The 72089-nt window shown below is 39.9% G+C and overlaps 1 protein-coding gene across 7 annotated transcripts; it reads left to right on the top strand.

Annotated features, from left to right (window-relative positions):
• The first annotated feature begins 25236 nt into the window (after positions 1-25236).
• On the top strand, positions 25237-56296 carry LOC124151617 (mucin-5AC-like). Of its 7 annotated transcripts, XM_046524170.2 has the most exons (22): positions 25237-25416; positions 31983-32015; positions 36176-36247; positions 38369-38425; positions 38806-38892; positions 41498-41650; positions 42116-42253; positions 42396-42491; positions 43352-43414; positions 43705-44217; positions 45892-46089; positions 46785-47345; positions 48281-48634; positions 49567-49587; positions 49934-49948; positions 50234-50260; positions 51721-51750; positions 52267-52284; positions 53695-53721; positions 53949-53981; positions 54265-54316; positions 55691-56296. In XM_046524170.2, the coding sequence occupies exons 1-21, from the start codon at positions 25380-25382 to the stop codon at positions 54276-54278; spliced, it is 2547 nt and encodes an 848-aa protein (XP_046380126.2). In that variant the 5' UTR covers positions 25237-25379; the 3' UTR covers positions 54279-54316; positions 55691-56296. The 7 variants fall into 7 exon arrangements, with proteins under 7 accessions (XP_046380126.2, XP_046380127.2, XP_046380129.2 ...); XM_046524171.2 differs by lacking the exon at positions 36176-36247; XM_046524172.2 differs by lacking the exon at positions 42396-42491 and having other exon boundaries at positions 25239-25416.
• Positions 56297-72089: the final 15793 nt, after the last annotated feature.

The raw sequence follows: 72089 nt of genomic DNA, 5'->3' as shown, positions 1-72089 counted from the left end.
TGCTGTCAATCATCTTCAGTATATAAAGGCACGTTCACCACGGACGTTGTGTTGTTAGGATGAGGGTGTGGTCCGGGGACAGGTGAGGTGAGGTGAACTGGGGTTTAACGTCGCGTCCAAGATTATTGCACTTATATAGCGACGTGCATGTACGTGTGTGTGTTTGTGTAGCTGCTTGTACTAGTCCGGACTGATGCCAATTTATAGTGCTAGCTCACTGAGATACCATGCCGCAGTTTAACATGAATACCCCACTCAGACACAGAATACTGACTCCGAGCCGACCAGTCCTTGTTTTAGCCCCTTAAGGCCGAGCGCCAGACATGGTAACAACAAGTATCATCTTTTAACGTCTTTTGGTATGACGCGGTCGGGGATCGAACCCCGGACCTTCCGCTCTCCGGGCGGATGCTCTACCACCACTAGACCACGGAGGCGGTCCTCCGGGGACAGAGGTCGGGTTGTGAAGGGGCTGATGGTCGACAAACCAGGGGGCTGAGATTGCAGATTACAGATGAAGATCAACGGGCACCTGTTCAAACAATACCCAAACGCCCCTTCCCTTCCACTCAAACCTTGACCCCTGTTCCTGGACCATGCTCCACCCCCCATCCCCATTCTCCAGGTTTGTTTTGTTTTGTTTTGTTTGTTTGTTGTTTAACGCCGCTCGCAGCAATATTCCAGCTAAATGACGGCGGTCAGTAAATAATCGAGTCTGGACCAGACAATCCGGTGATTGACATCATGAGCATCGATCCACGCAATTGGGATCGATGACATGCATCAACCAAGTCAGCGAGCCTGACCACCCGATCCCGTTAGTCGCCTTTTACGTCAAGCATAGTCGCCTTTTACGGCACGCATGGGTTGCTGAAGACCTATTCTACCCCGGATCTTCGCGGGTCTCTCCAGGTTTGTAATGCAGGGACATTTGTATACTGAAGGTGATTGACAAGTTTAGAGGAAGCACATAGGTGGATAAATTACACTCTAACAGATAACCATTTCTTTTATTGTTGTGAAGGACGTTCCAGGAAATCCTTTTGCACCTCCATCAGGAGAATGCCGAGGAATCGTATTGAGTTAACATATATAATTCATGGTGATATATTTACACGAGGTTAATGTACAGCGATAACAAGATTACGAGAAAGCCAAAAGGATCAACGGAAGAGAAACCAATTAGGTACCGCGAAAGTAGAGTGATGGGGCTGATTGTGACATCAAAGGGCTGTATTCTCCTGATGAAGGGGCAAGAAGTGGCCTGAAATGTCGTTACTAACAATAAAGAAGTTGTTATCCGTAAAATGTGTAATGTCGTCATTGTCATCTAACCTCGAAAAGACTTTGGACGGTTGGGCAGCCCCATTAGTGGTTAAAGCGTTCGCTCGTCACGCCGAGGGCCGGGTTCGATTCCCCACACAGGTAGAATGCGTGAAGCCCATTTCTGGTGTTCCCCGCCCTGATATTGCTGGAATATTGATAAAAGCGGCGTAAGACTATAATCAGTTAGTCAGTCTAACATGAAGACCATAAAGTTGTCGGTATGGGATCGTGAATCGGGGCTGTGAAGACATTTCTGGAAATAATAATCAAGCACATACTAAACGATCGCCTCTGTGATGTGATGCCCGGACATTGTACGCTATCAGATCTGACAGCTCGCCTCCCCCCATCTCCCGACACCCCCCTTCTCTGTATGTCGTGATGACCAGTGTGCCCGTACACTGTACGCTGTTCAGATCTGACAGCTCGCCACCCCCATCCCCGACACCCCCCTCATCCTCTGTATGTCGTGATGACCAGTGTGCCCGTACACTGTACGCTGTATCAGATCTGACAGCTCGCCCCCCAACCCCCACCCCCATCCCCCGACACCCCCCTCCTCTGTATGTCGTGATGACCAGTGTGCCCGTACACTGTACGCTGTATCAGATCTGACAGCTCTTCTTCCACCCACCCCATTCCCCCGACACCCCCCGTTCTCTGTATGTCGTGATGACCAGTGTGCCCGTACACTGTACGCTGTATCAGATCTGACAGCTCTTCTCCCCCCCACCCCATTCCCCCGACACCCCCCGTTCTCTGTATGTCGTGATGACCAGTTTGCCCGTACACTGTACGCTGTATCAGATCTGACAGCTCTTCTCCCCCCCACCCCATTCCCCCGACAGCCCCCGTTCTCTGTATGTCGTGATGACCAGTGTGCCCGTACACCGTACGCTGTATCAGATCTGACAGCTCGCCTCCCCCCCACCCCATTCCCCCGACAGCCCCCGTTCTCTGTATGTCGTGATGACCAGTGTGCCCGTACACTGTACGCTGTATCAGATCTGACAGCTCGCCTCGAGGCCCCTCACAACACGATGTCATTAATAGTAGCGGAGACGGGGGCAACAATGGGGAGCGTGTGACAGTGGGTCTGCTACAGGGCATGGAGGTAGCAGTCTGCCGCCATCAATAACACACCACAGTGTCCACTCACATTCCGGCCAGTGTCTACATGACCAGGGTGATATATCGTGATTCTTTTAAACTCAAGACCCACCATTAACTGTTGCTTTTGAAATGATTAGTTTATTTGTAGCAGTAGTAGCACGACTAGTTGTAAATGCAAATGTGTGATGCTTTCGGTTCGAAAAATTATTGTTTCAATCATCAATTTCCCCTATAGTTTTGGAACTTAGTTGGTTTGAAAGAAATGAACAGATGGATTTAGTAAATATGAAAATTACTTACACTGTTGAAAATCGATTACGTCTATAACAATATCTGTCCCAAACCTATACACTCTAAGTATGTTTACTGATGAATACAATGTCATCTGTGATTCTATCCATGTCTTACTTATGAATACCAACGTGATCTTTGATTCAGAACATGTTTTACTGATGAATACAAAGCCATCTGTGATTCTATCCATGTTTTACTGCCGAATACCAAGGTGATGTTTGATTTAGTTTATGTATTACTGATGAATACAATGTCACCTGTGATTCTATCCATATTTTACTGACGAATACCAAGGTGATGTTTGATTTAGCTCATGTTTTACTGATGAATACAATGTCATCTGTGATTATGTCCATGTTTTACTGACGAATACCAAGGTGATCTTTGATTCAGTACATGCTTTAGTGATGACTACAATGTCATCTGGGATTCTATCCATGTTTTACTGCCGAATACCAAGGTGATGTTTGATTTAGTTTATGTATTACTGATGAATACAATGTCACCCGTGATTCTGTCCATGTCTTACTGACGAATACCAAGGTGATGTTTGATTTAGTTTATGTATTACTGATGAATACAATGTCACCTGTGATTCTATCCATATTTTACTGACGAATACCAAGGTGATGTTTGATTTAGCTCATGTTTTACTGATGGATACAATGTCACCCGTGATTCTGTCCATGTCTTACTGACGAATACCAAGGTGATCTTTGATTCAGTACATGCTTTAGTGATGACTACAATGTCATCTGGGATTCTATCCATGTTTTACTGACGAATACCAAGGTGATCTTTGATTCAGTACATGCTTTAGTGATGAATACAATGTCACCCGTGATTCTGTCCATGTCTTACTGACGAATACCAAGGTGATCTTTGATTCAGTACATGCTTTAGTGATGACTACAATGTCATCTGTGATTATGTCCATGTTTTACTGACGAATACCAAGGTGATCTTTGATTCAGTACATGCTTTAGTGATGACTACAATGTCATCTGGGATTCTATCCATGTTTTACTGACGAATACCAAGGTGATGTTTGATTTAGCTCATGTTTTACTGATGGATACAATGTCACCCGTGATTCTGTCCATGTCTTACTGACGAATACCAAGGTGATCTTTGATTCAGTACGTGCTTTAGTGATGAAAACAATGTCATCTCTGATTCTGTCCATGTTTTACTGACGAATACCAAGGTGATGTTTGATTCAGTACATGCTTTAGTGATGACTACAATGTCATCTGTGATTATGTCCATGTTTTACTGACGAATACCAAGGTGATCTTTGATTCAGTACATGCTTTAGTGATGACTACAATGTCATCTGGGATTCTATCCATGTCTTACTGACGAATACCAAGGTGATGTTTGATTTAGCTCATGTTTTACTGATGAATACAATGTCACCCGTGATTCTGTCCATGTCTTACTGACGAATACCAAGGTGATCTTTGATTCAGTACATGCTTTAGTGATGACTACAATGTCATCTGGGATTCTATCCATGTTTTACTGACGAATACCAAGGTGATGTTTGATTCAGCTCATGTTTTACTGATGAATACAATGTCATCTGTGATTCAGTACATGGTTTACTGACGAATACCAAGGTGATCTTTGATTCAGTACATGCTTTAGTGATGACTACAATGTCATCTCTGATTCTATCCATGTTTTACTGACGAATACCAAGGTGATGTTTGATTTAGCTCATGTTTTACTGATGAATACAATGTCACCTGTGATTCTGTCCATGTCTTACTGACGAATACCAAGGTGATCTTTGATTCAGTACATGCTTTAGTGATGACTACAATGTCATCTCGGATTCTATCCATGTTTTACTGACGAATACCAAGGTGATGTTTGATTTAGCTCATGTTTTACTGATGAATACAATGTCACCCGTGATTCTGTCCATGTTTTACTGATGAATACCAACGTGATTCTTGATTCAGTACATGCTTAAGTGATGAATACAATGTCATCTGTGATTCTGTCCATTTATTACTGATGAATACCAGCGTGATTCTTGATTCAGAACATGTTTTACTGATGAATACAATGTCCTCTGTGATTCTGTCCATTTATTACTGATGAATACCAGCGTGATTCTTGATTCAGTACATGTTTTACTGATGAATACAAAGCCATCTGTGATTCTATCCATGTTTTACTGACGAATGCCAACGTGATTCTTGATTCAGAACATGTTTTACTGATGAATACAATGTCCTCTGTGATTCTGTCCATTTATTACTGATGAATACCAGCGTGATTCTTGATTCAGTACATGTTTTACTGATGAATACAAAGCCATCTGTGATTCTATCCATGTTTTACTGACGAATACCAACGTGATTCTTGATTCAGTACATGTTTTACTGATGAATACAAAGCCATCTGTGATTCTATCCATGTTTTACTGACGAATACCAACGTGATTCTTGATTCAGTACATGTTTTACTGATGAATACAAAGCCATCTGTGATTCTATCCATGTTTTACTGATGAATACCAACGTGATCTTTGATTCCGCACATGTTTTACTAATGAATAAAATGTCATCTGTGATTCCGTCCATGTTTTACTGACGAATACCAACGTGATCTTTGATTTAGAACATGTTTTACTGATGAATAAAATGTCATCTCTGATTCCGTCCATGTTTTACTGATGAATACCAACCTGATCTTTGATTCAGAACATGTTTTACTGATGAATACAATGTCCTCTGTGATTCTGTCCATTTATTACTGATGAATACCAGCGTGATTCTTGATTCAGTACATGTTTTACTGATGAATACAAAGCCTTCTGTGATTCTATCCATGTTTTACTGATGAATACCAACGTGATCTTTGATTCCGCACATGTTTTACTGATGAATAAAATGTCATCTGTGATTCCGTCCATGTTTTACTGACGAATACAAACGTGGTCTTTGATTTAGAACATGTTTTACTGATGAATAAAATGTCATCTCTGATTCCGTCCATGTTTTACTGATGAATACCAACCTGATCTTTGATTCAGAACATGTTTTACTGATGAATACAAAGCCATCTGTGATTCTATCCATGTTTTACTGATGAATACCAACGTGATTCTTGATTCAGTACATGTTTTACTAATGAATACCAACGTAATTTGTGACTAACTGTCCATGTTTTACTGTCCGCTACTGCTGCTGCTACGACTACTACTACTACTACTACTACTACTACTATTGTTGTCGCAACTTTATGACTTTAGCGATGAACGCCGACATATTTCATTACCTGTGGACTGAATGATGCCATCATTACTGGCCATTGCGCATGCGGGAGTGTTCCATATTCCCCAGCGCCACACCTCTTCAAGGAATATTAAATCTTGTCGGTGACACAATTGTAAGGACATGCTGCCAGCAAGGGACTTTCACGAATACGAGTAAAACGTTAGAAAGAAAGGTTGAGTGTTGTGTCCATCTCAAACTGTGATATGGTATTTCAGTTGGCTAGCACTAGAAAACCGGCTTTAGTCTTAGGCTTTAGACTAGTACACAGCAGCCACACGCACGCACGCACGCACGCACGCACGCACGCACGCACGCACGAACACTCACACATGCATGCACGTCGCTGTACAAGTGCAATAGTCTATTAAGTGATGTTTAACACCACTTTACTTCACATTGAATACAGTAAACTACGGTTATAACGAACTTAAAGGGACTGCTAGTTTTAGTTCGTTATAACCGCAGTTTGTTATAAGCATATATACAGCATAACTACAGCAAATAGTCGGGACCAAAAACAAGTTCGTTATATCCGTCAGTTCGTTATAAGGGTGTTCGTTTTAACCGTAGTTTACTGTACATATAACTGTGATGGACGTATTTGTCTCTGCGTTACACATGTCGTCATATGTGGGGCGTAAGTACATTACCAAGAAACATGAACTTTAAGAAATATGCATTATTCATCAACATAAAATAAACTGACGACAGCACCTTATACATTAAGCTGAGGTAAAAAAGAAAACGTTCAGAACGAAAGTAAACTTGAATGATTATTAAGGTGTCATCCGTTAACGACAGGTGAATTTCTTTGATATGTCTGTGTGTTTGGGAGTGACATGACGCATCTGGTGCTTATGCCGCATCATCAAAAGCATCAGTTTTTCGCGAGTATTTTTGCCGCCCGTCATGCTTGAGTTCTACTCTGAGTGATGTGGGTTTAACTGCGCGCTTAATTTACGTCAGCCCCTACACGGAAGGGAGGTTTAAAAGCGGGAGGAAAGTTCACTTTGGCGCATACTAAGGACAGAAACTGCTGGCGCGTGGTGCTGGTCCTTCAACTGTTTAGATCCCATCGAGGACCAACGTTAACAATCTAAACATATAGCCCCATGATCATCGAATTCTGTCGCGGCAAAGGGACGCAACTCTGAACGGCGAATAACGAAGCCTATTCGACGTGGTCATCCGTGCCTTATGACCATAGTATTGATGAAAACTGGATTCGAACCAACAATAAGCGGATCCTGGTGCATAAATGAATCAACTCCAGTACAAAGCTGTAAGAGGCCTAATTTTTAATCAAAGTGGTCACTAACCAGTAGGAATATTATTATTATTATTATTACCATCATCATCATCATCATCATTATTATTATTATTATTATTATTTACAGATTAAAATAAAAAATGCAAGAAAGAGAGTTGGGATGATTGACATTATTATTATTATTATTATTATTATTATTATTATTATTATTATTATTATTATTATTATTACTATTATAAATTATCACATTTTTTATTATTGATATCACACTGACTTTTATCATAATATAAATATACAACTTACAACTTCAATGCAAAAGAATAGCCAGTCTTGATTCCTTTGGCAAAATACCTGTGAAAATTATATGATGGGTTATTGAAAATCAGTGATGACACCAGGTGTTCGCGAAAAGGGTAAGCATGTCCTGCCCTACCAGAAGCACCCTCCATTAACACAGTTTGCATTATAAAGTAAGTATTTATTGCCTGACGCCGCAGAGCAGTAACAAACAAACAAACAAGACAAGTAAAAAGATAAATACATTTGTAGGATATTTGATACAGAGAATGAAGTGTAGTCGATCTTGTATCGACACTACATTTTGTATCACATATCCGGTTCATCCTTCATCACCTGAACGTCATGAACATTCCGTAAAGAATACCATCTTGACCCTGAAATGCCCGTCATCAACGTCACGTGGACGTGTAGCTATAACGGGACTGGAGAACCGTGGATAGCTCTCAATCATGTGTCAATCAACTGTCCATTTCTGACGGGTATGCTTGGCTACAATGTTGAGAAGATAGATGGGTTAGAAAGGTGTATGTTCCTTGATGGTGAAACAATGGCAAACGCCTTGTAAAACTGGCAGCTGTGTCAGAAACGATTACATTCACGCTGTAGAGATCGGCTGTGGCGCTGCTCTGTCTTGCGTAGGAGTGAGTGAGTATGCGGTTGAATGAGTGAGTGAGTATGCGGTTGAGTGAGTGAGTGAGTGAGCTGGTCGTTAGTTCAGATCCAAGGACACCTATTGGTTAACTGACATTCGTTAAATATCCTCAGTACAGCATGGGACGCTTACAAACCATTAACTGTTGTCAAGGCACATTTTCAACTATAGAAATAGACACATGGCGATGCTATTATTCAAAAGAATCAATATTTCTGACTTTAGCTAATATTTGTGACTTGTTTAACAAGAAATAACAATAGGTTTTACGCCACAGTCAGTCAGTTATATTACGGCATAATAACAACAAAAAACGAAGAGATAACAACAACAATGATGATGATGATGATACTGATGCTGCTGCTGCTGCTGCTGCTGATAATAATAATACAATACTACTACTACTACTACTACTACTACTACTACTACTACTACTACTACTACTAAAAACAAACAGATTCTCCTTGTCGAGTCTTTTTTTTAATGATATCAGCATGTCCTTTGGACACGACAAATGCAACATTTTTCCTGTGAAACGTGGCAAGGTAGAGGAGGGACCATAGGTCAGTTTACTTCGAGGAGGAGTTATTGACCATCTTGTGGAAGGTCAGGCCTATACGTACATGGGGATGCAGATTAGGGACAAACACGAGAATGCCCATATCAAGGAAAAACTTCGGGCAGAGAACAAATGTAGACTAAGATTATCTGGAGCTCAGAGCTGTATGCTCGCAATAAAGTTAAAGCCACAAATACTTATGCTGTACCCGTCCTTTCATATACTTTTGGTGTTATTGATTGGACAAAACAAGAAATTCAGGGTATTGACACCCTCACACGAAGAATCATGTCAGACAGTAGATCCCACCACCCTCGCTCTTCCCTCAATCGCTTAATATATACCAATCATAATGGAAGGGCGTGGTTTGATTAACGTAGGGGCACTTCATGATAGAATTGTTTTGTGCACTTATGCACACATTTATTTGTCTGATTATCTTCTTGAGAAGCATGTCAAGACTCATGATGAAAACAAGGCATTCCACAGTTTTCGTAAACGAGCCAAGGATGTGGGACATAATCACAATGTCGGTGCTGATTTTGTTGATGGTTCTGTACTGCTAGACGGTACAGAAATGAATGTCAACCAAGCGAAGTGCCATGTCAAATCGGCCCAAACTCAATTTTACAAGGAGAGGTTATCTGAACGACCACTGCATCCAGTTTGTATGCAGTGTGTTGAGCAACCCTGCAGAGTCCTTTGCTAAGATGAAGTCGGCTGGCCTGAAAAGAGAAACAGAAGGCTTTCTGTTTGCTGCTCAGGACAACTCACTTCCCACTGAAAAAAGGTCTAAGTGAGATTTTAAATCAAAATCTAAACATGAAATGTAGATTATGTTATGAATGTAATGAGACTATCCAACACATTGTCAGTGGATGCCCTGCTTTTGGTACAAACACAGTATCTTAAGCGACATGATGGAGTGGCTCGATCATTTTATTACTGTCTTGGCAATGCTTGTTGTTTTGACACGCAGGTCCATCCGTGGTACGACCCAGATTATGTGGAGGGCGTCATGAAAAATGATAGATAACAAAATGCTTTGGAATGGGCCCGTTTACAACCTCAGACCTATCCGGGGCAACAAACCTGATCTTGTTCATTTTGATAAATCCAATGAAAATCATTTATATAATTGAATTTTCTGTCCCCTCTGACACCAATGTGATTTCCAAGATCGAGGAAAAACATGGCAAATATGCAGACCTCGCTCATGAAATGTCATGCTTGCATCCCAAGTACCAAGATGTCCGACTCCCCATTGTTCTTGGTGCCTTAGGTTTGGTACCTCCCAATCTGTTGACATTGAAAGAGTACCCGGGTAGGCTACCAGGAATACAGCCCTTCTGACAATCTGGGTAATGCAGAAGGCTGCAGTGTTGGGGAGTCTTCACATTCTCCGAAAAGTTCTGGGAGGGTTCGACTAGAGAGGGTCCCTGGGAGAAGTCGCTGCCTGAGCTGCGTGTGGAGGGGGCAAGGGCCCTGAGCTGATGATGAGCCTAACCAGCCTGACTGCATTTTTTATATTAATCTGTAAATAATAATAATAATAATAATAATAATAATAATAATAATAATAATAATAATAATTTTGGAAAGGTCTGACGTCACCACTTTCTATGTAGTTTCCATGGAATTTACCACATCGTGACTAAAGATACATTTTGGCTTGACCTTTGACATTAGTGTATGTTGAAAAGCGTTTACCAGCACCCACATCCTGTTGACGGGGACACCGTGACGAAGGTAGTGTGTGTAAATATCTCCATAACTCATTGTTCCTCTCTACACGGCCTCGGTGCAGTGCATAAGTATATCATAGCTTACATGGCAAGGGCATCAGTAACCGACACTGAGGAGGCAGGGCACGTCACATGTCTGCCTCGCATTTTATCCCGGATAAACCCAGCTGCACGGGTCATGGCGAACACAGGGTCATGTTGTCTGATTGTGTTAGCACAATATGGCAGCTACATGTACTACTACCACCACTACTACTACTACTACTACTACTGTCAATGAGACTGTGCCAGCATCACCCAAACTCTCTAAATAATAATAATAATAATAATAATAATAATAATAATAATAATATTTCTACGAAAAGTTCTGGGTGGGTTTGACTAGGCAGCGCTTTCTGGGAGAAGTCCCATTCGCTGTCTGGGCTGCGTGTAGAGGGGGCAAGGGCCCTGAGCTGATGATGAGCATAACCAGCCTGACTGTGCCAGGATCACCCAAATCATCTTTGCTGCATTTTTAAAATTTTAATCTGTAAATAATAATAATAATAATAATAATAATAATAATAATAATAATAATAATAATAATAATAATAATAATTCATTTATATTGCGCATATTTGCACACCACACAGGGGTATGCTCAAAGCGCTAATATTCCCCCGGCCTCTGTATCAGTGTGCACTCAACAATCATTCTCAGTTCCCTGGGGAGTTTACACCCTAAACTGCCTGTTAGGGGCTAGAAGGTTAACAAACACATTGTCATCTCATCCTACCGGGTACCCATTCACTGCTGGGTGAACAGAGGCACATTTCTAACAGAGTCACTTGCCCAAGGAGACACCACATGCGTTACATATGCTTCAGTGTGGGGCAGGACTGAAGCCCTGGAAACACACAGGAGCCAAGCTGCCGAAAAGCGGTCACCCATCCAAGAACGCGACCGACGTTGCTTAACTTCACCTTAGTTGTGCCTTGTGCCCTGTGCCCTGTGCACAGGACCACGTGCGACCAGAAATATTTGGGTAATTAAAAATCAGTGATCACACCAGGTGTTTTCGAAAAGGATAAGCATGTCTGCCCTACCAGTAGCACCAACAACGCACACAATATCCCTAAAAAATAAGTTCTTCTGGTGTAGCTTAATGGAGCACAGAAGTACTCCTGTTATGTGCGATGGTGGCCTGTGAACAAACCGGATAATCACTGATGGATGCCGGACAAGACAATCCAGTAACACGATAGCCGTATGTGGATGATCTTGGATGAAATCTCTTTGGAGTCTCTGAAACATATGTTCGTGGGTTCGAATCCCAGATTCACCTTAATGTGTGGCTGCTTGTAATAGCCCTGCCATAATCTGTTAAACTGCTAGCCCACTGTTTTAATGAGGTAGGTGAGTGTGTGAGTTTGGTTCTACGTCACCTTTAGCAATATTCCAGCATTATCACGGCTGCGGACACGAATAAATTTGAAAAGTACTTTTGATTCTATCATTTCAAATAGATCCTGCGGCCCGAACACCCTACCGATCAAATCTACTATTCCCCGAACAAAGCCCCACACTTACCCGATGCTTAAACTAACTTGGCCGCGAGGCCATCCATGAACACATTTCTGCCTACGATGTGTGTGGGGGTTGTGGGTGAGGGGGGGGGGGGGGGGGGGGGGGGGGGGAAAGGGGGTGGGGGTGGGGGGGGTGGGGGGGGGGGGGAGTGGGGGAGTTGGGGGGTGGGGGGGGGGGGGGGGAGATTGGGGTGAGTGTGAGGGTTCCAGTTGCTAAGTTGTGATGGATGTCTTTTGTGGCCCACACTTGAACTTACGCTTTACAAACTAATTTAAAATAAATGGCAACTACAGTTTGTGCTGAAGCGACAAGTAAATCACCTTGACCTCCATCTTATTGGGGATTCGAATGACTGTACTCTTTTTCAGATTTAAATATGTCCCAATAAAAACGGAAACATATCCGCCTTGTAATCTACGCGGGACACCCGAGGTCTTTCCATGAAATCCACATTTGTGACTACACAAACAGTCCTTGAATTTTGTTTGCTACTCGGATGTTGTTTTGAGGGATTAAAATAGAGGGAAGTCTGCAAATGTAAGCAGTAAACTACGGTTATAACGAACTCAAAGTAACCACTAATTTTAAATTTAGATCGTCATAACCGTAGTATGTATAAGCTTACATACAGCGTATACATACATATATGCAGTTCGTTGATCAAATGGCCGGGACAAAAAAAGCAGTTTGTTATATCCGTCTGTTCGTTATAAGCGTCTTCGTTATAAATGTAGTTTGCTATGGACTTTGTATGAGTGACATGGAACAGGGTTTTACTCACACAGTTTCAATGAGTGAAATCACTCAAATAGGGAGTGATTGTAGGGATTGTGCAATGGACACGATTACGTACGATTATCGCACCTTCTGCATGGCGCATACCATACCAAGATGCTGTTCCGCTCAATCGTTTCATCGTATCACTTCATCGCTCCATCACTTCATCACTCCATCGTTTCATAGCATCTCTCAATCGCTTCATCCCATCGCGCAACCGGTTCATCGCATCACTTCTTCGCCTCATCGCATCTCTTATTCGTTTCATCGCTCGCTCCACCGTTTCATCGCATCGCTCCATCGTTTCCTTGCATCTCTCAATCACTTCATCGGTCGCTCCATCGTTTCATCGCATCGCTCTATCGTTTCATCGCATCTCTTCTTTGCTTCCTCAATCGCTCCATTGTTTCATCGCATTGCTCCACCGTTTTATCAGTCCATCGTCTCATAGCATCGCTCCATCGCATCTCTTATTTGCTTCATCAATCGCTCCATTGTTTCATCGCATCGCTCCACCGTTTTATCAGTCCATCGTCTCATAGCATCGCTCCATCGTTTCATTGCATCGTTCCATATTTTCATTGCATCTTTTCATAGTTTCATCGCATCGCTCCATCGTTTCATTGCATCTCTTCATAGTTTCATCGCATCGCTCCTTTGCTTTATGGCATCGTTCCATCGTTTCATTGCATCGTTCCATCTTTTTATTGCATCTTTTCATAGTTTGATCGCATCGCTCCATCGTTCCATCGTTTCATTGCATCGTTCCATCGTTTCATTGCATCTCTTCATAGTTTGATCGCATCGCTCCTTCGCTTTATGGCATCGTTCCATCGTATCATCGGTCGTGCCATCGATTCATCGCTCGCTCCATCATTTCATCGCATCACTCCATCGTTTCATCGCATCGCCGCGCTTTTCTGTATTAATCGTAATGTGGAAGCACCTGAATTTGGCAAATAGAGTCAAGTTAGCGCCCTTGTTCGAAATGTAAATATCCAATAATTCATATCTTTGAAAAGTACATACCCTAACGATGACACACATTGCCATTTATCGCGAAGCATACAGTCATTGGGATTTTGTCTGTGACTCTTGAAAAAAAACCTAGTTATTTGTTGAAAAGGGCGAGCATGGCCGACAATTGAACGACAAGAATCGTGGCACAGCGATGATGTGAATGATTATGGTTATAATGCAGATATCACGTACTCGTGTTAGACATCTTACTTCACAGTCTGGACCAGACAACCAGTGATTGACATCATGAGCATCGATCCACGCAATTGGGATACGATTACATGCATGAACCAAGTCAGCGAGTCTGACCACCCAATCTCGTTAGTCGACTCTTACGACAAGCATAATCGTCTTTTACGGCAAGCATGGGCTGCTGAAGACCTATTCTACCCCGGATCTTCACGAGACCTGGCACTAAGAGGGTTAAGAATGACGTTATTTTGAATGATGGCATTTTATCATGACATCATATTCAAATAACCCGAAGGAGTGTTTCTGTTAAAACTACATTTACAAGCTTTAAACATATTTATTCAAATTTTACTAATGATGACTCCCTGATTGGAATCTGGCGTCGGAAATGTCGGAAAAAATCCTAACGTCCATTATATGTACCATTTCTCCTAATACCGATTGTCATATCTCTCCCACTTTTGGATGAGATCGTTCCGCCCTTGCGTTTATCTGCGTAGGCCAGCTTCATCTATGTGGAACAACCTACCAGACACTTCCCTCTGCAAAAATAACGTCGTCTAATATTTGAAGTCATCACATTGTGACCACATATTCGAAACTCCAGAAATTACGCCATGATAGAACAATGTTATATCGAAAAATAAACCACGATTCATTCTTCATTGTTTTTTTGCGCTTTATCCAGGAGCTATCTTATAAAATGCGATAAAACATTCAAACAATCTTGCTCACCTGGTAGAAACTACGCTCAGCTTGCTAATTTCTCAAGACAATTAACTTATTATTCCTAAGAAGGTGATAGTTTCCCGATGCTTGCCGATGTTTCCCGATGTTGGAGTGATAATGGAAACAAATATTTCGTATTTATGTATTTTGGGCCCACTCTCGCCTTGTATTCATACACTGTTTCTGATGTCGTGGATGAAATATGTTTCTGATGTCGTGGATGAAATATAAAGTATCATATCATATACTAGGAATATAACGCATCATCTAATATACTAAGAATATAACGTATCGTATCAAATACTAGGAATATAACGTATCATATCAGACATTAGGAATATAACGTTTCATATCATATACTAGGAATATAATGAATCATATCATGTACTAGGAATATAACGTATCATAGCATATCAAATACTAGGAATATAACGTATCATATCATATGCTAGGAATAGAATGCACCATATCATATACTAGGAATATAACGCATCATATCATATACTAGGAATATAACGCACCATATCATATACTAGGAATATAACGCATCATACCATATACTAGGAATATAACGCATCATATCATATACTAGGAATATAACGCATGATATCATATACTAGGAATATAACGCATCATATCATATACTAGGAATATAACGCATCATATCATATACTAGGAATATAACGCACCATATCATATACTAGGAATATAACGCACCATATCATATACCAGGAATATAAAGCATCATACCATATACTAGGTATATAACGCATCATATCATATACTAGGAATATAACGCACCATATCATATACTAGGAATATAACGCATCATATCATATAATAGGAATATAACGCATCATATCATATAATAGGAATATAACGCATCACATCATATACTAGGAATATAACGCACCATATCATATACTAGGAATATAACGCATCATATCATATAATAGGAATATAACGCATCATATCATATAATAGGAATATAACGCATCATAAAATTTACTAGGAATATAACGTAACCTATCATATACTAGAAATAAAACGCATCATATCTTTACTAGGAATATAACGCATCACGTCAAATACAAGTAATATAGCGTATCATATCATATAGTAGGAATATAACGTATCATATCATATACTAGGAATATAACGCATCACGTAATATACAAGGAATATAACGCATCATATCATATACTAGGAATATAACGCATCATATCATATACTAGGAATATAACGCATCATACCATATACTAGGAATATAACGTATCATATCACATACTAGGAATATAACGTATCATATCACATACTAGGATTATAACGTATCATATCACATACTAGGACTATATCGTACCATATCATTGCGTCATCGAGGAGATAAACCAGTCTGATAAACTTGGTATCAGTATCTGATCAATATGGAAATTAGGTTATCGAGCAGGAACTACATTTACTGGACGCTGTATATCGATGTGGTGCTTACTTGCTATAAACTAATGCATATCTGTCCCTAGATACTTCTACTACAACTACTACTACTACTTATGATAATAATAATCATTCACAACTCCCTAGGGAGCATACACTTGCCCAAGGAGACACCACATGTGCTACATGTGCTTCAGTGTGGGGCAGGACCGAATCCCTAGAAACTCTCAGAAGCCAAGCTGCCGAAACGAGGTCACCCATCCAAGGACTCTCCTATCATTAGACAGGAGCGCATACGCGTTTCTAAAGTAAATAGTGATATGTCTTACACGAAAATATGTCACCGTCGTGTGTTTCCGTATCGAATGTATCATATATTAGAATAATATAATAACTGTTACTAAAATATGATACATGTATTTATGATACGAGGATACGATAGCCTAGTGGTTAAAGAGTTCGCTCGTCACGCCGAAGACCCGGGTTCGATTCCCGATATCGGCACAATGTGTGAAGCCCATTTCTGGTGTCCCCCGCCGTGATACTTTGCTGGAATATTGCTAAATGCTACGTAAAACCATATTCACTCACTCACCCATTCACGATACGAAAACACACCCGGCAAATACTTTCTGTCTATGTATTATGTTCACCAAAGGTTACATTTAGCAAACAAATTATAGATAATGCGCTGATTATGTGGCGTATACAATACGTTAACAAAGTCTTTGCATTTGCGGAAGGTTTTAACAAAATATAAATAAAACTTCCCCTGGACATGCTCAATGCTTAGGTATGCTCTGATATAAGGAGGGCCGAAGGTCCGGCATTGCAAAATTTCACTTTTCACCTAACTTGACATAACGTGTTATGGGCTACGTGTTATGGGCTCGTCCTTTCCGAGAAAACAAAATGCATAGAGCGCAGCGTTTACGCCAAAAATATTCTAAAAAATGTATGAAACGCATACATTTGTATCAACATTTCATAAACACATGATTATGATATTGTCGGAATAGTAAAATAGATTCCCCGTGATTATCGATTTTTTTGTCGCTTTTACTTGTGAATACTTAGTATTCTTTTATATTTGTAATATATTTGTGTTTGTATATTATTGTATGAAGTATATGAGCATGTACAAAACCAACAAACAATCGTTCTCCGCTGGAACATGTCCGAGCCGACGGAAATGACCGATTTCTGCATGTCACCTTCGTTTGGGCTGAGAATAATCCATCAAACATACGAGCATCTGTAACACTACAAGCAGTTGACGGCTTCACTGAAAGACGTATGTTAGTTATATAATTACCGTGTTTGAGATATGTATCAATATGTCAATATCAATGCCGACTGACAACGTGTCACCTGACACCTGTCAATCACGCATACACCGTTGAATGGCGGCTATGTCACATGACTCAATGCTTTTGCATTGTTACTGTCATTAGACCAGATAAACCTGTTTGCTATTGTCAATATAATGTTACGCCGAAATATGTTTCATGTCCGACCTTGTCTTTCCCTGGTTGGAAGGTTAAGAGGATGTCTTGCATGTAATCTTAACAAATGGATGGACATCCAAACACAAGCGTCAATATTAGGTAGCCCACTATAATTTGTGTTTGTTTGTTGTTTAACGCCGCACTCGGCAATATTCCAGCTATATGACGTCGTCTGTAAATAATCGAGTCAGGACCAGACAATCCAGTGATTACTATCATGAGCATCGATCCACGCAATTGGGATTGATGACATGCATCAACCAAGTCAGCGAGCCTTACCACCCGATCCCCTTAGTCGCCTCTTAGGACAAGCATATGCGGGTTTAACTATAAAATAAACACGGTAAAGACACCACGAGGTGATGTTTAAATGGGCTTTAACGTTACGTTCAGTCATATGGTGACGTGCATGCATGTCTGTGTGTATGTGTGTGTGCGTCCGTGCGTGTGGGTGTTTGCGTGCATGCGTGCGTACGTGCGTGCGTGCGTGTGGCCGCGGGTAATAGTCGGTCTTATCCTAGTTTTATTATGCTAGCCTACTGATACCATGCCGCAGTTTAACATGGATACCCCACTCACAGTGTACTGACCGACAAGTCCTTTTTTTGCCGAACGCCAGGCAGGGAAACACCAAGTACCATTTTTTAAGATCTTTTGGTATTACGCGGCCGGGCTTAGAATCACCAACCTTATCATCTCTTGACCGACGCTCTTTCTACTAGATACTACGTCATGACATACTGTAATATGTACGCAAAATGATAATGCATTGTCACGGAGCAGTTAGGTGCATGATACAGCTAACGGTAAACGTAATTAATATTATAGTCAAAAGCCCCATAGTCAGGAAACCTAGCTTTGAACTTCAAGAAGTCAACCGTGAGTAAGTTCTTCACCTGAGGTTCCATTTCACTGTTTGTTCTGTCATGCACATACATATTGCTGATGTTCAACTATTAAAAGAGACCGCCTCCGTGGTCTAGTGGTAGCGTCCGCCCGGAGAGCGGAAGGTCCGGGGTTCGATCCCCGGCCGCGTCATACCAAAAGACGTTAAAAGATGGTACTTGTTGTTACCCTGTCTGGCGCTCGGCATTAAGGGGTTAAAGCAAGGAGTGGTCGGCTCGGAGTCAGTATACTGTGTCTGAGTGGGGTATTCATGTTAAACTGCGGCATGGTATCTCAGTGGGCTAGCACTATAAATCGGCATCAGTCCGGTCTAGTACAAGCAGCCACACACACACACACACACACACGTGCATGCACGTCGCTATATAAGTGCAATAATCTTGGACGCGACGTTAAACCCAATTTCACCTCACCTCAATTATTAAAACCACGGGTGATTGAAACATAGTAGCCTTACTTATTAATTTATCCTTCCCTGAAGTCCAAAACATACAAAAGTTGTAACAAAATTCGAATCCTCATTCATTTTTCACGTTTTCAACAATTCATTAAACATATTTAGATCGTGTGGGCCAAACGGTGCCATTTTCTCATAATTTCTTAGCCTTCACCTTTATTGCCGAAGTATTTAGATGCCACTGTAGACCAGTCGTTCAGACACTGTTCTATCTGTCCATGACGATTATGCTGCTGATTCATTGATAAAGAGGGCGGATGGTAGCCTAATGGTTAAAGCGTTCACTCGTCACGCCAAAGGCCCGGGTTCTATTCTGGTACTATGTGTATTGTGGTACTCAAGGCAGGTAATGATTTATTTCGGTTAACAAGACGCTATTGCATCTAAAACGTCAACACCAGATGAAGCAGCTCCAAATATGTTACGTAAAGTTAATAATTTTATATAAGTGAGTGAGTATGGTTTTACGCCGCTTTTAGCAATATTTCAGCAATATCACGGCGGGGGACACCACAAATGGGCTTCACACATTGTACCCATGTCGGGAATCGAACCCGGGTCTTCGGCGTGACGAGCGAACGCTTTAACCACTAGGCTACCCGACCACCCCTATGATTTTATATAACCAATTACTGTATTACATGTACTGTAAGTCCATGGCCTCTCAGTATTATCAGACTGCATCTGTGGTCTAGTGGATAGAGCGTCTGCCTGGAGAGAGGAAAGTCGTTTGTTAGATCAGAGACCGCGTCATACCAACAGATGGTACTTGTTGTTGCCCTGTCTGGCGCTCGGTCTTAGGGGACTGGTCGGAGTCAGTATACTGTGTCTGAGGGGGCGGTCGGGTAGCCTAGTGGTTAAAGCATTCGTAGAATGGTAGAATGCGTGAAGCCCATTTCTGGTGTTCCCCGCCCTGATATTGCTGGAATATTGCTAAAAGCGGCGTAAAACCATACTCACTCACTCACTCGCTGTGTCTGAGTGGGTATTCATGCCAACTGGTATCTCAGTGTGCTAGCACAATAATATCGGCATTAGTCATGACAAATACCAACAGCTACACCTAAGTACATGGACCTCGCTATGTAAGTGCAATATTCTTGCAGCGACGTTAAAACTCATTTCACATCACCTGAGGTTATTATTCTAAAAAATACACTGCTTAACACATACACCCCACAGTACCTTCATTGTTTTATTTGATGTGTGTCATATCGACAAAATGTATAACCTTATCTTAAAATAAATTGTAAATGTAAAAGAAAAAATGTGCGATCATTTTATTGCTTTTCAAGTTTCCGTTAAAAGTTGTGATTGACAGTTATGTTGTCTCCTAAAGTGCATGTGTAATACGTTGACTGATTGGATAGGCTTTGTGTTACTCTCATCTATCATTTATCATGTCACTACCATGATCTTTGTTTAAATCTTGTTCATTTAACCACTAACGCTAAGAAACGGAAAGATTTATGAAAAAACACGGTGTGTGGGTGTTACACGCAGATTAATTTTTACAACAACAGCAATAACAATAAAAAAAATAATTTTGTGTGTGTATAGGTGAGTATGTTGAGAAGAACAGTAACCCTGCAGAGTCGTTTGGTTGGATGAAGTCGGCTGGCCCGGAAAGTGATACACAAGGCTTTCTTTAACGACATGATTGCCTGGTTCGATCCTTTTTTTCTTGTCTTCGCAATGCTTGTAGTTTAAACTCCGATTTTTCCAGAAGATGTTGATGGCGTCAGGAAAATGATAATGATGAAACTGTTTGGAATAGGCCCATACACAGCCTCCGACGTATCCAGGCCAAGAAACCTGATCTTGACCTTTTTGATAATTCCAATGAAATCAATTTTATCATCGAATTCTCGGGCCCTTTGTACACTCACGCGAATCACAAGAATACAGTGGACGATTCCGACCATATCATTAGCATGAGTTTAGGAATTACTATCAATTCGTGATTATACCAGGTGTTCGCGAGAAGGTGAGCGTATCCTGCCCCACCAGTGGCACCAGTCACAAACACATGCGAAGGCAAGTGAACCGTTCATCTGAAAATACACGGAAACATACGGAAATGGTAAAAGAGGGAACTGCATCGGACATCATGGCCATTTTTGGAATTGTGTTCCGCATGTCTACCAAAGAACCTCACCAAAGCAATGAATGCTGTAACCCTGATCAAACAACTTTTGAGAAAGCGTCCTATGACGCTCATTGAAATCTTTGTAGAAAGACCATGCTCGATTGTACATCAGTAGTTGTAAATTGTGGACACCAAAAGCTAGAGTTGCTGGATCATTGCTTGACATAAAGGGAAAGTCGACTTTTGGAAAGTTGAAATATATGAAAAATATGTTAAAACACAATTAAATGTCAAGTTCTTTCCAAAACAAAGAAGTTAGGATTTCGGTTGCAAAATAAAAACGGCAATGGCATTTTGCAGCTAGTTTCATGCACGAACTGTTCTAAAAGTCTCCATTATCTTTCATCTTCAGGGGCGGTCGGGGAGCCTGGTGGTTAAAGCGTTCGATCGTCACGCCGAAGACCCGGGTTCGATTCCCGACATGGGTACAATGTGTGAAGCCCATGTGGTGTCCCCCGCAGTGATATTACTGGAATATTGCTAAAAGCGGCGTATAACCATACTCACTCACTTTCATCTTCATTTCAAAGTGCAAACTTCAGTTCTCCTGATAAGAGTATCCTGTCTTCGTGTATAAGAACTATATACACTATAAAAAATGAAAAGAAAAACAATATAAAAAATTATACCCCACAAAAAAATAAGGGAATAATATGATAGTGAAGGTGTAATGATGATAATTGTCTGTACAATGAATGTCGGGTGTGTACATCAATATCGGGCGTGTTCACTTTGTTTGGCGGTGCGTGCATGACACCTTGATGGCATACTGTTGATTAACCTGCTATGGTTGCCCTTGGTATTACCCGCCATTCCGCATGAAGAGCTTCTCCATGCTGGGCCACATTGGCGGGAGCTTCGTCTCTGACGTACACTCCTTGCTCGAGAACATACCACAGATGCTCTGTGGGGGACAGTCAGGCCAATGTCCGTATGCCTTCTCGCCACTATGTGGTCCTTCCGACAATTCTAGCGAATGGAACAACAAGACGCAAAATTTCGTCCACCTATCGCAGGCCAGTCACATGTTCATTCACAACAACTAAATCAGTTCGCCTGTCACGTGTGATACCGCCCCACACCATGACTCTACCACACATACCGATCATGGTCAAGAATAGTTGCCCAGGCATACCGCTCGCCGCTACGTCGCCGACAATGTTTTCTGCCATCTGTGAGTCGGAGGCAAAACCTTGAATCGCCTAACGCCATTGGTTCACAGCCCGTCTCTGGTGTTGCCAAGCCCATCCCAATCTTCGCCACAAATGGTGAACTGTTAGAGTCACACCCTTCACAGGACGCCTTGCTTTCAGGGGGCTGCGTGGTGCCGGCGTTTGACAGAAGGTGTTAATATTCGCCCTCCTGTGATTGTTTTGTAATTCACGATTTTTAACAAGAGGAGATTAAAATAATTGGCGTAGTGCAATACTGTAATGATACGTCTTTGTGTCGTTTCTTAGGCCTGCCACTCATAGGTCTCATTGCAACCCCACCAATTTGACGGTGCTTGTCCCATAGTCGAGAAATGAATCTTTTTGATTTGCCAAACATGCGGACAACTTGGAATATTGACGCCCCCCTCCTTTATCGTACTCACAATTTGCCATTTAGTCTTTCCAATAACATTTCTTTTTCTCGGATGCATTTTAAGCGGGTGCTCAGCTCACCTGATTCACCTTGACGCGCAAACAATTTGTCGTCGGTGTGCACGTGCATTACGTGCTGTTCATGCATGATGTGAAATGTCATTGTGATTAGATGTTGCGTTCTCTTTGTTACGTCCACAATCACCTACAGCCACTGTCGCCAAGCTGCTTGCAATGATGGAAGCCATGTTTGCCACGAAGCCACGAATAGTTGTGCCACTAATTAGCCATGATAAAGGTCACACAGGGCTACACATTACTTACAGGGATGCAGACGTGGCTCAGTCTACACCTGGTCGTGTCATTCCACATACAACTCCGCATATACTAAGCTTTATTTGGCGTTACAGTTACCATGAAACCCTGTGCAGTACAGCCTGAAGATGTCCGGATGAAGACATTTCCAGATTAACGATTTGTAGTAATAGTTACATACAGTCAAGTCTCGTTAATCCGACACTCGTTAATCCGACAATCGGCTTTATCCGCTTTAGTAACATCTCTTTAGTTTATATACTAGTTATAAATAATAACAGAGAAAAGCGTTAAAATCCGTTTCATATTCAGAAGAGTCCATAGTACGATCCCGACTACATCATGCTGACTTGGTTGATGCATGTTATCGATCCCAATTGCGTGGATCGATGCTCATGATATCAAACACTTGATTGTCTTGCTCAGACAATTTATTTACAGACCCCCGTCATATGCTGGAATATTGCGGAGTGCGGCGTTAAACAACAATGCAACCAACAAACCAATCGACTAAATCATCTCATGAACAATACGTGTTTGTTAATTGAATGTATAAAAATGTTATCAGCTCTATTAATTGTAGTCATGCTTCAACCAAGTCAGCGAGCCTGACTTCTCGATCCAGTTAGTCGCCTCTTTCGACAAGCCTTCGTTGCTGGAGACCAATTCAGGCCCGGATCTTCACGACAAGCATTGGTTGCTGAAGACCGATTCGAACACGGATCAGTAGCCTAACACTGCAAACTTAAGTCCCAAAAAACGTCGGATAACCATTTCTTGTTTCTTTCATTTTTACACACCATCAAATACTTCCCCTTTGCCCAGCAGTATATAGTCAAACTCATCATGTTCGACGTTTCATCACATTCAACTTTCCGTTATATCAGATAGTTGTTATATCTAACAGTCTGTTATAACAGCCTGCTCCCTATAGCCTTCCCTGTTATATAGCCTCCTCCGTACACATGGAACTTTTATTGAGGTGCAACGCCAGACAATAACCAGTCTCGATTACTTCCCCAAGCAGACTCCACTGGGCGAAAAAAAAGTAAACATAAAAAAAGGTATGTAATACAATATTTCTGCTTGTTGTTACAGAAGGGTTGTCTGGTTTCCCAGACTCTAGAGAATAAATATAAAAAACAACTCAAATCTAGAATTATTTGACAAATCTAGGCAGCCTCAGCTCTAGGCTGAAATTAAGCATTTTTGGGGCTCCATTTGTATTTTTGTTTGTTTGTTGTTTAACGCCGCACTCAGTAGTATTCCAGCTATATGACGACCGTCTGTAAATAATCGAGTCAGGACAAGACAATCCAGTGATTGACGTCATGCACATCGATCCACGCAATTGTGATCGATGACATGCATCAACCAAGTCAGCGAGTCTGATCACGTAATTTTTTATTTATTTATTTTTTGCATTTGTATTTTGTAGATTTTTTGTATTTGTATTTTGTAGATTTTGTAATTTTAAGTAAGATATGTTTATTTCTGTGTGTAAATGTTAGTCTGACAAACAGGTGTCATACGTGATTGTGCATTCATTTTTTTGGTGAGTACAACAATGTATATCACTTACACTTGTTCTTTATAAACATAAAAGAGACAAACGCTTTTCTTATATACCAGAAGTATCTGCCAAAAGCAGAGTAGTTTGTATCAATCCGATTGTATCCTGAGCATGTGTTTATGAATAACTGTCAAATAGTTATGATACCAGGTGTTCGCGAAGAGGCGAGCGTATCCTGCCCTATCGGTGGCACGTCACAAATACATGAAAAGGCAAGTCAATTGTTCACCTGAAAAAAAATGTGAACCCCTATGCAAACAAATTCGTACAAATTACCTCCCTTCATCTGATACTCCAACCCAAACAAAGACAGACACACAACAACACAACCCTCAATGTCATTAAAAATAAACACAACCACAAATATCAATCAAATCCACTTCGTGACAACACTGATCCCGTTGATGCATGTCCAGTCCAACTGACCAGCGTAGTGGCCACGCCTGATCCCAAAACGTCACCAGTGTGATCTGTCTGATGTTACGCAGTAGCCAGAACACCATTCATCACCAGGGCTGAGACAGGGAGAGGTACTCCCGCCGTTATAAGACACAGCCCCGACACCCACTCTCCGTCAGAACTTCCCAGCTGGACAGAAGACCAGGGTTACGCACGATGGCATCTGGATACATGTGTTTACTGCTTCTAGCAGGTAAGATTCAGATATTCCTTTAAGCAACTCCAGAATGCTATATCGAATGCAATATGCATCCATGCGCTTCGGTGTGCGGCGGATGTCAGTATGGTTGAACAATGTTGCCAGCAGGTACGACTCGGCTTTTCATATAATCAACAGCTCCATACGCGCATCCCCGTGCTTCTGTGTAGGAGGGGATTTGGGTACAGCCTATGTTTTTTAATGCTATGATGAGCAACTCAAGAATGTTATTTAATATGCACCATACATACACATGGGTTGTGTTTGTGCAGAAAGGATTTCATTGCGGTCGATTACTATGAGAGACGATGATTAGAACACTATGATAAGCAACTCAAGAATGTTATTTAATATGCACCATACATACACATGGGTTGTGTTTGTGCAGAAAGGATTTCATTGCGGTCGATTATTATGAGAGACGATGATTAGAACACTATGATAAGCAACTCAAGAATGTTATTTAATATGCACCATACATACACATGGGTTGTGTTTGTGCAGAATGAATTTCATTGCGGTCGATTATTATGAGATACGATGATTAGAACACTATGATGAGCAATTCAAGAATGTTATCCAATATGCACATAACTTGTGTTTGTACACAAGGAATTTCGCTATGGTTGTTTTTTGTGAGGTAAAAATAAATTATTTGAAAGCTATGATATCTAAAGAATGCGATATTAGGCACACTTAAATGTTAGTGTACGGTAAGAGAGGATTTCGATATGGTCGATTAGTGTGAGGTAACATGTTTAGAACACCATGATAAACAACAAAAAAAATGCTACATAATACACACATGCACCAACATGGTCTGTTTGAATAAATAATAAGAGATAATTTCGCTGTGATGGATTATTGGTTCTTGTAGGTAAGGATCTGTAAATAAAAAACTTGAAGCAAGAATAGGATGTCGTATGTACAAATTGACCTTTTGCCTCGGTGTTGTAATGTCGGAGGATAATGGCGTATGATCCATTATTGTTTATTGGAGTGAAGAATATTAACGCAATAATAAGTAGATCGATAATGATATAATGTGTGCAATATACACCCCTTGATCGGTTTTTGAAGTGCAGCATTGGGGCTTTTGGAATATTGATAGATTGATCGTGTGAACGCTGTGATAAGTTACTGTTACTCAAGATTGTCGAATGCTGCGGATGGTGATCTGGAAGACGTTGTGGTGTAGGGGCATGTACAGATGCTTCATACACCCTGATGAACGTATCACTTTAGCAGACATCTTGAGACATTTACTGATAATAAAACAACTATTAAATGTAAATATGATTTTTCGTAGTCTTCTGCATTAACAGAGACAAAAAATTCAGCACGTCTAAAAAGGACACTTCTACACGTCTACCTCTCAATACAGGGTTTTCCGCAACTTGATACGTGACTCAGTAAAGGTCACGCTCCATAAAATAGTTCTTGACGGCTGCACGCAAGTTTGTTCATTTACGTGAGCTTCAAAGTTTGTTTTCGTGAAACAGTCTGAGACATGGTCCAGTGGCGATAACGCTACAACATATGTGATAAGGACTTCATGTAAACATATTCATTTAATAAACATTTTCCTGGTCAGACGACATCACGACTCTGACAACTTACAAGACATGAATAGTAGCTGTTGTCAGGCGTGAGGGGTTTATCAGGAAATACTCCCTGTTCTGTCAACAATGAGTAAGGCCTGCATTTTTACGAGTTTGAAAATACAGCGAGAAAATTGTCTGAAAACTACAGAATGTCATTAGGAGACACAAGACCAAGTCATATGAGGACTTCCGGTTAGAATAGTTCTCCAGCAACCGGGTGGTCAGGCTCGGTGACTTAGTTTAAAGCGTTTCATCGTCCTCCGACGGCGTGGACCAGTGTTCAAAATATCAGTTCAGTTCTTCATTGAATTCAATTCCTTATACCAATAACTGGACTGTCTGGCCCAGACTAGATTATGCATACGCATTAAAGAACAAACAGACAAAGAAACAAGCAACAAAATTCGAGTCATAAATATGCTTTTAATGAATCGATAGTTTGCTGGTTTGTTTTATGTTTAATATACTTAGCAATATTCGAGCTATATGACGGCGGTCTGTGAATAATCCAATCCGGACCCCACAATCCAGCGACTGATATCATGAGCATCGATAGTGGCAATCCCGTTAGGCGCCTCTTACGACAAGCATAGTCACCCTTTATGGCAAGCATGGTACTTTTGGACTGTGTATCATGTGGTGTTTTAGTTTCTTCCTGAAATGCCATCAAGTTACATTAAAGTCTCCGCTTAACGCCCAATTATCTGCCCGTAATTAAGCTTGTCTCGACAAGGTGTTAGACCTTCACCCTTAATGAATTACAGTAAAACACCGTTGTGTCGACCTTCGATGTGTCGAACATTCGGTTGTCGCGAAGTAAACGCTTGGTCCATACGTATTCCTTGATTATTCATCATTTTTCGGTTGTGCCTAAGATCGGATAACTCGAAGTATTTACGTAGGTTCCTTTAATTTCGACACAACGGTGTTTGTACCATACTATAGCGGGCCTGTGTGTGAATGTAAATTTGAGCAACATAAATACCAGAGCAAAAACACAAATATCTAGACAAGATTATTAACAGCTTCCTTCAAGCGTGACAAACGTGAAAGCAGAGACGAGGATGTTAATGTTATATTTACGGTGCGCCCTCTCCTCTCAGTCTCTGGGTTGTCACGTTGTTTAACAAAGCGCCATGTTCTGCATACTGACCAAGCTATATCCGGCAGACCCTTGGATGAGTCAGGACGCAATGGAAGGCCATAACGTTACATATTACACTCTTTATCTCGTGCAGTTGCGGGTCTATCACGGTAATAACTTTTATGTAAAGTGAGTAAGTGAGTAAAAAAATAAACACTGCTTTAAAAAGCATTTCGTTGTTTATCGGCGTGTCAGCTGAAGTGAGAAGAGGTGAAATGGGGTTTAACGTCGCGTCCAAGATTATTGCACTTATATAGCGACCAACATGCAGGTGCATTTGGCTGATTTACTAGAAGGGACTAATTCCAATTTTCTAGTGCTAACCCACTGAGGTACCATGCCGCAGTTTAACACGAATACCCCACTCAGAAACAGTATACCGACCAGTCCTTGTTTTTGCCCCTTAATGCCGAGCGCCAGGCAGGGTAACAAAAAGACCTATCTTTTAACGTCTGTTGATATGACGCGGACGGGGATCGAACCCCCGAACCTCCGCTCTCCGCCTGACGCTTTATCCACTAGACCACGGAGGCGATCGTCAGCTTAAGTGTTCATGGACACAAAAATTGACGCGGATCGGTTGTGAAACCATATGTGACGACCACTGACTCTCTATGCAGAGTAGCGTCCCTTAGTCATGCCAGGATCAAGATATTGTTGGTACGAACCACAGATTCGTTCTATATGATTTGGTTGTTGGTTGTTTTGCGGCGTTAAACAACAAACCAACCAACAACCAAATCATATAGAACGAATCTGTGGTACCAACGATACCTTGATCCAGTGATGATTAAGGGACTCTACTCTGCTTAGAGAGTATGAAAGTATACAGCATTAACAATAATGTATTTATCACCCAAACCCTTAACAAAAGATATCGATTGGGTGAGATGAGGCGATATCACCCAGGTGACATTGCATCACAATGCTTTGCAGGTCATTGTGACGTCGTCACAATCGAATGACACCACTCACCGCCCTGCCACTGAAGCTAGTTAGGTGAATTGTTACACCCAAGACACTGGTCATTTCTGTATAAAAACTGACAAAGATCTAAGAGTGATTTTGGATGTTAACTAGAATCTTACCCTCCGAACTTTTGGAAAAATAATAATCAACAATCGTCGACAAAAGCATTGGAATTTTAACTTTTTCGACTCGTGCTGATATATCTGATATTTTCGCTATGTCATGAGATATGGTCAACGTCATCATACAGTAATTCAATAACTAAACATGACATGAAATATCAAATTTAAAAACATGATGTAAACACCATTTAATATGTTCAAAATTATTAATTATGGACAGTTTCATCAAGTAAATAAGAGGTAACTTATCGAGATGCTTATCATGTTAAGATATATCAGATGATATTAAATATGCCATACTGCATTCCACATTTGACACTTTGGAACAAAGACAAATGTTTTACTTTCATGTGAATATGGTATCAGTCTGAAGAGAAAAATGTCGGTTTATCGTAAGGACAAAAAGGATAGTGTTAAACATATATATCTTTTAAACGTTTGTACACACACACAATCTTAGGGTAAAGCAGGCAATTTATTTACGCTTTAAAGTGGAGACAGGATATATGAGACTTCATGTCTAAGAGCGCTGTGTGGAATTCGTCAGTGCCGATGATTGACAGGTGTCATTCTTATGTCACATGTAGCCTCCTGTTATGTCAGTTTCACGAGCCGTTGTCACGATCAGGACCTGATGGCGAGCGTCACCTTCATCATCTGACAGACTTACGTTGTTCTGCATGCTTGTGGACATGAGGCGAAGACGGTACAAGTAAAACAGAAGGTCACCACATAGTGTGCCGTAAAAGGCGACTATGCTTGCCGTACGAGGTTGACTTGGTTGACGCATGTCATCGTATTCCAATTACTTGGATCGATGCTCATGATATCACTCATTGGATTGTGTGGTTCAGACTCGATTATTTACAGACGAGAATATTCCTATTTGCGGCGTTTAAGAATAAACAAACACAACAGATTGATTGTATGCTCGTTTGAAACGTCGACCTGTTTACAGTATTATAGTAGTGACATATTTTGTCAGTGTTATTTACTAACCATCCGTGAATAGTCTGGCTTGCCAACATGCAATGGAATTAAGAAGGCGTGACGAAGTCATTTCTTAGACTCAACGAAATCAACTTCCCTGTTCAATTTTACCAAATCAGTCACAAAACGCTTTCCATAATCATTAGACATCTCAGTGTACGATTCCAAGTGGTACCCGTCACAAACACATGCAGAGCCAAGTAAAATGTTCACATGAACAAACACGCGAACATATAGTTCAAATCAAACTACGCAATTGCATTGGCCACCATTTTGATCAAATTTGGAAATGTCCTCCCCATGTCCACCATAAAACTTATTGAAAGCTTTACTGAGGCGAATTTATCAAATGTTTGATATAGTCAAGATGCTTCATTAATGATATCAATGGTTTAGTTTTTTTTATCATTTAAAGTATTCAAAGTAAAAAAATTGACAAAAGATCTGCGCTATAATCTTTTAGTGTAAGTACCCTTCATCAAAACGTCAAAGCCCTTATGTTTTATTTCTCGTATCTGTTATATGAGACAAATCACTGTTCACACAAAATCATAGCCTTGTATTTATAGAGACCTTAATTCTCGACCCAGTGTAAACTTAAGGTTGACACCGGATGTCCAGTAACCCCGGTGTGGATGTCGAGGTACACAGACATCGGCTCAGTCAGGAAATGTATTCGTCTGAAGTCATATCACTACAAAATATATCCTCAGTAGTTCAGACACATTGGATGAACATCGTGTCAGAGCCATTCCTGCACTTCGATACCTCAGCGTACGTTTTGCGGAAACACACGGTGATTCATATCTCTGATTCTATTACATAGCATTTGTGGTTACCCTAGGACACGTCCCTTATAAGTACTGGTATCAGTCAGTGTATCTTACACGTCAGAAGAGCTTACAGTTTGGCATTAAACCCAGCGACACTTCACGATCCATCAAACATAGGCATTTATGTCTGACGTTATGCTTTTGGTTCTTTATACACATGCGTTTTTTTTATTTAAATTGTTTGCATTTTCCGTCCTTTGTTCTGCGCGTTTATCATTCTGTGACGACAGCCTTAATTCGATTCTCATCTCCTTTTGGTATTCCTGGTTTGGTTATGTGGCTTGGTAGATTTCATGTCATCGTTCTCCGCAGTTTTAACATGGATATCCCACTCAAACACAGTCCACTGACTCCGATAATAACTAGCATATTGCTGAGTGTGGCGTAAATCAACAACCAAATGAATAACAGTGACCGTGAAAAAAGGAGAACAACCAAGTACTATTTAAATTGGGAAACTATTTTTTTAAATGAAAATACTACCACCAAAAGAAATGATTATGTTATAACTGTTATGTTTCGATTGAACGTATTTCAGACCTGCTTCTATTAAGCTATTCACCCCAATGTGTTTTGCATATTACGTGTTTACGTACGTTCAAATATTTACTCTCTTCCAGAGTCTACCATCTTGCTAAAGTTGTTCCAGGACGGATATTTATGCTACATCTTGTAGACAACCTCTATTCTTTTTTTTAAAACTTCCGCATTTTGTCCTGTGGAAGTACGAAGATAATGGGCACATATCGATGTGTTACTTTGTTTCGTCATGCTGTTGGAATTACTAGTGAAGTACCTTCTGTTCCAAGTGTTGTGATGAGTTTCTGTTAACATCTATCTCCAGGTAAGGAACATGTATATGTTCACTGCGTAGTAACAATCACTTTATCTTTTCCAGGCCTCCTCGTGGGCAGCAAGTGTCAAGAACCAGGTAAATATAGCAATAAATAATAATAATAATAATAATAATAATAATAATAATAATAATAATAATAATAATAATAACAAGTTAAATACTTAAAATGTTCAATTAGTCAAATACAAAGGTAAAAAAATATATAAAAGAAACGAAAGGTTAATGTAGATAATCGCAAAGAGCGATTTGAGATGGATAGGAGAAGAACATAATGTTTATAAAATACAAAAAAACAAAAAACATCTATTGTTCAACACTTCATACAGTTGTACCTCAGATACATTCATCGAGATGTCTGTGCAACATAACCTGTTTTAAAAGTGAATTTTAAATTCTACGAAGGAATTTCTGAATTTTTACTTAACATAACACCTGCCGCTTTGAGTCAGGTCGTTGATCGTATGCTGATTTATGCCCTCATTCTGTCGAGGATTTGAACGTAATCTGCATATACATTATCATAAACACGTCTTAACCGTGCATGTACCAGCAGCGAAAAGGAATCATACATTATATGCTTTCGAACAACAACCAGAAATTTTGTAGTATACATAATATACTTTGGAACAACAAACAGACACTTTGTAGTATACATTATGTATTTTGGAACAACAAACAGACACTTTGTAGTATACATTATGTACTTTGGAACAACAGCCAGACACTTTGTAGTATACATTATGTACTTTGGAACAACAAACAGACACTTTGTACTATACATTATGTACTTTGGAACAACAGCCAGAGACTTTGTAGTATGCATTATGTACTTTGGAACAACAGCCAGACACTTTGTAGTATACATTATGTACTTTGGAACAACAACCAGGCCTATGTAGTATACATTATGTACTTTGGAACAACAACCAGACACTTTGTAGTATACATTATGTACTTTGGAACAACAACCAGACACTTTGTAGTATACATTATGTACTTTGGAACAACAACCAGGGACTTTGTAGTATACATTATGTACTTTGGAACAACAACCAGACACTTTGTAGTATACATTATGTACTTTGGAACAACAGCCAGAGACTTTGTACTATACATTATGTACTTTGGAACAACAGCCAGACACTTTGTACTATACATTATGTACTTTGGAACAACAGCCAGACACAATCAGATGAAAAGAGGATGGGCTTGATACATGAGCACACACTTGACAAGGAAGTATACATGATACAATCCTAAAATAACGATCGGATGCCAGAACTTATACATTGTGTACTTTTGAACAACAAGAGGCTACAAGCAGTTACACATAATATACATCTGAACAACAATCATCTGCTGGGCAAAATACATTCGATACATATGAACAACAGTATTGCAGAAGGTATAAACATTATAAACATTTAAACAAAATAATTATATGTCGCGTATGTTATATACATTTAAACAAGAATATATGTAGTATACATTACATGCATTTGAACAAAAAGCTGATAAGTAGTAAACATTACATACATTTGAACACAAGGATGATATATTGTATACATTGTACACATTTGATCAACATGATGATATATAGTAAACATTACATGCATTTAAACTAGATGATAAGTAGTAAACATTGTATACATTTGAACACAAAGATGATATATAGTAAACATTGCATTCATTTGAACAAAATGACCAATACTAAACATTCTATACATTTTAACAAGATGATATGTAATATACGTTATATACATTTGATCAACATGATGATATATAGTAAACATTGCATGCATTTAAACAATATGATATATAGTAAACATTGTATACATTTTATCAACAAGATGATATGAAGTAAACATTGTATACAATTGAACACAAAGATGATATTAAGTAAACGTTACATACATTTGAACATAAGGATGATATATTGTATATATTACATACCTTTGAACAAGATATATACATTTGATCAACATGATGATATATAGTAAACATTCCATACATTTGAACAACATGATAATATAGAGTAAACATTGTATACATTTAAACAAGATGATATTTAGTAAACATGACATACATTTGAACAAGATGATATGATATATACGGTATATACATTTGATCAACAAGATGATATTTAGTAAACATGACATACATTTGAACAAGATGATATGATATATACGGTATATACATTTGATCAACAAGATGATATGTAGTTAACATTGTATACATTTGAACAAGATGATGATATTTAGTAAACATTGCATACATTTGAACTAGATAATATAAAGTAAACATTCCATATATGCATTTGATCAACATGATAAAATATAGTAAACGTTGCATGCATTTAAACAAGATGATATATAGTAAACATTGTATACATTTGAACAACATGATGATATATAGTAAATATTACATACATTTGAACAACATGAGGATATATAGTAAATATTACATACGTTTGAACAACAGGATAATATATATAGTATATATAGTAAGAACGTTTCAACAAGATTATTTGGTGTACACAAGGCATACATTTCAACCACAGGATGATGTTTAGTAAATATTGCATACATTTGAACAACATGAGGATATATAGCAAATATTACATACGTTTGAACAACAGGATAATATATATAGTATATATAGTAAGAATGTTTCAACAAGATTATTTGGTGAACACAAGGCATACATTTCAACCACAGGATGATGTTTAGTAAATATTGCATACATTTGAACAACATGAGGATATATAGTAAATATTACATACGTTTGAACAACAGGATAATATATATAGTATATATAGTAAGAACGTTTCAACAAGGTTATTTGGTGTTCACAAGGCATGCATTTTAACCACAGGATGATGTTTAGTAAATATTACATACATTTGAACAACATGAGGATATAGTAAATATTACATACGTTTGAACAAAAGGATAATATATATAGTATATATAGTAAGAACGTTTCAACAAGATTATTTGGTGTTCACAAGGCATGCATTTCAACCACAGGATAGTGTTTAGTAAATATTACATACATTTGAATAAGATTAATTGTGGTACACCTACTAGACATTTAAACAACACACAGGTGCTAGATGCTATGCAATATGTTCATATCATGCATGATATGAGATGATCGTGTTCGATATGTTCTTTGGAAGAGTGGTGTCATATTTTGTTGTAGTACAACAATTCTACACGTCATTCACTAACCGGCACTCTCTATTCAGGATTAGTCTTGTCACAAATGTGAAAACCTTTCTTCCCTAAATATCAATTTATATATCTGTGTGTACATTTCTTGTATGAAACCAAGAAGGAAAGGCGAGTTTCGGTATCGTTAACGAATTGGGAGATATACTGTTTTAGAAATTTGTGATAAATGTGAAAACTTTTCTTCCCTTAATATGAATGTATACATCAGTGTGTACAAGGTTTATATGAAATCAAGAAGGATAGGCGAGTTTCGTTATCGTTAACGTTAACGAACTGGAAGATATACTGTTTTAGAAATTTGTGATAAATGTGAAAACTTTTCTTTCCTTAATATTAATTCATACATCTGTGTGTACATAGTTTGTATGAAATCAAGAAGGATAGGCGAGTTTCGTTATCGTTAACGTTAAAGAACTGGAAGATATACTGTTTTAGAAATTTGTGATAAATGTGAAAACTTTTCTTTCCTTAATATTAATTCATACATCTGTGTGTACATAGTTTGTATGAAATCAAGAAGGATAGGCGAGTTTCGTTATCGTTAACGTTAACGAACTGGAAGATATACTGTTTTAGAAATTTGTGATAAATGTGAAAACTTTTCTTTCCTTAATATTAATTCATACATCTGTGTGTACATAGTTTGTATGAAATCAAGAAGGATAGGCGAGTTTCGTTATCGTTAACGTTAAAGAACTGGAAGATATACTGTTTTAGAAATTTGTGATAAATGTGAAAACCTTTCTTCCCTTAATATTAATTCATACATCTGTGTGTACATAGTTTGTATGAAATCAAGAAGGATAGGCGAGTTTCGTTATTGTTAAAGTTAACGAACTGGAAGATATACTGTTTTAGAAATTTGTGATAAAGTCCTTCACAATCTGGGCGTCTTCAACAGTAAACAGATTTTACATTGTTTGTTGATAATATCGGACGATGTGTAAGACATGTGACTGAATATTGCAACTAAAGTAACTCTTTGTGTTTTATATGCAGTGTCTACAGTTGTTAGGGCCAATATTAATGTAGTTTTGGAACCAGAAGCAAAACCAGCACTTATCCTATCAGGTGATGTATGTAGTGTGGGGATGAGATTGGTAGCAGGGTGCTTCGGTTAGCTTCTGCCCCACCAGTAGAAGATTGGAGACATTAACTTTAGAGATTCCCCTTGTAGATTTTCCTATGTAGTATATACATTGTTAAACCTTGTGTCCTAGTGTGTGCAAGTTGGGATTCACAGCGCGTGACTGTTTATTCTCCGGATTTAACGTTTTAAATATTTGTTTTTGGATAGGAGTGAGTGAGTGAGTTAGGTTTAACGCCGCTTTAACAGTGTTACAGTAATATCGCGGCCTGTCAGCTTAATGTGGGAGGAAAGCCCGAAATGATGAAGGTCTCAGACGTTTACTACTTCGGTGAAACCAAAAAGGGTATGGTGCTGAAAAACCTTGAAACGTAATCAGGGCGAACCGGGATTCGAACCCACAATCAAAGTTTTCGGCGTACTCGAGGGACGCAACTCTGCACTGCGAATTGCGGCGCCTTAGATGACTGGGCCACCCGTGCCCCCTCCAGAGTTTCTGACTGCTAGAGCGTACAGTACCGTCAAATGGTGGTAGCCGTTCATAGATATAGTGAGTGAGTGAGTGAGTTGGGTTTAACGCCGCTTTTAACAGTATTCCAGTTATATCGCGGCGTGTCAGCTTAATGTGGGAGGAAAGCCCGAAGTGATGCAGGTCTCAGACGTTTACCATTTCGGTGAAACCCACGAGCACGGGTATAGTGCTGACAAACCTAGAAACATAATTGGGGCGAACAGGGATTCGAACCCACAATCATAGGTTTCTGGCGTGCCCAAGGGAGGCAACTCTGCACAGCGAATCGCGGCGCCTTAGACGACTGGGCCACCCGTGCCCCCTGACTGCTAGAGCGTACAGTACCGTCAAATGGTGGTAGCCGTTCATAGATATAGTTGTCCTGGAATGGATACAGTGTAAAGTGTCAAATTAAGGTAAAGGGTATTCTGTGTGTATTTGGAATAAGCTTCAATCTTCATTCAGCTTTCAGCTACTTGTGTTTTGCTGTTTTCATATTTTCCAACTTCCAGCTTCGTAAATCGTTATTTGCCAATACTAAACAAAGTTGCTGCTTTTTGGATTATAAGAACATGCTACACTCGCTACATGCTTTTCAGCCATACTTATAAGCATTAACTGCAGAGGTAATGTGGTTCATAGGCCGGACCTGTGCTTATGTGTGAAAAACGTGATGCAGACAAGGATAAGTGTACATTCCATCTTCAGGTGGACCATAGAGGCTGAGGTGCCATGCAGTCCGGGTTTGACTTGTTTCAGGGAAGCCTATGCTTGTCGTAAGAGGCGACAAAATGAAATGTGTGGTAAGCGCGGTGACTCGGTTGATTGCGTGGTCGTTGCTCACACTATCAATCACTGGCTTGTCTGGCCCTTACTAAAATGGTTCAAAAGTTTATTACGAGTTATTGAAATAGGATATCCCAGGACTGACTTTATTGTCTCGTTGGGTTTTTATCATATCGAATAAATAAATTCTTAATTGATTTTAAAAGAAGTAAGTTTCGTACGAATCTTTACATTCAGGTATATTTTTATATGCTCTTGCAAAAAATTGTTATATTATGTGGTTGGGTGATAACAGCTGCTCCCCTTGTATTAATGTTTAAAGAATGTAGTTGTCACAATGGAATCTTAAGCCACACAATTAACACACGTGAAGCTGTTCAGTTTAAATCTACATTTATAGACTGTAGACGATATAATTACTTCGCCTATTGTTTTGACACTATAGTATCATGACGGTAAATGCTTGGCTTTGTTGGCATATGCTACACTATTATTTGTAAAGAAGCTTTTAGCAGTACATTATCGCAGTAACTAAGTACTATTAACAGTTTTTGATTACGAATTTTGGATAAAGCTAAATATATTGAATATCTTTGGTTTGTGAGTGCATTCTAAATCTATATTGTTGTCGAATAGGCTTACCTTAAACCATTCCAATATGATCAGAAGTTTTCCACATGTGTGTGTAATAATTGGTTATATATACGAACATTGTGGCTACTAAGTATAGACTGAAGTGTACTAGCAGCTAGGGTCACACCAGCTTACCCTCATAGAACTGTAACAAAATGGTTGTGTTGGACTAAAGGAGCGGCCAGTGTCCCTGACATCACTGCTGGTAACGTCACGTCCACGACGCCATCAGGTTAGTTACACCACCAACACAACCACCTACGTGCCCGACAACATATAATAAAGTCAATTGATGTAAATGAATTTAAGAAAATTTAAAATATTAATCAAGACATTACTTCATGCTTAAATTAATGCATTCGGAAGAAAAAAAACCTTGTCTATATTTATTACATATATTTGATCGAATTTTAACCTTTTGAAACTGGAGTCAATGTTGTATTTATAACCATGGCAGCACTTTTGAAAACACGATCCAATTACAAATCATGAATCATATATTATTTATGAAACACATGTACTTTTAATATAACCTCTTGGGCTTGACTATTTGAGAAGCACGACTTTGACTTTTAATTTGAAAATACAAAATATACACCTCCTCTACGGTAGGTTCGAACACAGACATAGTCTGGGAGGCGAACCCTGATGGAACTGGGGGCATCTTACAAAATACAGGAGGGGTTGTGCCAACAGAAGGTATACCCGTGTACATGGTTGTTGCCTGTTTATGCTTACACGCCACAGCATAGTAGCATATGTTTTGTCAGCAAATTGTTGGTATTAGCATAGCATAGCTAGCTTGTTTGACAAGTTGATTGTGTGGCTGATGACATGTACGTATATGTGAACATGGTCGGGTTGGGGCCTCTTTGTGTGTCCACATGTGTATAGACAGCTTTGTGTGTTGTTTCATACGTGTGTTAGATATACTTTTGCATTATACTTTAGTATTCTCGTAATTCCTAATAAGAATGGGTTACGGTGTTGTGAGTGATAAGTTGCTAAGCAACGGTTTTGTTATTTCCTAAGTGATTGTTATTATGTAGCATATGGCTGTCACGTGACATAGATACAGCAATATAAATGACGTACAGTCAAACAAGGTAAGATATAGTTTGTACACGAAACAGAATGCCAGTAAATCTTTGTGTGAATCTGGCGCTGTCCTTCAGGTGACAATTTAACTACGTTTAGAATAACTCCCACTCTCTCCTTTCAGTGTCTCTCTCTCTCTTACTCTCTCTCTCACTCTCTCACACACTTTCTCTGACTCTCACTCTCTCTCTCGCCCTCTCTCTCACTCTTTCACTCTCTCTCTCACTCTCTCACTCTCACATCTCTCACACACTTTATCTGACTCTCACTCTTTCACTCTCTCTCACTCACTCCTTCACTCTCTCACTCTCTCTCTCATTCTCTCTCTCTCATTCTCTCTCTTTCAATCTCTCAATCACTCTTTCACTCTCTCTCACTCACTCCTTCACCCTCTCACTCTCTCTAACTCTCTCTCATTCTCTCTCTTTCAATCTCTCTCTCACTCTCTCGCACTTTCTCTATCTCATTCTCTCTCTCTCTCATTTGTGTTTCTCTTCTTTTTCAGTGTAATTAATACAGAGTAATAGTGACAGCTATACGCTGCCATGTTGCTTCTGAGTACGCGGCCCTAGCATTACCACATATTATGGCTTGTGTGATATGTATATAATGCACTGCTTCGTCCTCACTAACGGTTAATGTTTCTGTCAACGTGTGCGCTTAGCGTCATGCTTGTTGTGGACAAGTACTAGTTATAACTGTTTCTGAAAACACACAGTTACACACAATTGCATGTAATAGTAGCGATATTGATATATTACCTGATATATCACGCAACTGCTCGTTCGATCAAACATACTTTGTTTTCAAACAACCAAGGGAGCTAATTGTAAATCACACCAAATCCGGCGCAGATAGACCACTTGATATTTACGAGAGCTTCAGTCATTTGCTGCCACTGACACTTACCAAACATCAACTTACAGTATGAATTGGACAAAAGCATTGTGTGTCTACGTACTCAACAGATCTGTACGTAGGTACGCAGTACACGTACGTGTATGTCTTTGAGGTTTCCGAATCTGTTCCTCTTACCTGGATGACACCGAATCTCATCGAATAGAATACGTCATTACATGAATAAAACTCAAGCCCTGGGTGATTTGGCAAGACTTGACTGCCTCAGCTCTAGAAATTTAGCACTGTTCTGGGCTCGATGTGGATTATATTACCTATTTTGTAGATATATATTTCTAAATAAGACACCTTTATGTTCGTCTTGGTGCAATTGTAGCCTGGTGTTCCTCTTTCCCAGAGGTAGAGCGTCTGGCCAGAGAGGGGAAAGTCTGGGGTTCGATCCCCGACCTCGTCATACAAGGCGTTAAGGGGCTAAAATAAAGTCTGGTCGGCTCGGAGTCAGCATACTGCGGCATGGTATCTCAGTGGACTAGCACTATAAAATCGGTATCAGTTCGGACTGGTACAAGCTGACACACACACACACACACACAAACACGTGCATGCATTTCGTTATATAACTGCCATGATCATGGACCCGACGTTAAACCCCATTTCACCCTACCTCATCGGTCATGACTCTTATATCTACATTGTGTCATTACTGTTCAGGGCGAGCATATAGACAAACAGTTGTTAGCACTAGCTTGCGGAAACGTGCTATATGCCTTAATATTAACGTGTTATGTGTTTGCGTATAATTTATGTCTACATGTAGATGCTTTTGTCTTGTGTCGTATCGATGTGTTAGTCCCTATATTGTCCTTATGAATAACTTTTCATAAATGAAAAATTAAATATTGAGTAAAATTGAAATTAACGTACATGTTCATTATTATGACAATTTTAGTAAGTACATTCAACAAATGAAATATATTTTGTGTGAATCGGTTACAAATAGACTTCAAGTATCTTTAATGCTCAGTATAGTGGCTTGTGATATGTGTCGATCTAAAGCCCGAAGTTTAGATGATGTCGTTGTTGATAGTTAATTGTTTTTAGTAGTCCACCACCAGTTGCAAATGTAATTTTGTGATGCGTTATTAGTTTTTGTTACAAGGATTTTATTGTGAAATAAAGTTGTGCTGTAACATGACAGAAACACTGCCGATGCGGAGTAACCTTTCAACTCACTCACTCACTTTGATGCTTGTCACGTGCGGTGATTGTCCTGCCCAGAGATGTGTCTCTGCACGTGCCTAACGTCTGCTTCCCACTTGCTACACCACCATCGTTGTATGCCTTTCAGCAACACCATCGACAGTTGCACCAACTACAACAGAAGCTGCAACTACACCAGCCGATACGTCAACCGTTGGTGCAACCAACCCTCCTACAACTGTTGGTGCCACCGACCCCCCTACAACACCGGGTGCAACCGACTCCCCAACAACGACTCAAGGTAATCTGTAACAAACTGGGATCACTCGCTTTTCGACGCAATGTTCCTATTTACTTGCTGGAGACATTTGCGTTTTATCCATATTTATGCTGAGACCTCATAAATCATCAGGATATTTTGCTATGAACTCGTAGTTATTAATATATTAGTTTTGAACAGTATGTTTGAAATATGACCAACACCCCTCCTCCCATCACAGATATGTGATTCCTCCATTTATATATTTATAACTTTTCCGTAGCTGTAAGGTGAAATATTTCAAATTTGCTATGAATGTTGTATACGGTGGTTGCATGGTAGCAGAGTGAGGGGGAAGCCTAGTGGTTAAAGCGTTCGTTCGCCACGCCGAAAACCAGAGTTCGATTCCCCACCAAGTAAAACCTTTCTGGTGTCCTCCGTCGTGATATTGCTGGAACATGGGTAAAATCGGCGCAAAACCAAACTATCTCACTCACTCTATTGTAGCTGTGACAGACTCAACAGCACAGCCGACAACAACGGGTGCCTCAGGGTCAACAGCCGAGCCAACAACAGCAGCTGAACCAACAACAGCAGCTGCTACAACTGCCGAGCCTTCATCAACGGCAGAACCAACAACACCAGGTTGGTGAAACAACATGATCTTTGCCACAGACGCCAATATAATATATATACAATCTCTATACTTCTATGATAAGGAAAAGGGACTCTTGCAGTCAGAATAAGTATACAATATGAAACTCACACAGTATGTAATCAATTCTAGCCGCTACTACAGAAGCAGCGACAGCAGAACCAACAACAGCAGAACCAACAGCAGAACCTACAACAGCACCTGCAACAGCGGAACCAACCACCACGGGTTATTTGTTGTTCTGCTCTAGCTTTGCTTACTCTGCTCCCCTTCTTATCCTTCGCTTTTCTTCTGCATGTCCTGACTTCCAACTCAAGTTCTTGGATCACTCTTCTCAGACTCTGCTTTCATTGCCTTCTTCATTGGGATATTTAGTACATAGAACGCATGGGATGCTTACTTTTTCGAGAACATCTGTGTCATCATTGGTTATCAAGTGAACCTTTCCTATCATTTTCTCTTTTCCTCCGTTTTACCTTTATGCCCACTAAAATCTGATTAGTTGAGAAATCAAGACTAGTTATTCTCCTGCATTAACGTTTTAAATATTTGCTTTTAGATAGGAAAGTGAATGTTATGAAACTGTTGTCAAGATCTTTTTAATACGTTGGTAATGCACATGTTAGAGATAACGGGATTAGTGGGATGTTAGTGATAATTTATAATAAGTACTGAACATAACCGTGGATTAATGCGGAAAATATGTAAATATTGGGATGAGGTACGGTTAGTCATGTGAGCTCAAATCTTCTGTGTAGAGTACCTCCCCTTTGAAGTGCCAGGAGCCGATGGCCGCGGATTTAAATCCGAATAACGCTCATGTCTCTGCGTTATACAATTTTCAAGAAGTGTTTACAATATGTAGATAGCTTGTCGATGTATTCAGGTTTATGAATTAATGCTGACGTAGTTTACTTATATAGTTTAGGGATCGTTTTCTGTCAGGGTTTTCATGTCGTTATGTGTATTTTGTCTATTCCGCCACTTTCCGCAGGCTGGCTCTAATTAAATAATGTCTGTTGCGTTCATTCCAAATGCAGCGCTTTGTTTTGCGGGTTATGAGTTCAATGACATTACTTTGTACACAGAAACAGCAACTTCGACGGCAGCAGCCTCAACTACAGCAGCGACATCCGAGGCTACAACAACAGGTTTATGTATCTTCCTGTTATTTCCATTTGAGTTTTCAGAATTGCATAAGTGATGGAGATAGATATGGAGTAAATACATGTGTAGTGTGTCCCGTCCGAATTGAAATAATATTTGTTCGTAACGTCACGTGAATATTAATACACGTTTATTTCGCCCAGTTGTGAACTGCGGTGTCTTGTGTGTTCCAAATGTATTAGTAACTAACTGTTAATATTTATATTTATGATACATTGTAAACATTAGTGTATTTGTCATAGAAAACACTAACATTTCAACAATATATATATAGCCGGAGCAACGACAGCAGCATCCACTGAGTCTGTAACAACAGCAGCATTAGTAACAACTGAAGCAGCAACAACAACAGCTGCAGTAACAACTGAAGCAGCAACAACAACAGCAGCAGCAACTACTGAAGCTGCAACGACAACAGCTCCAGCAACTACTGAAGCTGCAACAACCACAGCTGCAGCAACTACTGAAGCTGCAACAACAGCAGCAGCAACAACTGAAGCTGCAACAACAACAGCAGCAGCAACAACTGAAGCTGCAACAACAGCTGCAGCAACTACTGAAGCTGCAACAACAACAGCAGCAGCAACTACTGAAGCTGCAACAACAGCTGCAGCAACTACTGAAGCTGCAACAACAACAGCTGCAGCAACTACTGAAGCTGCAACAACAACAGCTGCAGCAACTACTGAAGCTGCAACAACAACAGAAGCAGCAACCACTGAAGCAGTAACAGCAACAACATCAGCAACAATTACAGAAGCAGTAACAACAGCAACAATTACAACAGGTTTCGAAAGCAACGACTTCATCCTGCACGTCTCACACTTTCCTTTTATCACCCACTCTTTCCTTCTGTCAACAGGAGCATGACCAGGATTAACAGGTTGCACGAAAAAGCGTTTTGCGCGCGCTCTGCACAACGGGACATATATTTTTCTATATATCAATGATATACCGAAAGAGACCGTTTGAGTTACTTTGAACTAATTACTTGCACTCATATTGTTTCAAAGGATTGACGTTCCTATGTTATATACTGAAATGTAAAGGGATACATTTCAACTGAAGGTCTAGACGTTACAATAAGTATCATGTTTGAAGCTGGGACTTCTATGTTATGAGTTTAATCAGCAACCCATGCTTGTCTTAAGAAGCGATTAACGGGATGGGGTGATCAGACTCGCTGACTTGGTTGATGCATGTCGTCATTTCGCAGTTGCGCAGATCGATGTTCATAACGTCAACCAGTGGATTGTCTAGTAAAAAAGACTTTAATCACTCGAATGAAACTTGCTGATACATTTAATTTGGATTAACATTCGTTTTTCTTTTTAAACAATACGTTACGATGTAATTGAGTCACATCCTTTCAGGCAATATGAATTTGTGTGTGTGTGTGTGTCTATAAATATATATGACTAACATTACCGGTATATTGTTTCTCATATGCACGTCTGATGATGATATGAGTCTTCTGGAAGAACAATGTCTCACATCTCTACACTCATCTTTGTTATCAACTTGCATGTGACTCTTGCCTTGGTTAGCCCAGTGTTTGTGGTGGTTGATCAGCATATATAAGATCATCGGTCGAATGTCATATTGGTATGATAGGTTCTGTTCTTTGGCATCGTCTGGATGAAACATTTACTGAAAGCGGCATCATGCCAAGCATACTCACTCATGTTCCGTCCATCCATCTTTCACCACTGCATTCGTTCAAGCATTTACTCAGCAAAGTCTCCTATCATATCAAGTGACAAAATGATCAAAATGACACCTGATTTAATGGAGCATGTCCTCACAGAAGAACATCTATCAAGATGAATATACTAAATACCGTATTCGACATAAAAAGCGCCCAGGGCGCTCTCAAAATTAGAAACAGGGGGCTCTTATCAGAATATTATTTTGGTGAAAAAAAAACAGAGTTGAAAGATTTCGTGGTTTATGCTGACAGCCTGAAATGTTTTTATACGACAGATATATTTTTCCAGAATTTAATTCCCCAAAATAAAGAATGCATGTTACACACGTATTATACACGAATATATGTCTTGTGTGCATTGATCAATCGGAATGGGTGCTAATAGCGATTGTTCACTAGCCAATATATTAAAAAATATCGCCGTGGGCGCTAATTAGAGCGGTGAGCTTATTACGTCGAATACGGTAATACAAATACAATTTCCTGAAAGTTATATCACTTCGTGCTGACGCTGGGAAGGGAAACGTGATACAAATGGTAGATTGAATTATATGGGTAAATATTACCGACCACAGTGCGCATATGAACTGAACCACTCTCAAATGATAACCACCTTGGTTTAGGCCCGACTGTAGATACAGATATAGTTTTTTTTGGTCAGTGTAAGGCACACCGTCGTGATTGTATCTCACAGTACCTGAAGATTCAGCGGAACTTATTCATATACTTCATTGTGGTGTACTATATTTGCAGCTGATGCAGGCACTGCAACATCGTCAACGATGACCCCAGTTGTGACTGTTACAACTACGATCGCTGCTGCTTCGACCACTGCTGCTGCAACAACAGCTGCTGCCTCCACCACAGCACCACCTGCTACCACCACAGCAGTCCCTGCTACCACCACGGCAGCCCCTGCTACGACAGCTGCGGCAACTGCGCCAACACCAGGTAAAACGAAATACATTGTTTAGGGACCGACCATTTAATGTTTTGAAGCTAGGTATTTGTTCAGCAACAAATACAAAACCATATATTTTGTTTTAAAATACAAATTGCATCAATGTCATTTTTGTGCCAGATTTTTTTTTCAGCAATATTAATCATAATTTGTTTTCAGGATTTTTCGGGGACAATTGTTTTCTTTTCGCTAAAATTCAAGGCCACCCCCGTCTCCGAATATCAGATGGTCGGCCCCTTAAGTGATGCGGTAACCTGTCAGATTATCTTGATTGTGTGATGTTTTCCAAATGGGGGAAACTTTAATATATCCACTGCCTTTGGCCCAGGTCAGGGGTAGGGGTAGAGTTAAGGTTAGGGTAAGAGCTTGAGTTAGGGTTAGGGTTAGGGTTAGGGTTAGGGTTAGGGTTAGGTCATTTCAATTTGTAACGTTCAAACCAGGCAGTAACTAATTAACTCACGATATGCATTGTACATATTCGTTCCTCAAGTTTGTCTTAATTTGGAACAAGATGTGACTACGATTTCCATAACAATATGTAAACACAAGAACACTATAGAGATAATAGAGACCATAAAAAGAAGGAACATTAGGAAATCAGAAACGTGTCACCAACCATAACTTGATTGTTGCTACAACTGGCGTCAAACAATACTCACTGTCTCTTACTCTCTCTTCTTCACAGCACCATCGACGGGCGTGTACCAATACACACCAGGAAGTCTGGCCGCTCAGAACGAGGTGCGTCGACTTATGCGTCTGGCTGGTTATATGGCTGACTTCATCGAGAAGATCATCAAAATGATGCCACTCATCACACCCGAGGAGTTTAAAGTCGCCCAAGCTGGAGTTGAGAAGATCCGAGGAACCACCCAACCTCAGACGACCACCCCTGCTCCAACCCCCGCACCGACATTACCTCCAGTCATCAATACCAACGTCGTTCCCCAGAAACCCTCCTACCCAACAAATCAGTTCAACCCTTACAACCCTTACAACCAGTACCCACAAAACTACAACCGGCAGGTCCTCAACAAGTACGGCCAACCCACGTGGCAGCAGAACACTAATGTTCCAACAAAGACTTGGCCATCGTACCCCCCCAGGTCTGGCCAGAACCCATGGCCTTTGCAGAACAATCAGCAGACCGCACAGACCAGCTGGCCCACACAACAGAGAGTAACGCCACGACCACAGATTCCTCAGACAGGTCAGAACTCGTGGAATGCACAGAACAAGGTTCCTGGTAAGTCTGGTGGCATGGTACTGAACATGTGTCAACAACACATAACCAATTCCTGATAATAGTTGTTTGAAAAAAATGGTCATCATCTGTTTCTAGTTTTATTGACATGATGTCATTGACTTTCTTGAACATGTTTCGTTTATTTGTTTATTGTCACACTCCAGTACTCCAGCTGTACGACGGCGGTCCGTAAATAATCGAGTTTGGGCCAGGCAGTCCAGTAATTGACATCATGAGCATCGATCTACCTTATTGGGATACGATGACATACATCACCAATCGATACTTGTCGTACGAGGCGACGAATTGGATTGAATGGTCAGAATCGGTTTTATAATTGATTGTATACTTTCGTACCCCGACGGCTGGAGACGCTGTTCATAATATCAATCACTGGTTTGTCTGAACGAGACTCGATCATTTACAGGCCACCTTCATATAGCTGGGCTATCGCAAAAAAAATAAAATGGTTTTGATGAAATATCCAAACTTGCTGCATGATACTCCCTGACATTATATAAAGTTTCCCTTGATGGAAGCGAGATAATTATATGAAGGGTATGCACTCATACCGACGTATGTGTTCCTGAACGGCTGCAAATTTCCTGATTTGGCTACCAGTACAGAAACACAAGAACATGCCTCTGAGCCGAATAAAATACCTGATAGTCAGAGTCCTTTCAAAGCTGGAATTTTGTGCGGCGACAAACAACAAACACAATACAAATAACATATGTATGATCTGGGGTTCTGTTCCTATCCAGACTACCCAAGAGTTCAACACTAAGTGACAGGCATTCACATCTTTCGTAAAGATTTGATTTGTGTAAACAGGCAGTTGACCCATGTTTTGAAAGGCAAAAATGGAATTGATGACATGTTTTACACGCTACATCAAAATAAAATCATGAATAATTTCTATCTCCCACTCGTAGCTGTAAATCCGTACAACCAGCCAAACACTGCCCCGAAGACTGGCATCAAGTCCCCCTACGGCAATCAGGGAATCATGGCACCGACGTCAGGTACACCAGCAGGAGTCGACCCCTCTAAGATCCGCTATTTCGGTACAGTCACCACCACGCAGGCTCCACAGCTCAGGCCCTACCCGCCCTACCAGAACATGCAGCGCTTCCAGCCTCCTACATTCGGCCAAGTTTTTCCCCCGAGCTACTCCAACATGTTCGGTAGAAGCCAGAACATGAACAGACCAGTGCCCACACCAATGGTGTCACAGAGGCAACAGCAGCAACGACAACAACAACAGCAACAACAGAGCAATCAAAATGGTGAGTTAGTTACGCGAACGGAACATGGCCTCATTTCACGAAGAGATCGTTTGAGTGGTAAATCAATGTTAATGCCTGGGAATCGTCTTGACGTTAAGATTGTTTTTTGAATCCAACTCTGGACTTATACTCTTAGAAAGCATATACTCTTATAAAATTCATATGTTTTTCCTTATGACTAGTGCGATCCGAATGCACACATATATTACAGATCAAACATTTTTTATGCTAAATATTTTTTCCATAATACATTTCTCTGATCCCTAATTGAACTGTGAATATTTCGTAATACATTTCTCTGATCTCTAATCGGACTATGGGTATTTCGTTATATATTTCTCTGATCCCTAATTGAACTGTGAATATTTCGTAATACATTTTCTGATCTCTAATCGGACTGTGAATATTTCATAATACATTTCTCTGATATCTGATTGGACTGTGAATATTTCGTAATACATTTCTCTGATCTCTAATCAGACTATGAATATTTCGTTATATATTTCTCAGATCCCTAATTGGACTGTGAATATTTCGTAATACATTTCTCTGATCTCTAATCTGACTATGAATATTTCGTTATATATTTCTCTGATCCCTAATTGGACTGTGAATACATTTCTCTGATCTCTAATCGGACTATGAATATTTCGTTATATATTTCTCTGATCCCTAATTGGACTGTGAATACATTTCTCTGATCTCTAATCGGACTATGAATTTTTCGTTAAACATTTCTCTGATCTCTAATCGGACTGTGAATATTTCGCGATACATTTCTCTAATCCGTAATTGGTCTGTAAATATTTCGTAATACATTTCTCTGATCTCTAATTGGTCTGTAAATAATTCATAATACATTTGATCAAATCACATTCATCACTGAAGATAATTTTAGTTACATGTTCAATTATAATTCTCTTATATTTCAGTTGCTGCAATAGTTTTGAACGGTAGGTCAATAACTGTTATGCATGCAGAACGTTTTAATATGACTTGAATATGGCATTAATATATGTAATATCTTTACTGACAATTTTTATTAGAGTAAGGTGTGTTGATGTAGAAAGGAGATCAATACTAGTATTTGTCAAGGTTTATCTGAAATAAAGTAAATACTATATTAGAATCAAGATGGTACCATACGCTTCTTATCAAACATAAGAAACAAGGAAAACTGATTACTTTCATAAAAAGTTGAATTTAAACATTTCGCATAATTTCAGTGTATTGTTTAATTCCTGATATTTATTGCAAGTCTAAACGTTATCTCACAATCGTCATCACATTGTCTTTCAGCTTTACAAACAGGAGGTAAGTGACTCAATATTTGATATGCATTAATAGCATTTACTTAAAACTAGCCTATGTTGAAATCAATTTATCATTAATGCATGGATCGAAGGTTTTGTTAAATAAGAGTATTTGTTATCTTGGTCTCAGTCGTTGATTACAATGATCCTCCTCATGGATCTGACATCAGCTGTAACACTCTATCAACAACGGTTTCCTAGAAACGTTTTTAAATATCACAATCTTTTTACTTTTCCAAAGAATTGTCAGAGTGAAATTAATTCATGTCTATTATGTTTTTTGCAGAGGTGAACCCTTCGATGCTACTTTTTAGTAAGTAATTATCAATTATTTTGTAAGTGTTCGAACTCGCATACTGTAAGGAAATATCAAAATGACGCCACTCTTTCAGTGAGTGAGTGAGTGAGTGAGTGAGTGAGTGAGTGAGTATGGTTTTACTATTAATATACAGAGTATGTTATTGCTATCACATCTTGAAGACAGAAACACAAATGGGATTCCAATGTGTACTGAATAACATAAAATATAATTGCACAAAGTTAATATATTTGAACTATGAATTTACCGAGTGTGGTATAATACCGATCGTATCTTGAAGACAGAAGTGGGTGAGTGAGTATGGTTTTACGCCGCTTTTAGCAATATTCCAGCAATATCACGGCGGGGGACACCAGAAATTGGCTTCACACAGTGTAACCATGTCGGGAATCGAACCCGGGTCTTCGGCGCGACGAGCGAACGCTTTAACCACTAGGCTACCCGACCGCCCCTTCTATCAGTGATTGTAGCTGTATCATTATCATTATCTTAGTACATGCACATAATTATCAACTGAGGAAGGTTATCCACTTTGCAGAGTTAAGTCCCTTGGATGGTCCATGATCCAATGAATTTTCACCCTACGTTTGTCAGCACGATACTCCTGGGAGTCACCAGTGTGGTAAACGTCTTTGGCCTGGCCATTCAATCGGCCATCAATTAGACATTCCAAAATCTTCTTTTGTTCAGATTTCAAATTTTGAATCGATATTTTTCAAAGTTCAGTCTGGAATGGAAGTCGACGGTTTGAAACTAGTGCCATAAAGCTCGAAAAGGGCGTTGTCTGATTGGCCAATGTCGACTTCTTGTTAGTCATTAATTGTTCTGTCAAAGTTCGAGAAAGGTCGTTCTGATATGGGCTGTAATCGGCCCTCCGACCTTTTTGTAGCAGTAGCTTTGTTTGTGTGTTTCTTCACTCAGCAATAGTCCAGCTATATGACTCAGGTGTGTAAATAATCGACATCATGAGCATCGATCGATCCATGCAACTGAAATACGAAAACATGCATCAACCAAGTCAGCGAATCTGTGTGTCTGTGTCTGTCTGTGACTGAGTGTGTGGGTGTGGTGAGTTAAGGCCAGATGTTGGTTATTTCCTGGTTTACGGATATTCACTCACCAACACATGCAACAAGTTTGATCAATTCATATTTATTACTTAATAGTTGTGTACTTGTATCGTCGACATTGAAAGGACTAACGTTAATTCAACCAAAGGTGATGAAAAAAGACGGATTACGCAGGGATCATGCTTTTACTTCGAAACAAACGAACTTCGATACATCCCAGGTTCGACATATCGGTGTTTGACTGTTTCATATATTGATTATTTAGATATTGGGAATTTTGATTGTTTGAATAGGTAATTCGAAAAATATTAATAGTTTCGCCTCAGTACAGCTAAAGTTAAGACGATCTTTGTTTAATGTCACGGAATTAATTTTCCTTTCTAGGTTTACCGAAACAAGCACGGACTAATCCAGGTTTGTCAATATTCCTTATTTGTTTTTTTAGTTGAATGAGGGTGTGAGTGAGTATGGTCTTACGCCGCTTTAAGCAACACTCCAGCAATATCACGGCGGGGAACACGAATAATGGTAATTCGGTACTTCACACATTGTGTCATGTGGGGAATCGAACCTGGGCCTGCGGTGTGACTAGCGAACGCTTTAGCCACTAGGCCACCCCATGCCTGAAACGAACAAAATCATACACATATGTAATAGTGCATGTTGTTGAATGAGAATTCATTCATAAGTACTTTGATACAGGTTTCCCTAAACCGCGTGAGTATAACTCCAAAACTTCGTCTTGATGGTATCATGTACATACAGTGATCTGATCCTGAAGCCACATCGATAAATGCTTTATTTATATCTCTGAATGTGAATCTTTGTAACAGTTATGAAATTGATACACTGCATACAGTACATGTTGACTATAGCATGGCGTGTATCTATCCCAGCTGATCACTAAATGTGTATTTACTTTGTTTGCAGTTGTCCAGTCGATAATTGGTAAGCATGGAGACTATCACCAGCTTTTAGCTTTGTTTGTTTGTTTTGTTTTGTTTAACGCCGCACTAAACAATATTCCAGCTATATGACGGCGGTTTGTAAAATAATCAAGTCTGGACCAGGGAATCCAGTGATTGACATCATGAGCATCGATCCACGCAATTGAGATCGATGACATGTATCAACCAAGTCAGCGAGCCTGACCACCCGATCCCGTTAGTCGCCTCTTACGACAAGCATAACCAGCTTTTAGTATTACATGTGTTATGTTATTCCTGTAGAAATGTGTATGAATAAGTAAAAACAGGTTCCGTGAATATTAATTACCTTGGTAACGCGAGTGACCGGTTCAAATGACCCTCCATTTACTTCGCTGCAATGTTGTGTGGCTAAGCTATTGTTTATTCGACGTTAAATCACACTATGCAGTGGCGTCTTTCACCAGTTTGTACAAAAGGTGTAGGATATAATGCTTGAATATATCTTTTAACAGTTTATACACTGTATATCACATCGATGTGTTATTGTTATATGTGTGTTATGTGTTGAAGTTAGTGTGATTGGCTAAAGGCCGTGGTTGAAGTTAGTGTGATTGGTTGACTGGCCGGGGTTGAAGTTAGTGTGATTGGCTGAAGGCCGTGGTTGAAGATAGTGTGATTGGTTGACTGGCCGAGGTTGATGTCAGTGTGATTGTTTGGCTGGCCGTGATTGAAGTTAGTGGGATTGGTTTAAGGCCGTGGTTGAAGTTAGTGTGATTGGTTTAAGGACGTGGTTGAAGTTAGTGTAATTGGTTTAAGGCCGTGGTTGAAGTTAGTGTGTTTGGTTGGCTGGCCGTGGTTGAAGTTAGTGTGATTGGTTTAAGGCCGTGGTTGAAGTTAGTGTGATTTGTTGAAGGCCGTGGTTGAAGTTAGTGTGATTGGTTTAAGGCCGTGGTTGAAGGTAGTGTGATTGGTTGACTGGCGTGGTTATGGTAGAATGTTAACGTGGCTTGTGCATGGTAGAATGATCTGAATGGTATTGGTCTGTTTCCTTAGCTTGGGTGTTGCAGAATGGCAATGGACTGTTAGCATGGCGTGAGAGTGTAGGTATATCTTTGGTTCTTTAAAGTGGTTTGATAGAAGTGATATGTGAGTGCTTAAATGAGAGATGTTTGCATGGTGTCCTTGTTTAGGAGGTTTAGAGTAAAGAGAACAACTCATGGTGTGTGTCGGTGTTTCTGACATGTGTCATGGTGTGTGTCGGTGTTACTGACATGTGTCATGGTGTATGTCGGTGTCACCGACATGGTAAAGGCTATGAAACAGGAGAATGAGTAAGTAAAGTAAAATTATGTCTTTGAACATAAACAAAATGCAAGATATATTTTAAAGATTTTCATGTTTTGAATGTGCCATCCATTTCTTTCCTCAGCAAACCCTGATATGTTTACGGAAATGGGTAAGTAATGAGTTCTATTTGAGATATTTCAGATAAATTGTTAAAACAGCAATGATGTGGTAAATAGTTTATTGGTGTGCAACGAAAAAAGTAGATAACCATAAAAAATCCTCCTAAACATAAAATGGATGATATCAGATTTGAGTTTAACATTTAACCAGGAGAAGTTCATGGGCACACACAATAGGTTAATTTATGGTATCTCATGCGTGTTTATTTTCTTGCAGCCGAGACACCCGCAGGAATAGCTACTATCATGAGTAAGTAATACTTATAATGATAATAATGATGATGATGATGATAATAATAATAATAATCCGGATTTGAAAGTATGTAATCCGAACAGTCACGTGACCTCGAATACCGGAAGCGAGTGTAAACTATATTTAATCGTGGTCGAAGGTTTGAGTGTTCGGTAATCAGGTCCAGGTGAGGGGGCTTGAACTTGACAGCGGTGCATAACTACAAAGAAACATAAAATATCCATTTCGAAAAATGCTAATATCAAAATACTATAATTCTAATTCTAACATTTTATTTCAGGAATGATGGGCTAACAAGGCTAACTGGCATCGAGGTATAACTTCACACGAAGGTATTATTACTATATTTCATGTTTTTTAGGTATGTAAATATATAATTCCGATTTCTTTGCAATATGTTTTATGAATAAAGAAACAAGGATTTGGTGAAAAAAAGAAGTGTCAATAATGCAGATGTTAGATTACAGCGCTTGTCCATTTTACTCAACTAATCTCTTGTTGACTGGGGGCGGTCGGATAGCCTAGTGGTTAAAGCGTTAGCTCGTCACGCCGAAGACCCGGGTTCGATTTCCGACATGGGTACAATGTGTGAAGCCTAGTTCTGGTGTCCCCCGCCGTGATATTGCTGGAATATTGCTAAAAGCGGCGTAAAACCATACTCACCCACTCACTTGATGACTGAAGATGTGCTGATGCGGCAAAAAACATTATCACTCACTCTAGGTGAATACAGAAGTAGTGAATCTGAAACAAAAGTAACAATGGCTGAATATATCAGAAACAATATGTTCAGGGATGCTGCAAATGTGATTTGTTTCGTGGGCGGACTGGGCAAAGCTGTTGTTCTATGTGTTAAATAATTTGTCCTTGACCTTCACTGTCAATGCCTCGCGCTCGACATTAAGGGGCTAAAACAAAGACTGGTTGGCTCGGAATCAGTATACTGTGTCTGAGTGGACCGCCTCCGTGGTCTAGTTGTAGAGCGTCCGCCCGGAGAGCAGAAGGTCCGGGGTTCGATCTCAGGCATACCAAAAGACGTTAAAAGATGGTACTTGTTGTTACCCTGTCTGGCGCTCGTCATTAAGGGGCTAAAACAAGGACTGGTCGACTCGGAGTCAGTATATTGTGTCTGAGTGGGGTATTCATGTTAAACTGCCGCATGGAATCTCAGTGGGCTAGCACTATAAATCGGCATAGGGCCGGACTAGTACAAGCAGCCACACAATCACGTACACGTACATGCACGTCGCTATATAAGTGCAATAATCTTGGACGCGACGTTAAACCCAATTTCACCTCACCTCACCTGTGTCTGAGTGGGGTATTCATGTTAAACTGCCGCATGGAATCTCAGTGGGCTAGCACTATAAATCGGCATAGGGCCGGACTAGTACAAGTAGCTACGCACACACACACACGGCATGCACGTCGCTATATACGTGCAACAATCTTAAACGCGACGTTCACGTTACCTCATCAAAGTGGCAAACGTTTAAGACGTGAATCACATTGCTCTTTCGGCCAACGATAAACGGCCACGCCATGACGTAACTGACACATTGTTCATGGCACCGTAAAACACTACTCACACACTCATCAACGTCGTCAACGGCGTGTATACATTGACAAAGATGTTGCTGTTGCGGTATTACTTATCTGTGTGTACAATGCAGTAAATGTATCGTTCTTCTTGATATCTCTTTCAGCGCAGATATCGTTGGACAAGAGATGGAATAAGGGGATACAACGCTCTCAGAATCCAACGTTTCGAATGACCTTGGTGGTAGCAGAATCCTACTTACGAACTCCCGCAGAGCCTGCATAACACAGGGCTCTAAATGTGCATTTCATATATCATTTTACGAACAGAAGTCCTAATATCCCTTTACAAGGGCATATTTGAGTAAACGAAATTCATTTTAACCGAATACGACCCAATATGGTCTTGCATATTTTTCACTTTTGATAAATAATTTTCGGTCAGAAGTCAAGCTGCTCATCGACGCAAATATTTATTTTCACAATTTCAACATATTTCTGTATTGTATATGCTCTCTTGTGCGAAGAGCAATCTTGAATGTGACAATCACTGTTGCATTTCTGTAGATTGCCCGAATTGAAATATGAAAAAGTCAGTTCATAATTTATTCGAATCGATAGCAAAGTAGGCATCGCGTGATTGTAAATATTTATTGGAAAGTAAGGTTGGCAAATTTTTGACATTGTAATCAAATAATAATGATTACTTGTTAATTTAATTATTTTGCTGTGAGAAAAACAAAGTATTGCAAAATAAACAATATTTCATCATATCCTCCGTGTATGTCTTTGTTTTGTATAATCTTCTGCATGGAAGCCAGGAGCAATTGCGACCCCGGGGAGTACGGGGATGCGACAAGACGAGTTCGGTCCACTCGATTTCTTCTCGTACAGATTCGCTGTGCGGAGTTGCGTCCCTTGGGCACTCCAGAAACCTATGATTGTTGGTTCGAATCCCGGTTCGCCCCGATTATGTTTCTAGGTTTGTCAGCACCATACCCGTGCTCAGTGGTAAACGTCTGAGACCTGCATCACTTCGGGCTTTCCTCACACATTAACCTAACACGCCGTGATACAACTGGAAAACTGTTAAAAGCGGTGTCAAACCAAACTCATTCACTCACTTACTCTTCTCGTACATCCATAACCTCGGCAAGCAATGTCGTAGGGACACTGCATACATTCTGATCCAGTGGAACTATTGAACGTCAACACAATAGTCTAAGTAGTCTCGATTATACCAGGAAACAGATTCCAGTGGATGTAAACATCAAAATAGAGGTGACAATTATGTGAATGGATCACTGGAAATCAGTCCTGTGCCTGGTACTGGCGAAACTTGTAGACATGTCCTGTCGTACCCTGTGAAGCGACACGCCACAAGCTACACGGCCGTCGTTTTGAAGACAGTAATGCGGTATACACTTTGATTTGAAGACTGAAGGAAACAGATTTGGTTGGTTGGTTTGATGTTTTACACCGCACTCCGCAATATTCGAGCTATATGACGGCGGTCTGTAAATAATCGGGTGGTGAGGCTCGCTGACTTGGTTGATGCATGTCATCGTATCCCAAATGCGTGGAGTGATGCTTAGGAAGTCAATCACAGGATTGTCTGGTCCAGACTCGATTATTTACAGACCGCCGTAATACAGCTGGGATATCGATATTGCTGAGTGCGGCGTTAACCAACCAACCAACCAACAAACAAACAAACAAACTAACAAACAAACACTGACAGCGTGGACATGGCCCCTGACATGGAGACGATGGTCCCTTGTCTCGCCATCATTTCAAGTTAGCATCCGGGAAACTGCCACCCGTAAAAATATATCACCCCCTCAAACGAAAACAATAAGAAACAAACAAGGAACAAACGAACTAAAATTAAAACAAAATGAAAATAAATACCCCCCCCCCCCCCCCCCCCCCCGCCACTGCACACACACGTAACAAAACAACAACAAAACAAACTAAAACAAAGCAAAAAAACAAAAACCTTAACCCAAAACAATCAAAACAAATAACTTAAAATTAGCAACAAAAAATCAAATAAAATCGGATAAATTAAACTATTTCCATCCCATTTGTGTGTACAACATCCATGCGTCCCCAACATTTAATTCCTGACGTCCGTTACACAGATGCATCTCCCACACGTCACTCCGTAAACAAAACTTTGTTGTAGCAACTAGTGGTTGTTCATTGGAGTGCCGACCTACATACGCCCCATGCTTCGGTTATATTCCAGCTGAACTAGGAACTGTTCAACAGAACGCAGGTAATTGTTGTCTTGTACGCAGCAGATATAATCTATATCTAAACAACAAAATCAGTAAACGCGCTTTCGTGTCACTGGATTGTCTGGTCCAGACTAGCTATCGTTTAATTGTCTGGGGACGACGCGATTGTTCACAGGCCACCGTCGTATGATGTGCTAAGTGCTGATGTGTGGCTTCAGGCAAGTAACGAACACTTACTTTCTTATGCAAATTGTGTGAGCGGTACGGGCTAGAGCAGGACATGCTTACCCTTCTCGCGAACACCTGTTGACATCACTGATTTTTAGTGATCCATTGATATATTTTCCAGCATCATTTGGCCTTTTATGCACAATGGAATCTGAAGCTGGCGTTGAGGTATTTGACTACTCGGCAGTATTGGGATACGATAACATGCATTAACCAAGTCAGCGAGCCTGACCACCCGATCCCGTTAGTCGCCTCTTACGACAAGTATAGTCGCCTTTAACAGCAAACATGGGTTGCTGAAGACCTATTCTACTCTGAATATTCCCCATTTTTCAGAACGTCCAGCCCTAACTGACTGTGGTCATGTCCAATTACAGATGACCACATAAACCCGACCTTTCTGAGATATTGCACGTACGTACCCGCCATGTTGACTATAGCATGGCGTGTATCTATACCAGCTGATCACTAAATGTGTATTTACTTTGTTTGCAGTTGTCCAGTCGATAATTGGTAAGCATGAAGACAATCACCAGCTTTTAGTTTTGTTTGTTTGTTTTGTTTTGTTTAACGCCGCACTCAACAATATTCCAGCTATATGACGGCGGTTTCTAAAATAATCAAGTCTGGACCAGGCAATCCAGTGATTGACATCATGAGCATCGATCCACGCAATTGAGATCGATGACTTGTATCAACCAAGTCAGCGAGCCTGACCACCTGATCCCGTTAGTCGCCTCTTACGACAAGTATAGTCGCCTTTAACAGTAAACATGGGTTGCTGAAGACCTATTCTTCTCTGGATATTCCCCATTTTTCAGAACGTCCAGCCCTAACTGACTGTGGTCATGTCCGATAATAGATGACCACATAAACCCGACCTTTCTGAGATATTGCACGTACGTGCCCGCCTAGCCAACTCCCACACGGTAGGTAATAAAATCTCCTTGTTTGTGATGTCAGCCACAATATGGTTCAACTTATACCGGTCTGCGAGAAATTAATAACTGTGTCACACAAACATCACACAACAAAACTGAGCAATAATCAAGCTATATGTAGGCGGTCTGTAAACAATCGATTTTAGACCAGACAATCCAGTGAATGACATCACAAGCATCGATCCACGCAATTGGGATATAATGGCACGCATCAACCTAGTCAACGAGTCTGACCACCCAATCTCGTTAGTCGCCTCTTACGACACGCAAAGTCTCCTTTTACGGCAAGCATGGGTTGCCAAAAGCCTATTCTATCCCGGATCTTCACGGTTAAGTGAAGATGCAAATTACTCTCGTGTTTGACTTTGGTTTTGAGACTGATAGACATAATTATAAGATAAATTAGTCATGCTCTAGTGTTAATAATTGGAAGAGGACACATGTTTTGTTTAGGAGTATGAACAAATATATTATCCTGGACAGAACATGATGTCTTGAAAGATTCACAACCTCAAATGATTATGTTTATTGTACAAAGAATAACAACTCATTTACTCCATTAAATATTCCTGTAGTTATGCGATGCTCCTTGGAGATATAGCATTGATCCGTATTACTTACAATATTTAAATGCATTTAGTAGTTTATGAAATATGAACCGCTCTGTGTGAATAGACCGTTACTGGTAAACAATACCATTGAAGATAAAAAACTTGTGACTGCCAAAACATTTCAGACTGCTGCATACATGTTGGTCCTATGACAGTGTCAGCCGAATTCTGCGGTAAAATAATCAAAATTCTGCGGTAACATTTTCAAAATTCTGCAGAAAAATGACATAAATCCTGCTGATTTTTTTCCCCTTTAAATTATATTTTTAGGATATAATGTGAACTTATGTAGAATATTTAAAAGTGAGAACCATTTGTTTCAACCTTCGTTGTACTTTAGGATCCATTTGTCATATGTTTGGATATCAATTAAGTGCATAATTCGATTAGGAAAGTTTGAAAATAATCAAACTAGTGATTGGTAAAAGAGCAATTTCCGCGATTTTTCTGCAGTTCTGTGGTATGTCACATTTTCTGCAAGTCTTTCCGCGTGCGCGAAATTGCAGAATTCGTCTGGGACTGATATTATCACAGGTGACTTCTCTATTGTTGACAATAACAATCTTCGTAAGTTATTCACATATGGCCCAAAATATCGTGAATACTCTGCTTTGAACTGGGATCACAACTTTAGAATAATTAAATATGCTGTCGAAGTGTATGCTTTTGGCTTGACTCTAAAACCTGACAACATGTCCTTTCCTCTTTTGTACTGGATATCATGCTGGGTCCAGTAACTGTACCTACATATCCCTGTTTCAAGTGAGTGAGTGGGTGAGGTTGGTTTTACGCCGCTTTAAGCAATATTCCAGCAATATCACGGCGGGGGACACCAGAAATGGGCTTCACACATTGTACCTATATTTGGAATTGAACCCGGGTCTTCAGCGTGACGAGCGAACGCTGTAACCACTAGGCTACCCGACCGCCCTGTTTCAGAGGTCAACCATAATCCTTACTACGACCAAGGAAGACGTTTCATTACAGTCACAGACAGCATTTGAGATAATTGATAATAATTGATAATTGATAATTGTGGATTCTCAAAACTTAAAGGTTGGCTTGAAGGTTTGCTTTCTCAGGTTAGAAACGGGGGCACGGGTGGCCCAGTCGTCTAAGGCGCCGCGATTCGCTGTGCAGAGTTGCGTCCCTTGGGCACGCCAGAAAACTATGATTGTGGGTTCGAATCCCGGTTCGCCCCGATTATGTTTCAAGGTTTGTCAGCACCATACCCGTGCTCGTGGTAAACGTCTGAGACCGGCATCACTTCGGGCTTTCCTCCCACATTAAGCTGACACGCCGTCATATAACTGGAATACTGTTAAAAGCGGCGTTAAACCCAACTCACTCACTCACTAAGGTTAGAACCAAATGGTTCAAATGTTTCAAAACAGGTGATTCGTTCAACTTAGTACACCATTACCCCACAAGACGAACTTACAGAAATACTTCATCCTTGAAGCAGTGGTTACTCAAAGCTGTAGTATTACAATATGATGTTATTGTATGAAAACCAAGGAATCAGTAATTTGGTATATGGTGTATAATCCTTATTAAATGATGGCGGATATGGATATGTTTGGCATAATCAATGTGTACCAAATAATCCAGATGCGTTCTTATAATCTAACCGCCAACGACTCAGTAATATTTACTTACCAAAATGGACATCGCACGTTTTATGTTCAGAAAAATACAATTATTACAAGTTTATTTCCCCAGAATACTATTTGCCTGATGTCACTACTAAAAGATTTCAAACAATTTAGATGAAGCTCTCGTGGACTAATTGTTGAAGTAGACATACAAGTAGAAGCTCAGCTAGAGAATTCAGAATTCGTGACAATCTGATTTAAATGCGATTGGAGATGAGTTTTATTTTCTGTAAGTTTGTCCAAAATACGACTGTCTGAGAAGTAAATATATAGAACTGCCTTCTTATATACACCAGTTTATATCGAACATGTCAACAGCTGATGATGGTACTCTTAATCAACTATCAATGTTCCTTTATCATGATATGTTAATTAGAATAGGAACTGTTAAACAGTTTGCGACCACTACCAAAGAGAATTGTACTATGGCCTTTAAAACATAAGAGATATCCTTATTCTTACCCTATCCCGGTGACCAGGATAAAGTCTCATATGTATATTCCAAGTTTCAGGACAATTTGTCAAAATGAAAGCAAATATCATCTAATGTTCACTGAGAAAACTATCCGGGAAATCCTAGACTTCCTGATAGGTAACATCAAAAGAAAACTGGGGATAGAACATTTTGGTAAGACGTAGGCATTCCTGTTCACCGCCTTACTGATCTGTACCTTTATGCATACGAGTCAGAATTGCTGCTCGGATTGGCAAAATGAAAACGAAAATTTGATCAAGTGTCACTTACGCTTCGGGTATATTGACGATAAGATATCGTTCAATAACGGTTAAATAGCAAATTCAATTCTATTGGTTTGCTCACCGGAACTAGAATAGAAGAGACCAGTGATATCGCTTCGTCTGTTTCATACTTAGATCTTTGCATACAGATTCAGAGTGACAAAACACTCTATATAGGAAATTTTGACAAGAGGGATGACTTCAATGTTCCAAAGTCAACTTTCCCTTTATGTACAGTAATATTTCAGCAGTGCAAACCTTTGGTTTCTGCATAAATCATGTTGAGGCACAATCGAGCTTGCTCTTACTGCCAAGATTCCTATGCTATTTCTACGAGGGGAGCCACTGTGCATAAAGTAGAGATTTGCCTATTATTATGGAAATGGTTGTTTTCGCATATATTTAGTAAATACAACAGAATGCAACATTCATAAACTGTAGTGGTACTTATTTGAGCTGATATGTTTTGTCTTGGAAGCCCTTTATGTTGATGATGTTCTATTGTAACGCCACAATTTCCTGTTTTCATTTCACCCATTGAAGACAAAGACAATCCAGAGGGCACCAATCTTCGCAGTTAGGATAAGATAGCATGCATCAACCTTGACATCGAGCTTGCGAAGCGACCGAGATTCTTAGAAACTCTAAGTGATGTATTAAATGTTTCCAAAACGTGGTAAATATACTTGGAGAAAAATCTACTTTCCTGAAATTTTAGTAACTGTAGATATTTTTTTTTAAAATTGGCCAAAGCAAGGATCACGCTGAAAGGTTTCCATGTAAGAAAGAAGCATGTCACAGTCATATATCTATGCGAAGTACAACTGGTCTAGGTGTCAGCTGTTAAACATAACAAGAGTTTGCCACTAACGTGGCTATATCCCCCGCCCCTGTTGCAGAATTGATGACATAATTAAATCTAAACAAACCCTAACATTTTTTAACCGAGTAGGATCTTGTCATGGAAATTGTAAAAAAAAAAAGATGAGATTGGAACCTCAGTCCATTTTGTTGCCATGGAAACGTACAAAATTAAAATTTCTAAATAGCAAAAGGCACCAGTTCAGCATGTACCTGACAGACCTGCAAAGTTTGATGAAAAAATATAGAACGGTTTATGAGTTATGCTCCGGAAACGAACCCTACCCTCACAGAACCTAAGTCCATCTTGTTGCCATGGAAACGTAATAAAAATATTTCTAAAATTTCTAAATAGCAAAAGGCACCAGTTCAGCATGTACCTGACAGACCTGCAAAGTTTCTAAAAAATATTGAACGGTTTATGAGTTATGCTCCGGAAACGAAACGTGACGGACGGACGGACGTTCGGACGGACGTTCGGACGGACGGAGCCAGTTTCTATATCCCCCGCCAACTTCGTTGGGCGGGGGATAATAAGAAATCCTTGGTTCCATCATACATTGGCATCAAGTAGTATGGCTGGGGACATTGTAGTGTGGGTTCAGTGCGTCGCAGAACCCCTTAAAACCCTCTTCTTCAAAATTGAAAGGGGACGAAGGTCTTTCACCACCACAAAAACAGCTTTCTAGTTACGTCTGAATGAAAACAGGAAATACCTTGTTTAATCAGGGATAAATTGATACTGCCCAACAAGATTGTAAGTAACTAACATTTACGTAAAGTTACTAAAATGTGTGTTCAGTTTTACACCTTCTGGATTTTCCAGGGTATTGTCTTCGCATAGTCTCGTTAAATGCCTCGAAACCAGTCAAGTCTTAAGTTATGGATAGGGAATTAGGCCTAGATATAACTAATACATTGTTACGTGTCGATTCCCAAATTGAAACAATATGTTAACCCAGAAATCTGTACGCAAAAGAACATAGTGTAAACCCATCAAACAACCACCAAATGGTATACAATCCACAATTGTAATACACAATTAACTCGTTTTGCAAATCAATACAAATTACTGCACATCAATTACAATGGCAGTACAAAATAGAGAGGAGGTACAATATTCAATGGCTGTATAAAATGTGAAAGCAGTGGAAATGACAATGACAAGAATAATAATCACCTCGCAGCTAACAGTGTCAAAGCTTCCGAGATAAATCGAGGCTAGGAATCAGGTGAAAAGTGATCTTCACACGAAAGATGGTCTTGATGGAACAAATAGTCCAAACACCTTCAAGAACATTCCCTAAACGCTCAAAATCAGTCCAAGCTGTTCCGAGAGTTTATAAATCACACTGGCATATGAATATAAGATCTTTCTCATCACTGCTTACACTAAATAGTACTTCATTCCTGACAACTAATCATTGTCCAAATGCAGTGGAATGAACGTCCACTGAATGTCAACATATACAATATAATACAGTTACAATCACTGTCTAAGAATGAATTACACTACCATACAATAAGGCTCTTTACATTTATTGTCTTGAATTCTTGGCATAAAATAATTTTAAGAAACTTGTGACTATCCGTGTAAAGATATATACGCAAGTCACAAAACAAGGGAGGATTGCTTATTGAATTTCTAGGGTATGTTCACGGAACTCTTAACAGATACATGCAATACCCTTGCTTATTCATGATGTTTTTTGCATTATAAGATTGATAAGTTTCTGTTAGATTTAACTTACTTTTTACAAATTCAAATTGATATTCCCCGCATTTCAAAATCATGTTGACCAGAGAATGTCATAATATCAGGTGGTCATACTAGGGTCGCTAGTACTGGTTTTTAGTTGAATTATGAAACATTTATGCAGGGTACAGCGATAACATGCTTCTTATTGATTGCATCCATGTCTGTGTACAGAAACACACACAGACACACACATAGACAAACACACACAAACACACAAAGACAAACACACACACACACACAATCGGGAAGCACAGGTCAAAACCTGTTGGTAATGTCAGGTAATAGTAAATAGAACACGTAGGCATTAATTCGATGTACAGAGCTTATATAGTCTCCTTATTCTTGGGTGTAGGCCATATGCCCATGATACGGGCAATAGGCACAATAAAGTTAGTTCCTGCATGGAACCTCATTGACCAAAAAATTAACGGATCGATGATCGGATTGGTCTGTCGCATTGACAACATTATCCGTGAGATTACTAAGTTTTCTATTTGCAGGTCTTCAGCACACATGGCTGGATTCCAGTACTTGCTGCTGTGTCTGCCCATTCTTGCACAGGCAACAATACGCACGTTTCACTGGAGAAGCGCAGCCACGCTCGTTATGGACTATTCACAGGCCTTGAAAACAGGTTCCGATGCGTACAAACCGGAATGCTTGACTACCTGTCACAACTTACCAACATGTGGGGGTGCTCTGACCTCATCCTACACCAACTTTGACGTTGACATATGCATACATCTCTCTGGGGGACAGGTCAACAGCATCATGACACATGCAAAGCCACGTAGTCGGATGCGAATAACAGAAATTTCTGAAAATACTGTCAAAACAAAATATATACTACAATCAAATTTGAAATCAAATGTGTTAAACCCTGAAGGAAAAGTAAGGCTGGCTACAGTAGTGCTGAAGCTATACGTCACGGAATCTGACAAAGACTTCTGTAAGTCAATGAAGAAGGCGTGCCAGTCTGTGACAAACCCAAACGTGGCTTGCTCAATGTATGTTTACTCCAACACGAGGCACTCCGCAATGATGTTCCTTGCCTTTAAGGAGATGGTATCACTGGATCTTCCCAGGATGTCATCTCCGAAGCATCTAGTGGAGGATTCGCGGAATTGTCGGATCTTCTGGACCGAGGCGAATACGAATGAAGACCGGAAAAAGAAACCTAGGTTATTGAAAAAAGGAAGAATCAACACAACCGAGACGGAGACGATGGTCGCTGGTGATTTCTATGGTGCCTTCTTGGACAGGGTTATAAACAAACTCTACGTCCTGGCAATGGATGTGCTGACGTGCCAACTGTTTGAATTTGACCCTGAGACTGGCAAAAAAGAAAACTTTCTCCCATTCACGTGCTCGTTAGATCTACACGCCAACACAATGGGGGATCCCCTTGAACATAAGTTCTATTTCGTAGATAAAGGATTCTTCAGTCCCTCGCTCAATTACATACGCTATAGAGGGCCTCAAGTTGGCAAGTTTACTCATATAAAAACATTGAAAACCGTGCCAGTGTTTTACATGGCGATAAACATGAGGAAAGTGTATTTTGCGTACGAGAAGGCGTCAAGGGTGTCCGTCTTTGATACAAAGGATAAAAAAGATGAGACTTTCGTGTCTTGTCCCACTGGAACGCAGTCAGGGCCGCCCTTGAAAGGAGGCGTTTGGGGGGATCAGTTTTACCTTCTCTGTAATAATGCAAACGGAGACACATTTTTTCAAATATACAACTGGAAAGGTAATTTAGTGGATAAAGTGGAGTTAGCCCTTGGGCCGAATGAGTTGGAAATTTCAGTTTGAATACAACGACATCGCCGGTGACTGGACCGATTGATACAAGCTGAGTTAATCCGATATCTCTCCCAAAGGTGCTTGGAATAAATATAAATGTCTCACATAAAATACTAAGTATCATCTGCAAAACTGAAAACACAAAACGTATCTCCTCCGCACTCACATTCCCATCCAATCATCCCGGGGTTCCGGGTAAGAATATGGGTCCCCAGCAGCGTGTGCTGGTCTCACCGTGAGGATTCCGGGTAAGAATATGGGTCCCCCACATTTTGTGCTTGTCTCATCCTGAGGATTCCGGGTAAGTATATTGGTTCCCAGCAGAATGTTCTGGTCTCACCGTGAGGATTCCGGGTAAGAATATGGCTCCTAGCAGCCTGTGCTGGTCTCACCGTGAGGGTTCCGGGTAAGAATATGTTTTCCCAGCAGCCTGTGCTGTTCTCACCCTGAGGATTCCGGATAAGAATATAGATCCCAGCAGCCTGTGCTGGGTAAGAAGAAAGGTCCCAAGCAGCCTGTGCTGTTCTCACCATGAGGATTCCGGATAAGAATATAGATCCCAGCAGCCTTTGCTGTTCTCACCCTGAGGATTCCGGATAAGAATATAGATCCAAGGAGCCTGTGCTGGACTCACCGTGAGGATTCCGGGTAAGAAGACAGGTCCCCAGCAGCCTGTGCTTGTCGAAAGAGGGTACTACATGGATCGGGGTGTCAGACTCAGTGCTTTGGTTGATTGTATGTCATCTATCCCCGTTTCATGTGAGGAAAATCACAGCGGGTGCTTGATCAATGTCTGTTTTTCTTCGGAGAAAGCTTTCAGTAATGGATTCTTGGGATCCTGTATGCCTAAACAGGAATTGAGGGCTGTAGAGGGGCCTTCCTTTGAGACTTCCCTATAGGTGATGCCTGCTTTAAAGACATTTGGAACATATTAGAAACCTTTTGTTTTCTCATGGATACGGCTTTGTATGGTTAAACCAAACAGTTGGTATGTTAAACTCTTTTTGAAACAATTTCGTGAACAATCTATATATATATGTTTTATCAGGAATGGCTTTCCACTCTAGAAAACAGCTCAAGGTATGACTTGTACAGAACCTTATTCAACCAGAAAAGTACTTATCAACATTAACACCAAGAACCCTTCGACGTCCATTTATTCAATTTAGATCTCATGATAAATAAAGGAAGCAAAATGTCCACTGAAAAATGTGCCCATTATGTCATTTAGCTATAGACAAAGGGACAAACATGGCAAAGATTAGTGACTCGCTTCATCGCAAGTTTGTGGGACTAATGTCAAGAACAAGACAGCATGGCGTTTTTTTGTAATATGAAAGTTGTCAATATCGCAAGGTGAAAGTTTTGTTTCGGTTTGACGCTAGTTGACGAAACAAGGGAGACAACTTTCAAGGGCGGTAACTAGTTCCGTCATCCGAGGGCCATGAAAACACTTGGTTTTACTTTCACACTTGTGAAAATACAAGTTTTTATTTTTTTGACAGTGAAATATGACTTTTGATGAAAAAATAGACTTGTATTATGTTTATACAACTGCACATGTCACACTCATGTATATAAAATACTATTTTCATTCGTCCTCACCTTGAATATGCTTCTTAGGTATGGGATGGTTGCTGAATATCTTGAAAAACTCCAGTTAGAGGCAGCTCGAAAAGTTACAGGGATACCCAAATATGCTCCCCGATATGATTCTAGTTTGAAACTGGTTGAAATACACTTATCACGTATCACAAAATCTGGATGTGTTTTTTTATAATTAACAATTATGTAACCCCTTCTTACTTGTATAATTGTTTACCAAATAATATTGGTGGAATATCTGTGCACATGTTTAGAAATGTACCAGAATATCAATACCATTCAGCAGAACACAATTATATAGTCACATTTTTCAATCCACTGTAAAATTATGGAGTGATTTCTCTCTATCAATTAGAGAGGCTAGTACTCTAAGCTCTTTCAAAACCAACACGAAAATACAAACTAAATGTGCGCCTTCATACTTTTCTTGAGGAAGTACAACACATTGTTTACAAAATTACGCTACTCATGCTCTAATTTAAATTGTGATTTATTTAGAATTGGTTTAATAGGCAGACCTAAGTGTCTTAGTCGTGTTACGTGTGAAAACGTTTGTCATTACTTAATAGAATGTCCAGTTTATCAAGCTGCAAGAAACATAATGTTTAATAGCATAAATGGAATTTGTAAAACAAGCTGGTCCATGATAGGTCAATATTGTTATGTGGCAGCTCCCATCTCAACTACAACGAAAATATACAGCTATATCATTCCGTCCACTATATATCAATCACACTAAAATATTTAAGAGAGGGTAACACCCTGTACGTACTTTGTCTTGTGTACATATTTCAATAGTGATTTTATATAATAACCATGCAAATATTTTGGGAGAGGGCTACCTGAGTTGTGAAAACTTGTGCCCAACCTTCTGCCTTGTGAATAATTTTTTTTAAGTCAAATCTAATTTCATCTGACTAAATTATTTCACCTAAGTTTACTTTATTTAATTATTTACTTATTTATTTCTCTGTTATTTCTCTGTTTGTTTTTCTTGTGTTTTTTTATAGTTTGGTGCCAGTCTCCGCAATGTAATGAAATATTTCATGTCCATAGATATAAGAATAAAAAGTGTCAATATGTATTCATTTTTCATTCTCTGACCCTGCTATATCTAGCTTCAGGTAGGATACACTTGTAATAGATGATACAGTATCTTAGACACAATAATACTTTCTCTCACCGTCGCACGTTAAGCATGTGGCAGTTTTCATAATTGGTGTAGGGGCGGTCGAGGAGCCTAGTGGTTAAAGCGTTCGCTTGTCACGCCGAAGACCCGGGTTCGATTCCTGACATGGGTACAATATATGAAGCCCATTTCTGGTGTCCCCCGCCGTGATATTGCCGGACTATTGCTTAAAACGGCGTAAAAACCATACTCACTCATAATTAGTTACTTGTTAGAATGCAAGATGCAATAGAGCCATTTCAATTTATCACAGAATCTGTCAGTACTCTGCCCATCACACAGAAACACTCAAATAGAGTTCAACGTATGTCTCGACAATAGAAGGATGGTCCTCCAATAGTTGCGGATGTCAAACCTATTTATGATCAAGGGGGAGAGGAATGCAGAAAGGCACTCGCCAGTAAGAAAAAGGGTATGCTTATTATCCTATTTTTCACATGATAAAGCTGTGATTCTATCGACTTCGAGAATATGAAACGGGTTGTATTTTGAGATAAATGAAAAAATAACCAAGTGGATATGTTTTTTGTCCAAAGGACAAAGACAGAGTTTCGTCGTCTGGCAGTACAACTATGTGGTCTTGTTTTGTTACAGTTGATGTTGCAGTTATTGTTGTGCTCTCGGCTATAGTCATTCCCATAGCCCCAGCAAGCGTGCAACAGACAGAGTCTGCAGAGGCTCCGGAGGCTCCAGAGACCAAAGTTGTTCTTGTTCACGGCTCACAAATAGAAGGAGCTCTAGTATCAAAGGTTTTCATTGAATATTTCTACCTACTTGATCTTTCATGTGTGCAGATGTTCTCTGTACAAATGCATATCACTTTAATTAGCAGTTTCAAAAGAAATTTCCATGCAAAAGAGAGTTGCTGATGGTTTATTTAAGATAATATATTCATAAATTATTGATACTATCTTTGAATACTGCGGTACGAAATTGCAATGTCCTCGCTGGAAGGTGAAAATAACTAGAGGACAGTTTTACGAGTCACCACACCTTCAACAGACAAATGCATCAATGGCCAATTTATTACTAAAATTCCAAACTTGAATAGGCCACATCGAAAACATAGAAGACGTACAATAATACAAATATATTACAATTTTGAGATATAATGTTGTTATCATCATAGTATATTAAATTTTCAACACTGTATCTTGACATTGCCTTGAACTTTCAATTTGATATATTGAATTTTCAAGGAACCAACAAAAACGATATGGCGCTAATGATCCTCCGTACAATTAGCAAGAGGAAACGGTATTGTGCTGATGGGAAGGGGTCAGATGTTACCGTGTTTAAACACGTAAGATAAAAGAACCTGTTGTAATGAAGAACAGAGTTGTCTCGCTTTGACTGTAGGGGGGTTGGGTCAGACATCATGCTGTTCTTGAATGGATCTTACCTCACACAATTTTGTATAGCAAATAAGAATACGATTGCACTGAAAAATGTAATTATCTGTTTTTGAACCGGTCCTATTTGCATAGAAATAAGCATCCCATGCATGATATCAATCACTTGATAGTCTGGTCCAGACTCGATTATTTACAGAGACCATCGTCATACAGCTGGGATATTGCTGGGAGCGGCGTTAAACAACAAGCATAAAAATATTACACTAATTGTATATAAAATCTTTCGCTCACTAGGTTAGTAGAATGACCATATCGCTTAAACTAAACAAAAATGTCGGTTGTCTCAGATATCCACTGCAAGTGTTGATATCGTTTGGAAGATGAGAATTTGTTTGTAACAGGTTTCCAATGTGAAAGAACAAATACTTCAGGGTCCTCTATCAGTCCCTGCGATGTTTGGTAACGTATTGGCGATCTAAACAAAGGAAAATCAAAATGGCCGTCTCTTCCCTCTGTGAATTGTATACAAAGAAATCTCGTTCATACACATATGTACCATGACTTTACTCAGCACATTAAACACAACATGATCGTCAGCAAATGTAGATTGAATTAGAACGCCTAATATCAAAATACATTAAATGTGATTTACTCTCAACTGCGGCATGATATATCAGTGGACTAGCACTATAAGACCGGACTAGTACAAGTAGCCACACACACAGACACACACATGTACACACACACACGCACGCCTGAATTCATATATGTGTGATAACCTTGAACGCGACGTTATCCCCCTTAAACCTCACCTTTGATCATCAGGAGGATTTGATAATGTGTATGGTGGTCAAGCGATACCACCACCCACCCCAACACACAAACACGACCCCACCCCACCACACCCACATTTCGCCCCTCTAAGGGGCTGAGGTTATAGCCCCTCTCCCATCCGGAGGAGTCCTCGTAGACCTGCATGACGTTTCGTTGATTCTGCCTGTGACTGAAGGTGACATAATTGACAGATATTAGACACGTGTCAAATGTGACATTTACAACCGTTAATCTGTCTCACTGTCTGGCTTATTGTGACTGATCAAGGCACCACAGGCTCTTTCAAATCTAGTTTGAAGTTTATTTAAATTTATACGAGATCAACTCACTGTTCATTATCATTCGGATCAACTCAGCTACTGCCGCTACCCACTCCTCGGGCGGCAAGGTGCCTGATGAATGTTATGTATTAACCAGTTTATCATCGGACACGACGACTTAAAGTTCAGACAATATGACGACCGATTTTGAAATTATTTGATTGTAAGCTTACCATCAGTTCGGAGTGTGTGAGCTTTGAACAGTACGTCAGTTATGTCAGCTTAAGGTGGGAATATTTCATTTATATAATAGTGTATCAGCTTGATGTGGGAGTTTTTTAGTTATATCACGGCGTGTTAGTTTGACTTGGGAGTATTTCAGTTATATAATGGTGTGTCTGCTTGATGTGGGAGTTTTCCAGTTATATCACGGCGTGCCAGCTTGATGTGGGAGTATTTCAGTTATATTATGGCGTGTAAGTTT

The sequence above is a fragment of the Haliotis rufescens genome, unplaced genomic scaffold (genome assembly GCF_023055435.1).
Source record: "Haliotis rufescens isolate VD_foot unplaced genomic scaffold, xgHalRufe1.0.p SCAF_33, whole genome shotgun sequence".
Classification (NCBI taxonomy): Eukaryota; Metazoa; Mollusca; class Gastropoda; order Lepetellida; family Haliotidae; genus Haliotis; species Haliotis rufescens.
Note: the sequence above shows the minus strand (reverse complement) of the source record. Positions and strands in the feature narration are given on the sequence as shown.

Bases quoted from the DNA above. Each gene is read 5' to 3' on its own strand.
- LOC124151617 (XM_046524170.2), top strand. From the start codon at position 25,380: ATGGCATCTGGATACATGTGTTTACTGCTTCTAGCAG. The intron at 42,254-42,395 runs GTTGGTGAAACA...AATCAATTCTAG, and splicing joins GGCAGAACCAACAACACCAG to CCGCTACTACAGAAGCAGCG. The intron at 50,261-51,720 runs GTAAGTAATTAT...TTTCCTTTCTAG, and splicing joins CCCTTCGATGCTACTTTTTA to GTTTACCGAAACAAGCACGG.